At 48.8% G+C, this 71,150-nt stretch overlaps 2 protein-coding genes across 2 annotated transcripts; one reads left to right on the top strand and one right to left on the bottom strand.

Moving 5' to 3' along the window:
- The first annotated feature begins 17,738 nt into the window (after positions 1-17,738).
- On the top strand, positions 17,739-21,797 carry Aldh1b1 (aldehyde dehydrogenase 1 family member B1). Its single transcript, XM_076843261.2, has 2 exons — positions 17,739-17,828; positions 19,803-21,797. The coding sequence occupies exon 2, from the start codon at positions 19,813-19,815 to the stop codon at positions 21,364-21,366; it is 1,554 nt and encodes a 517-aa protein (XP_076699376.2). The 5' UTR covers positions 17,739-17,828; positions 19,803-19,812; the 3' UTR covers positions 21,367-21,797.
- Positions 21,798-33,041: 11,244 nt separating this feature from the next.
- Positions 33,042-44,142, bottom strand: Igfbpl1 (insulin like growth factor binding protein like 1). The gene is made up of 4 exons (XM_076843260.2): positions 43,698-44,142; positions 36,238-36,347; positions 35,443-35,553; positions 33,042-33,191 (listed from the first exon to the last, which is right to left on the bottom strand). The coding sequence occupies exons 1-4, from the start codon at positions 44,140-44,142 to the stop codon at positions 33,042-33,044; spliced, it is 816 nt and encodes a 271-aa protein (XP_076699375.2).
- Between the last annotated feature and the right edge of the window lie 27,008 nt (positions 44,143-71,150).

The following is a 71,150-nucleotide window of genomic DNA, read 5'->3' as shown; positions in this document are numbered from 1 at the left end:
GGGAAGGCACAGGACTGGGAAACCAAGGCGGCGGGGTGGGGGGCATGCCTCCTGACCTAGGTCACTGCCAGGAGAGGACGGGGGTTACAAGGCCAAGGAAGGCTGCTGGAGCAATGACGAGGGACAGAGGGGTCCCTTTGTGAGGGTCCAGGTTCTGTGGGCACAGAAGTGAGCCTTGGGCTGAAGCTGGAACGCCTGGTTTTGATCCCTGGCTCTGTCTGGGTGACCAGGGCAGATTCCTTTCTGTCTTTGGGTCTCCGTTTCCTCTTTGTAGACTGAGAGCGGATCTCGGAACTCCTCAAGGCTCTTCCCTGGGCCTGCAGCCTCCAGAGGTGGCCCAGCCCACAGCAGGAGCCTGTGAAGTGCTTACAGAAGAGCGAAGCCGCAGCTGGAGGGTGGGGATTAGGGCCAGGCAGGGGGTCGGCTTAATGGAGTCACGCCCTGGGATCTAATGCTGATTAGGCTCCTGATTATCGTGTATTTACAGCCCTGTTTCTCTTCACCAGCAATTTGCAGACATTTATGAGTCAATCCTCCCAGTGTTCTGGGGAGGTAAATAAGGAGGGTGAGGCCTGGTTTACAAGCTTTGGGGGGTGGGTATGCGGTGGGAGTGGAAACCGACAGACTGCAGTCGTCTGCCTGAGCCAATCCTGTGCTCTCCAGCCAGAGAGATGTGGAGAGTGCTCTGGGCCAGTCGGCTGCTGGGTCATCTGAACTCTGTCCACTAGAGAGACTGGAAATGGATGGCCGCAGAGAAACACTAAGGCTTGCAAAAGATGTTTAAAATTTTGTAGTTAATATTTAAACATGGAACAATTTGGAACAGTGAACTCGCACACAGCTTTGGGGGTGTAATGAATACACCCACCCCTGAAAGGGGTAGAAAATGCCGAAGAAGGAATGGTATCCAGCAATGGGCACAACAGCCACCCATGAAGGAATCTCACATGATGCCGAGTAAAAGACTCAATGCCCTGTGATTCCTGGTTATAGACTCCCATTTATGCAAAGTGCAAACCCCGGCTTATCTAGTTCAAAGGCAGTCATAGAGCTGGGCGCTTGTTGCACATGCCTGTAATCCCAGCTCTTGGGAGGCTGAGGCCAAAGGATCGTGAGTTCAAAGCCAGACTCAGAAATTTAGTGAGGCCCTAAGTGACTTAGTGAGACTCTGTCTAAAAATAAAATACATAAAATAAAATAAAAACGGCAGCAATGGTTGCCCTGGGTGTGTGTGAGTGGGGGAGAGGGTGATTGGAAGGGTCCCTGGGACAGGAAGGGGCTTCTGGCTTCTCCATTCTGTCTCTGGACCTGGATGCTGGACTCACAGGTGTGTTCATCACAGAAAATCCTTGAGCTACAGCTTATGATGCACTTTTCTCTATGTTCATCTCACTTCAATGAGAAATTTTTAAACAGCATGAGTATTTATGGAGATACCTCAGAAAACTTGGAATGGAACCCACCATTTGACCCAGTTATCCCACTCCTCAGTTTATACCCAAAGGACTTAAAAGAAATCTACTACTACAGTGATACAACCACATTAATGTTTATAGCAGCTCAATTCAGAATAGCCAAACCATGAAACCAACTAGATGCCCTTCACAGAAGAATAGATAACAGAAATGTGATAAATATACACAATGGAATATTACTCAGCCTTAAAGAAGAATGAAATGGTGGCATTTGCAGGTAAATGGATGGAATTAAAGAATATCATGCTAAGTGAAATAAGCCAATCCCCAAAAGCCAAAAGCCAAATGTTTTCTCTGATAAGCAGATGCTGATCCATAGTGGGGCAGAGAGACAGGGAAGAATGAAGGAACTTTGGTTCGAGGGGAGTCAGAGGAGGGGTGGGGTCTTGGGATGGGAAGGAGGGTAGAAAGAGACAGACACTATCACCCTATATACATGTATGATTACACTAGTGGAGTGACTCTGATCCATGTACAGCCAGAGGAATGAGAGGTTATGCTCCATTTGGGTACAATGTGTCAAATGCATTCTACTGCAAAATAAATAAATAAATAAAATTTCCCAAAAAACCCTGATTTCTAACAACCCAGATGTCCTGCGTCTCTAGAGAGTCGGGAGTAATGCCCGCACTGGCCTGGCCGTCTGCAGGAAGCATTCTTCCCTCTGAGAGGTCTGGGAGCTGTCTGCCAGCACCGTCCTGGCCTCTCCTCCCCTCCTGTCACTAGGCTGGGGCTGGTGCTGTTGATCCTCCCAGTAGCACTGTTTTTCTCAGAGACATATTTCTCTGCACCATCACATCTCTCAAAAACAGGAGGAAGGGCTGGGGTGTACTTAGTGGTAGAACACCTTGCCTTGCACATGTGGGGCCCTGGTTTCCGTCCTCAGCATGAAGGAAAAATAGGCCAAGAGGGCCACCTTCGCCAAGAGACAACCAGAAAGATGATTCTCTTTTTTACCAGCTGGACTAGGTATCATCAACAAATAGAAGTTGTATATATCCAGGTATTGGATCCAACGTGTGATGTTCTGATACATGTATGTGTTGTGGAATGATCATCTCACTTCCCTTCCTCACATTGTTACCCCCCCAAAAAAAAACCACTTAAGATCTCCCCTCCCTCCCTTCCTCCCTCCCTCCCTTTCTCCCTTCTTTTTCTTTTTTGCAGTGTTAAGGACTGAACCCAGGGCCTTGTGCTTGCCATATAACACTCTACCACTGATCTACCTCCCAGACCTGTTCTTTTTAAATTTTGCTAAGTTGTCCAGGCTGGACTTGACCTTGAGACCTTCCCACCTAGGCTCTGCTGCTAATGATTACAGGCCTGTGCCACGGACCTGGCTGTAGTTTCAAATATATAATACATTATTGTTAACTGCAGTCAGCTTGCTGTGCATCAGTTCTCTAGAACCTACTTATCTTTTGGGGGAGGGGGCGGGAGAGGCGAAGTACTGAGGGATTGAACTCAGGGGCAATTGACCATTGCACCACATTCCTACCCCTATTTTTGTATTTTATTTAGAGACAGGGTCTCACTGAGCTGCTTAGTGCCTTGCTTTTGCTGAGGCTGGCTTTGAACTCATGATCCTCCTGCCTCAGCCTCCAGAGCCGCTGGGATTACATGCATGCACCACTGAACCCGGCCAGAATTTATTCATTTTGTAACTTCAAGTTTGGACCCTTTGACTAGTATCTCCCCACTTCTCCCACCCCATCCCCTGCTAACCACCCTTCTACTCTGTTTCCGTGAATTCAACTTTTTCCACATATAAGGGAAATAATGCAGCATCTTTCTTTCTGTGTGATGGTGGATATATAAAAATTGTGGGTAAATATAAACACTGAAATATTACTCAGTCTTCAGGAAATTCTGGCATTTGTGACAACAGGGATGAACCAGGAGGACATTATGGCAAGTGAATTAAGCTGGAGAGAAGATCCTTATTTGCAGATATAAAGAGCAGCCCCCTGATACATAAGCCTGTGTCATGCATGATCGACTCACCAGGCAGCCTCTGAACACACTTTGGTTTGCAACCTCTGTTGTACAGTATCCCTGCAGATGGTTTGTCCAGCTTTATTTGCATGCTCCGAAGCCTGGGAGCTCATTCCCTCCCAAGGCAGTGTCTTCCCTCCAGAATAATTCTGCTGGTTACAAATTACTTTCTTAAGCGGACTTGAAATTGAGGGACTCCTAGATGGTCAAAGACGACGGATGGGGCCTGGGAGACTTCCAAGCCCAGAAGTCTCACCCTGTTTATCCCCAGAGGCTCCTGTCATTACCCATTCCCTGGAGCTCCTTTCTGGAATCGATTTTGACTCTCAGGTTACATTTATTTCCTTCTCACCTGAGAGGACATATTTCTAAATGACAGGATCCTCCCAAATGTCTCAATGGAGAACCACTGGTCTAGTCTAGTCCCCTGGCTTTAGCTGACATCTAGGGAGGAGAAGCTACACGTCCAAGGTCATATAGCAATTGTTTGGGGAAAACCAGGTCTAGGCTGTATGAGAACCTGCAGCTGAAGGTCAAAGGTGGCATGAGACTCAAGAAGGAGGCTGACAGAGCACAATTTCTTGGGGACTTAAAGAGAGAACAAGTCTTAGATGGTAGCACTCCAAGGCAGGAGTTTATGTGCTACGTTAGACAAAGGTGGGCTGCAGCCAACCAGAATATATCTAGCCTTTCTAAAACCTGTTAATAATCCATGTCAGTTAAGAAACGTTCAGTACAACCCACTCAGCTGACTGTCTTAATGATTTTGTCCCACAGGGCTTGGTAGGTGCGTCAAGGTCACCTGGTGGGCACCACGACTGCTATGACCAAGATGGCTTCAGTCATGTCAAGTTGGATCCTCACAGTGACAAAACCTTAGCACACATGAGCTCTCTGACGGGCACATCTGACAATTCCCCTCCTCATTTGTCTCAGATTGTTCTCATGCCCCACCTAAACGTAGCGGACAGCAGATGGGAGAATGACAAGGCAGGGGTGAACTCTGACGGAGATGAGGAGAGAAGGGTGTCCAGGGCAGTCAGAGGCTCTCAGAGAGGACCAAGGGCAGGCAGGCCAAGTGCCCTGGGTGTGGTGTGGCGGGACAGATGTTGGATGGGGACTGAGTGGGCAGGCAAATAAAGGGACCATCGCTCCTTCAAAAAAGCTCTCTAGCAGGCACCATGGTGCACACTTACAATCCCAGGGGCTCAGGAGACTGAGACAGGAGGATGGAGAGTTCAAAGCCAGCCTCAGCAACTTTTGCAAGGCCCTAAGCAACTCAGAGAGACCCTGTCTCTAAATTACATACATATAGAGAGAGAGCTGGGGATGTGACTCAGTGGTTAAGCACCACTGGGTTCAATCCTTGGTGCCAACAAAACAAAACAAAACCTCTTCAATGCTGCCCATAACTACTGACCCCAGCTGCCTGCCTTCCATACTCTCTAAGCTCTAATCACTCTTCTCTGCTAAACCCCTCTTCCCACCATCCCCTTCTCACCTCCAGGTCTTTTCTCCACTGTCCCTCAGGCTGATGTTCTGTCTGCCCCAACCCCCACCTCCCCAATTCTTCTGCTACTCCTCCCATGTATCACCAGGGAACACATTCTAAGCGGGTCTGCGACCTGTAATGTGCTGGTCACTTTTTAAAGCCGCGGACCTTTTCGTACTTATCATATCCCCAAAACTGACTCTTTTTATCCATAATTTGCAGACAAGGAAATGATGGCTCAGAAAAAGTTTTAATAGATTTCAATTTTTTAAGATCACAAAATAGGGTGAAGAAATAAGCCTGAGACCCCAAATCATCAGCCTTCAAGTTTAAGGTTCTTTCAAATATACTTCAAGATCCTGCTTTTCTTGTGAAAAAAATATCCCCAACCAGAGGACCTTGTATATTTGCAAGGAAAGCATAGCTGTAGGGAAAATGCACCCAAATAGGAAACCGTGGTTACCATTGCATAATTTTTATTTTTCTCTTCACTGTGATTTTTTTTTCAGTGTAATCTAATTTTTCTACAACAAACATGAATTACTTCTATAATTAAAGTATGCGGAATACCTCATTGAAAGAACTAAAAATTACAAATACTAGAAAAAATCAGGCTGAGAATAATCTGTTAATTATTTAATCATCTGTTGCTGCATAACAAATGATTCCAACTTAGCCCCTTTAAAAAGCAGTCTCTGAGGTCAGGAATCTAGGAGTGGCTTGTCTGGGCAGAGCTGGCTGCCCCCTGGGGTTGTGAGCAAGCTGTTGGTCAATACTGTAGCCACCTGAAGTCTCACCTGGGCTGGAGGGTGCACTTCTGAGTTCACAGGAATGTCAGCAGCCTGGAAGGAGGTTTCAGCTTCTTGCCATGTGCCCCTCCAAAGTTCACATGGTATATATCATGTAATCTCAGATAGGACATGCCCCAACACCATGAGTGACAGAGATGCTATTGCAACCGAACTCTTCTCGGAGCAGTCTCTGATCTCTTGTAAGCTTTTCCCAATAAATCATCTCTCTCTGGTACTGTCTTCAGGCACTTTCTTTGGCTTATCTGCAACCTATCCCACTGCTCTGGCACAACTGGGCTATGGACATGACACAAGTGTCCTTATAGAAAGATGCAGAGGAGGAGTTGACGCAGGTAAAGAAAGCAATGCTAAAGTCCAGCAAGATCCTGGGCTGCTGGCTTTGAAGTTGGAGGAGGGAGCCAAAAGCAAAGGGATGCAAGAAAAGCAGCTCTAGACACTGAAAAAGGCGAGGAAATAGATCCTCCCCCAAGCCCTGGGAAGGGGCAAGTTCCTGCCCACACCTTGATTTTGGCCCAATGGAAAGTATTTGAGGCTTCTGACTTCCAGACTATAAGGTAATAGATGTGTGTTGTTTTAAACCACAATCTGTGGTGATTTGCTACAGTGGCGATTGCAACAAGATTGCAAATGAATACACTGTTGCATCTACTTGGCACCATCAGCAAAGTTTAGAGCAGGAAATAAACATCTCTGGTTCCAGAGTTGGCCTGCTAGAGATTTTGGCCTTCGTAAGTTTGTTTTGGTACTGAAAATTAAACAGTAAGCTACTTCCCCAGTTCTTTTTATTTTATTTTTTATTTTGAGACAGGATCTGGCCAAGTTGCTGAGGCTGGCCTTGAACTTGGATCCTCCTGTCTCAGCCTCCTGAGATGCTGGGATTACAGGCATGCACCATCATATCCAACAGAGCCCATGTTATTAAGGGAGAAAGTACGTAACAGCAGAGCTCGGGTTCTCTTGGGGGCATGATGAATTACACTGTTTCCAGTATGTTCAAGTGAGATCCAGTGGAGTTAGACCTCCTGGGGCAGAACCCACCACTTATTTGTGGTCTGAAGTGGAGCAAATTATGCAACCCCATCTTAACTCTGGCATACATCAGAATCACTGGGGCACTTTACATCATACCTACAGCCAGGTCCCAGACGTTTCATTCACCACATCTGGATGGGACTTGGGGATCACCTCCCTCAGGTGATTCTAAAGTGCAGCTGGGAGAGCATCATCTGCACCTGCCTGAATCTGTTTCCTCCTTTAAACTGAACTGCTTGGGAGGTCCACTACCCATGGGTGCAATAAGCCTTAAAGGAGGTGATCTGTACAAGCCCTTAACACACAGTAAACCCTCAATAAATATGCATTACCGTTACATTTTAATCTGGACAAATGGATCCTCTTTTCAGCAACCCCTGCTGTATGTTTTCTTAAGTTTCTCAGAATGAGTCAGATGGTTCAGTAGGTCACTGACATGGTGACATTTTCAGGCACACTGAAATCAAGCATTTCAAACCCCAGGGGAACACAAGGCAGGGTCTAGTCAGGAGTCTGTATCCCCCCAGGCTTTGATACTGTGGTTCCAGAGCATAGTGCAGGCCATGAGCCAATGTCACCTTGGCAAGTATCTTGCTCTTAAGTCACCTTATGGTGGCAAGAAATGCCCCAAGTGTATTCTGCAATGACAGGCAAACCAGCCTCTTAAAAATCCTCCCTCGGGGTTCTCCCAGCTAAGAGCAGAAACTTAGTTTACTATAAACTCCACAGTTTCCTGAAGGGGTGCCCTTGAGTTATTTTAAATAATTGCTTTCCTTTTCTATGCTCAGAGGTATTTCTGCTCCTCTGCTAGAGAGAGAGGGAGCTGCCTTGCTTCAGAGAGCTTTGGGAAGAGAACCCAGGGGGCTTTGAGCCCAGAGAGCAGGAATCAGGGGAGTAGACAGGGCCAGACCCATGTTTTTGGGGGACTGAAGCCAGTATGATTGTGGGAGAGGCACTCTCTTCTGCACCCCATGCTCTGTGAAGTAGAGGATGGTAATAATAATTGTAAGAAGGTAATCATTATGCAGGTTTGCACACACCGTGAAGGAACAGCCTAATTCAGCCCACTCGCTCCTTAGTCTCCCTCCCATCATATGCAATCGTTTTGATGCATAGGATCTGAGACACCAGCCTCCACAGGCGCAGGACTGCCTGCTCCCTATCACCCTTCTTCTTTCCTTTCCCTTTTGCTGGAAAACAAGAGTGAATGATCTTTTCTTTTCCTCTGGGTATTGAAAGTCAGGAAGGCTGTTCAATAAACAAGTCTCTTAAAGGCGTTGATCTGTCCCGCAGGCAGGAACTGCACCTCCCAGACTGCAGATACCACAGCTTCCACTGAACCCTGCCCTCTGGGTCCCTCTGACTTCCCAGGAGCCTCTTCTGCCCTGTACCAGCAGAACCCAAGTCATTGCCACACCCAACACCAGGAGAATAATAAATAAGACAGCAGTGAAAGTGGGCTTTCCCCGTGGGTCCCCTCCTGGATCACAGAGCCCTCTCTCCTCCCTGGGGGCTGTCATTCCCCTTTTCTTGGGGGATGTTATTTTTCATATCCTTGAATAGGCATGAGCCACTGAGCCCAGCCTCAGATCTTCTTGTAAAGGAAACATGTTGAGGGGTGGGAGTGGGAAGAACATCAGTTTGGTTATCTCAAGGTGACTGCTGTTGGTCTGGTCAGTCTCTGGGTCCTCAGATTGATGTGGTTGTCATTATTTAATTCATAAATAGCACTGAAAAGTCCCCTAAATTATAGGATCCTTAAAATATCAGATCTCTTCTTGCTTAATCAATTTATTGCAGGGTTAAGTCACAGTTATATACAGATTTCCCAGGAACTGGGGAGGCCTAGAAGAGAGACTGGTTAGGGAATAACAGGATGCAAAAGTATGCAGCACTTCTGAATTAAAAGCTCTTTTCTTGTCCTTCCTTTACGTCTCCTTTCTACCAATTTTTATCCCTTCAATCCTACCTCAGGGGAATCCTCTATAGATAGGCTGCTCATCTTGGATGACCCAGCAGGGATCTTGGGAACCTGATTTGAGAAGAGACATGACACCACCTCAGTTTTCTCCACTAGCTTTCCTAGTACTCAAGATCCTGGCATTGATGCCAAGTTTTATAACCCCAGCAGCACCACAGATGAGCCAATCACAGTGTCCTTATCTGTCGATTAAAGCTGATAACCCTTGTTCTCACAGCAGAGTCCAACAGGTCAGTAGCAGAGCCTCCTAGTTATTCCCAGTGTGTCTTTCCACTGAGTCACAGAAATAGAAGCCCCAGTATTTTGGCCACCCCAAATAAGGACTACATTTCCCAGACTTCCCTGCAGTGCCTTGTACCATGTGACTGAACTCTGGCCAATGGGATAAAAGTGAGTTTGGGACCCTTCCTTTGAAGCAGCGGGCAATCCCACTTGGCTCTTTTCTCCATCCTTTCCTGCATCCTGCTACCTAGAAGGTGGGTGTGGTAGCTGTCATTTTGAAGCATCCCACTGCTAGGGATGAAAAGGGTAAACTGGAAAGTGTGCATATCCTGGAGAATCATGGAGCTAGCTCCCTCAACTGCCAAACTCTGGGTTTCTTGTACTTATTTAGAGAAATCAACTACCTTTTGCAGTAAGCCATTGCTGTTGGGTCTTAGGATCCTCACTCTCAGCCACGAGATTTCAGTGAAATCAAATGGTTCTCACCTAACCAAGCCACCCTCCTGCCTTAATGTCCCTCTGGGTCTCTCAGGGAAACAAACAAACTTGTTAGCGTGACACACCAGGCCTTTGTGGTTTGCCCATCATGTACTACTCCAGTTCAGGCCCTCATGTTAGTCATGCCCCAGGCCCCGCCTGGAAGAGCTGCTCCCCGATTTCCAAGGCACCAAGCTTCCTCTCACTCCTGCCATCTGCACCTGCAGCTCTGTCTTCTAGAAAAACCATTTCTCTCCCTCATTCAGTTTTCTGAATGAATTCAGTTCCAGCCTCACCTCCTCCAGGGACCTTCACCGACCGAGTTTTTTGGTTCATTTTGCTCTTTGGTCCCACTTCCTGTTCCCCTGCTCTCTTGGCACCGCTGGGCTTTCTCGAACTGTCGGAGAGACACTTGCCAGGTTCCCCGTCTGTCTGCCTCCCCAGTCTGTGAGCCTCCTGAGGCCAGTGTCTGCCTCATCTCGGGCCTGGCGCAGGGCCTGCCTAGGCGGGTTGTCAGTCACAGGAGCTGAGTGGAGGCAGGCACTGTGGATGGCAGACGCTTGCTAATGTGGAAACTGCTGCCTGGTGAGGGACTGCGATGAGGAAACTGTCTTTGAACCTGACGGAGCTGGCTAAAGACAGAGTGGAAGGCAAGGGTGTCCTCAGAGGCTACTAACTACCAGTTCCCCCCTCTGGTCACCTTGACATCATCCCTGCTGGATCCCAGAGGCCCTGTGTGTTCCTTGGCAAATCTGCACTGCGCGTCATTAGCGGTGGGCAGCATTTCAAGCTGGCTCAATCAGCAAATGTGTGAAGATACACTGGGTCCCTGCCAACACTTTGTACTTCAACCAGCGCTTCCTAATGGCTCCTAACCAGCCGTGATAACAGGCTGGGAAAGTCAGTTAACTGAGTTTCACAAACAACGTGCATTCAGGGTCCGAAGTGTGTGGCTCAAGGTCTCTGCTAACAAAGAACATTATGTAACAGCTGGACTACAACTTTCTCGGGTCTGGTCCTCCTGTGGCTCTTTGGTCCTTTTCATATTCCCCTCTTTTTACAATGCAAAGACCCAGCTGAGAGGGAGAAAGTCCCCCAAGGTCACACAGAGGGGCTGGAGTGGGGACTAGGATCCAGATGCTCTGACAGCTAGCCTCCTGCCCTTTGTACTGCATCTGTCCATTTGGTCATTGCTGTTCAATAATTAACTTTGGATTTACATAATGACAAGGACCCCTTGAGCCCAATCATGATGGTCACAAAGCAGGGGAGATCCATACAGAGCCTCTGAACCAGGAGGACGCATTTTACTCATTTGGTAACATCATATTTTCTTAAGCTTCTTATTATGAACAAGTTAAAATATACACACAAATAGGGAGAGGGTATAATGAATCCCTTTGTGCCCATCAGCTGCCAGCTTCAGTAATTAACAACACCTGCTGCTCTTGGTGCCATAACTTGGAGTCTTATTGCCTCTTAGGAGCTAGAAGAGACATACACTGCAACCAGAATGACCTCTTCAAATAGCAAATGTGGGTGGTGTCACCCTCCCCTCCTTCTTCCTCAAAGCTCTTTAGTAGGATGCTGTGCTCTTGGCATAAAGATGGAGCAGAGCACCCCCCCCCCCTCCTGCTTGCCACCTGGACAGCTTATCTCTGAACTTCCAAGTGAGATAAAAATATTTTTTTCTCTGATTTAAGTCCATAATATTTGGAATTTTCTCTTGCATTGATAATTCTCAAACCTGGCTACACATTGAAATCCAAGGAGGAGCTTCAAACAAAACAACCAACTCATAAAACCAGGTTCCACTCTGGGATCCCTGTTGACCTGGAGCAGGATGTTAAGGTTTCGATATGAGGTGTCACCCCAAACTCATTCCTGCTCTGCTTCCATCAGGAATGTTCGGAGCTGAAATGACTAGATTATGAGGGCTATGATCTAATCAGTGGATTAATCCACTTTATAGATCAATAACTCGAAAGGCCCGCTGTCCTGGGTGGTAACTGTAGACAGGTGCAGAAGGCTGAAGGAAGTAGGTCACTGGGTGTGTGCCTGCCTTTGGGGTTTACCTTGTCCCTGGAAGTGGAGCTGTCTCTTGCTCTGCCTCCTGGCTGTCATGAAGTAAGCAGCTTTCCTCCACCACCCCCTTCTGCCATGATGCTCTGCCTCACCTCCTGGGCTAGAGCTACGGCTACCATGGACCGAACCTCTGAAACCACGAGCCAAAAGGAACTCTTCCCCCTCTAAGTTGTTCTTGTCAGGTTTATTTGTCACCGAAGGGCAAAGCTGACTAATGCCTAGAGCTCAGGCACTTGAGTTACCTTTTTTTTTTTTTTTTTTCCCCCTGGTACTGGGTCTGAACTTAGTCTGAACTCACTCTATCATTAAGTTACATCCCCATCCCTTCTTTAAAGTTGTTTTTAAATTTGAGACAGGGTCTCACTAAGTTGCTGGCCTCAAACTTGTGATCCTCCTGTCTCAGCCACCTGAGTTGCTGGATTTCAGGGTGCAGCACCACACCTGGCTCCCTGTGTTTCTTTTTTTTTTAAGTTTTCAGCGGACACAACATCTTTGTTTGTATGTGGTGCTGAGGATCGAACCCAGGCCGCACGCATGCCAGGCAAGCGCGCTACCGCTTGAGCCACCTCCCCAGCCCTCCCTGTGTTTCTAAAAGCTTCTCCAGGAGATACTAATGTGCGGTGCAGCTGAGAACCACTGCTCAATTGCATATGTCTGAATTGATTCTGATGCATACATGGCTCAGCTGAAGGTCATCCTCTCCCAAAGGATTCAGGGGGGAACTCGGTACTTCCTCCTCTGCTTCCACAGCTTGGCGCTTGCTGACCTCTATCATTAGAAGGAGTCTGGCGGTTTATTGCATTCATCTGGCTTGGATCAGCTTCCCCACTGACCTCTGAGTTCCTCCAGGGTGGAAGCCTGTGAGATTTATGCAGGGTGCCTGACCCACGCGTCAGAGCTCTTATCTGGCCTCTGCATGGTGTGGCCCCTGCCTCTTCCATCACCCCTGGCCCCCTCATTCTTCTGGCTTCTGCCACCTTGTCTTCCTTCAGTTCCTTGCCTGCACCCCGCCCCTCCTGCCTCATGGCCTGTGCATGTGCCTGTCCTTCTACCTGCCTTTTTGACCCCTACCTGTCCTTTAGATCTCACCCGCTACTCATTTCTCAAGCATGATCTGGACACCAATAGCATTAGCTTCACTGGGGAATGGGCTGGAAATGCAGAACATAGCCAGGTGTGGTGGGGCATGCCTGTAATCCCAGCAGCTCTGGAGGCTGAGGTAGGAGGATCACAGTTTCGAGGCCAGCCTCAGCAACTTAGTGAGGCTTTAAACAATCTAGTGAGACCCTGTCTCAAAATAAAAAATAAAAAGGGCTGGGGATGTGGCTCAGTGGTTAATCCCTGGTACCAAAAAAAAAAAAAAAGGAAAAAAAGAAAGAAAGAAAGAAAGAAAAAAAGCAGAACAGAAGGCACTTACACATAGCAAGCTTTAACAAGTTCCCCAGAATATTCAGAATATCATGGTGGGAAGTTCTCCCTCAAAAGTATGGCTGGGGTGGAGGTCGGAGCAGTGAAGTACTATTTGCAGGGGGAAAAAAAAAGTGTGATGTTGGGCAAACAAAACAGAAGCTGTCCACTATAATTATGGTGTGTCTACCCAACAGAATGCTGCTGGCCACCTGTCCTGCCCTGTGTAGGCCAGGAGATGCAAGCTCAAATGCTTGGAGGGCTATGAGTGAGTGAATTAGTGTCTTAGTTTCCTATTACTTAGTGGAACAGATGTTCACACCCTCTGACTTAAAACAATATGAATTAATTATTTTACAGTTCTGGAGTTCGGAAGTTTGAAATATGTCTCACTTGGCTGAAATCTGGGGGTTGGCAGAGCTATGCTCCTCCTGTAGACGGGGGAGAATAGGTCCCCTAGCCTTTTCCAGGTGCTCACATTCTTTGGCTTGTGGCTGCATCACTGCAACCTCATCTTCTATCACCACATCTCCCGATTCCCGATTCCCTTTGATCAGTACCCCTGGGACTGTATTGGGCCACCCATATACTCTAGAATAACCCCTCACCTCAAGATCACTAGTTGCAAGGTCCCTTTTGCCATGTAAAGTAACATATTGATAGGTATCGTGAAACCAGGTATCAGGGCTTTGGTATCTTTAGGAGGCCATTATTCTGTCTACCACAATCTTGATCGTGATGTGAAGCCAAAGGGAGAGGCCTGTGGGGAACTGGAGAGTGAAGGCCTTATCTAAAGGGGGCATCTACTACTTGCGCCTAACTGACCAGCTCACGTGGGAGTGTAGACCTAGTAGGCCAGGTCTTCCAAGTTTTCATGGAAAACTAGGAATGTAAATTTTTAATGTGAAATATCTCGAGGTTTAAGCCTTAGAAAGCATACACGGGAAAACAGTAACGACAACCCCCCCACAACTCTGCGGGGACAGTCAGAGCCTGTGAGCTGGCCAGAGGTTCCGGTGGCAGCTGCAGCCTCTGATCTGCAGTTTCCTCACCGGGACAGGAGGGGCATCACTGACCTACCCTGTGTCCGTGGGAGAAATGACTGGCATTCGGGAAGCCCAGGCCTCCCAGGCCCCCAGGGTGGGGTTGACATTTCCCCTCTGTTTACTGCCCATGGCCTTCCCTTTATAATTTCTCCCCCTGACCTCTACCCAAGTCCCCTCAAACTCCACCCTGTCCTTCCTCCAGGATGGAATGTCCCAGGCCACATGTGGCACACTCTCCCTCTAGGACTCAGTTCACGCACAGTGTGTAGCTTTTCTCCTTGACCCTAACAGGGAGGAGGGGAGCCACCTTCAGGGGAGACCTGGGACATCTGCTCTGCTAGACGCTGCATAAACACTGAAGCCCCTGCTGCCCCCCACCACCCCATTATGTCGGCTGGGTCTTCACAGTCTCAATGGTTGTGTGATCAGGAAAACAGAAGCTGCGGTAGGTGTTCTGAGCAGGAGGAGATTTAATACAGGGAATTAGACTTACAGAGGGCTGGAAGGCTGGGGAGTCAAGGGCAGGAAGCCATCTTCAGGAAATCTAGAAATGCTGGGATTTATGGGGGAGGCTCCACCAGTGTTCTGCCTATAGCCCAGAACTGGATGCTTCTTATCTATAGAAATCTAGCTGTACAGATGCCCATATACCTGCCACGGGCCCTGCTCCCTGCTTTGTGTGCTTGTGCCAGAAGCTGGCTCCTAATCTGAACTGGATTCTAATATCCAGTGTGACCTTGGGCAGATCCCTTTCCCTTTCTGGGTCATAGTCTTCTCAGCTATAAAATGGGGTACAGAAGGAGAAAAGAGGAAGACAGGTAGAAAGAGAACAGAGTTTATAGCCAACACTCAGGGCTGGTTTTGTTTGACATCATTCAGACTTTGGTCATTTTGAGATGGTGTCAGCTTCCCTCGGGGGCCGAGGAAACAAACATACATTTAGGTTTGGTTTTAAATTCATCTTTACTTTCCGATGCCCAATTCCCTGCAAATCTAGCCAAGTGCATAGTGCTGTGTGACCTTCTTCCATCTTCAGTTCAAATACAGAGAATGATTATACTCAGTGTACAATAAATAGGATAGTTCACGTGTTTGTTTGTTTGTTTGTTTTTAATCTGGCTGATCTGTTCATTATTCTCAGAGCCGGAATTTTCTTCAGCAATTTCCTAGACATATAAGGATCTAAAATGCTGAGGAAGAGAAGTAGTTTCCCTCCCCCCACCAGCCTAGTGTAAACACACCCCTGCTACACTGACGTGTTATCTCACCCTTTCCCCTTCAAGCTTTCTATTCAAACACCCACAGTGGCTCCAGCTCCAATATCCATTACAGAGGTTCTGATTTTTTTTCTACCTAATTAAAAAGCTGAATCCAACACATTCCTGAAAAGTAGTCAACACTCTGCATCAAGATGGAGTCCTAGAATCCCCAAAGACCACTTAGGCCAGCACTTCCCAAATATGGTTGCACATCAGATGCACATAGGGAATTTTTTTTTAATTCCCAGGCTCTAACCCATACCTAATAATGGCTGAGGGTAGGGCCCAGGTGATGATTATTCTTTCTTGAAGCTCCCCATGCTATTCACATGCACAGCTAAATTTGGAAGCCACTTATATAGTCCAGTCCTTATGTGATACTCCCTTCCACAGGCTTCTGCCAAATGGTTTCCTACCCCTCTTTGTCCTCCTCCAGCGATGAAGGGCTCCTTTCCTTTCAAGGCAGCCCTCCTGTCCTTAGCCAGCTCTGCTCCACCAGGAAGTTTTCTCTCTGCTTCACTGTAACTCCCCCTCACTGATCTGGTTTTGCCTTCTAGGATCCCACAAATCCTGTCTGGTTTTGTCCTTCAGAGAGGGTACACCTTGTCCCTCGAGTTGTGAAGGGCCAACACCCCAGGTTCTTCTGCTGTTCCTCACAGACACAGCCCCCAGCCTTCCACTGTGGGGGCCGCTTCCTGTCTGCCACTGGCCTCCCAGGCCTGCTGCTTTCCAATGCAGTCTGACCACACCAGGATTGATGCTTGACTTGTCATGAACTCACCACCGTCCATCAATAAAGCCTGTCAATGATTGTCCAACTAATCATTAAGTCAATTCACCCCGGAGTGCCATCTGTGCCAAGTGCCCAAGGGGTGCTGACTGTCCATGTGCTATGGGGAAGTCAGGCAGGGCTCTGCAAGAGGGTGACATGATTGCTGGGGACCCTCCCCACAAAGGCATGGATATCAAGGTGACAAGATACAAAATATAGTGCCTTAATGAAGGGCTCAATTCTGCAGCAAGCGCTGTGCACGTCCTGAGGAGGATATGGAAATACGAATTCCACAGTGATGTAGCATAATGAAAGAACTGTGGGAGTTAGGTTCAGCGGGAAAATGTCCTGAGCACTCTAAACACGGTATGTGGAGTCATGGGGATTTAAAACAGGGAATTGGTGGAAGGGCCAGAGGAAGACCAGGACTGACCCCCAGAACACCTTGGAGGAGACTTGCTAACCTCATTACTATCTGAGGCTCCCTGGGGTTATTTGAGCAAGATACACTCCTGATTCAACCCAGGGGTCAAGGAGCTGCAGCCACAGCTGTCACTCCAGAAACCCAGGGAAAAGACAGGAATTCTCCTGCAGAAAATCCTTACCTTTCTAACATTCTGTGAGAGATGCCCTGAAGGGGCAGGACAATACCCTGCCCGCTCCCCATCCAGCAGTACTGATTGGCAGCCCCTAGTCCACATCCAGAACTCTGAGGAGGTGGCTGAGAAACACAGCTGTTAGCTTTCTGACCTCTCCACCCAGAAGGTGTGTGTGTGGCTGTGGAGTGAGAGGCGCTCAGGTTGCCCATCTTAGCATCCTTTAGGCACTAAGATGGAGAGCAGCAGCCTTCAGAAACCTCACCCCTCCAGCGGAACTATATGCCACCTAGCAGAGGATGATGTCATCCGAAACAAGTGATAGGACAAAAGTTCGTGATATAGTGCTAAGATTATTTTAAGCACTAGAATTCACTATATGATTTGATTTTTATTAAAATAATTCCTTTTAAAGATGCAGAGGGAGAAAGACTGGCAAGATGAACCCACCCAACCTTAAGAATGGTTACCTTTGGGTGAGAAGATTACAGGTGATTTCTTTCTTCTTTCATCCTTTTCTGTGTTTCCCAAGCTTTCTACAAGTGTGTGTGTGTGTGTGTGTGTGTGTGTGTGTGTGTAGTTTTGGGACAAAGAAAATCGACGTTTAAAAAATGCTCAAATATAAAATCTTAAAGGAACCAGGGAAAAGGGTAAAGAAAATGGAAGTCGCAGTCGCAGTCAGAAATCGGTGAACCCAGCGGGGAAAAACAGGGGAGAGGCGAGGCAGAGGAGTGTTAAGGAGAGGCTGGGGTCGCCATCTAGCCAAGTGCACAGTGCTGGGTGACCTGGAGACGCCCCTCTCTCCAGGCCTCTGTCTTCCCTACCAGATGAGCACTTTGGGAACTGAGACGTGACAACGTGGCCGCCAACCCCCCGGAGAAGGAGCTAGGGAGCGCGGGAGTTGGGCGGGCTTCTCGGGGAAGGGAGGCTGGGAAAGGCGGGGCGCAGGCGAGCGGCAAACGGGGCAGCCCGGCTCCAGGGCGGAAGGGCCCCTGCCCCAGGCGCTGGTCGGCGGCGCTGGGGCGCAGGAGGAGCCTGTTGTCATTGGCCGCCGAGCGAGCGGGGGCGCGGAGGCGGGGTCTGCAGCGCGTCCCGGAGGGGCGAGGTACCGGACTTTGGAGAGAGGTCTCATCTGAACCCGGAATTGGTCCTGAACCCGATCCCGAGCCTGTTTCAGGTAGGACAGCCCTTCCTCCCTCGGCGCCCCGGGGCAAACCGCAGCTCCCTGCACCAGGGCTTCGCATCTTCGGCGGCCTTTCTGCTGGGCGCTCACTGCAGGACCCTCTTCTCGCCCTCTCTTCCTCTGCCCGTCTCTTGTTGGAGCTGAACCGGAGGACACAGACCTTCCAAACCTTCCTTGTTACTACGACCCCAACACTCCCGCCCACCAGGCTTACTCCAGCACTGGTCCTCTGGCCATAGCCCAGAAACTGGGACGCGCCCCACCCCCTTCCTCTGGAAGGGCTGAGTTAAGTGCTGCCTATGTCCCAGGAAGTCTGGCCCTTAGCTCCGTGGGCGCTTATATAGGGTGACCTATAAGAAAACCCCTGCCTGTACTCGAGGAAATGCAAAGCTAGTCCTGCTCTGTGTCCTCAGTGACTCCCTGAACCTCTCTGATCCCCAGCCTTCTTCCAGTCTGGGGATCAACATCTGCCCGGATCGCCCAGGAGGTTCAGGGAGGCTTGATGAATTTACAATGAGAAGATGGGCTGGAAACTGTAAAATGAGCTGCACCTGTGAATAGTGAGCTTCCTATTTGGATCTGGAGTCAACTGGCATAGACTCCATCTAGGACCCTGGCGTGGGAACAGCCTTGGTGTGGACAAGAAGTAGTTTGCCAGCCTGCTTAGTATCTCCAAGACCCCCTAGGATGATCCCCCTTTCCTCACCTTCACCCTGGGATTCTCCCCTCCCACCGGTGCAAGTTTGCTTCTGTCTCAGCCTGTGGCAGAGCTCAGGGCCCGGGAACTTAGGTGCATCCCTGATAAGTGTGCTGGCTCAGCTGGCCCCCTTCCCACCCCACCAGGGAGGGCTTGCCGGGTGGGCATTGTTTTTTATGGGTTTGGAGACCTGGCTGGAGCCTTGCTTTCCTGAATGAGTTCTTTGTTCCTTGCAGCTGCCAGTGGTGGAGATGGAGTGGGGTGGGGGTCATGGGATTGCTCAATTGCTTCAACTAACCCAGGAACTTTAGACACTGTTTAATGTTTATTTAGTGACTCTTATATGTTGCTTAACTTTTACTGAAGTAGTTGTTTTAATAAAGTCTACCTTGTTTTCAGAGTCATAGCCCAGAATACCCAGACTCTTCCTCCTCGCTGCTGCTTAACTGGCAGCACCCTTGGGCAAGCTGAGGCTCCGACTGAGTCCTGTGCTTGGGGACTGGGCTAGGTTGGTTTTGGAGGCACTGACAGCTCTGATGTCCTGGGTGGAGTGTGTCTGACTGTTTTATATGCAAGACCCCATTCCATATAACCTCATGGGGCATTTCACATATGAGGTGACATATGAGGTGACATGCAGCAAGTCACTCCCAGAAGGCAACTGTCTCCAAGTTCCTTTAGTTTCTACTAAAGTCTGAGGTCAATTCTTCAATGGCTTTTGTGGGAATTCCTTTGTGTCCTCAGTATATCACTCAGTGACCATCTGTTGAGCAGCTGTTCTGTAGCAAGCATAATTCTAGAGATCGGGGACCCAGCCATGAATGGAACAATGATAAGCCCAAAGCCCTGCCCTCATGGTGCAGGGGAAACAAATAATAATAATAATAATAACAACAACAACAACAACAACATTACGTATGTAAATATAGTGTTTGGCATGTGAGATGGAGAAATGCCAAGCAGGATGCAGGTATAGAGTGTGGGCTGGGAAGAGTCTCAGTTTTGTAAAGGCTGATCAGGGAAGGCCTTGCTAAGCAGATGATGGTATTTAAGCAGAAGAGGTGAGGGTGTGAGTCAGAAGAGAGGTGGGACATGATGGAACTGGACCAGAGTTCTTCAGGCCCTTGTCCCCCTTAGCAACCCATGTTTTCAGAGGCGATACCCCTTTATGCTATAATTAGAATATCAGAATATGTGAATTGGTGGACCTTTGGGGTGTTCCCTTTGCCCCCTCCCACCTGCTTATCTCGGTTCCATCTGTCCCTCTGCAGAGTGGTCAGCATGCTGCGCTTCCTGGTTCCCCGGCTGCTTTGCCTCCAGGGCAGGACTGCCCGGTACTCCTCAGCAGCAGCCCTCCCAAGCCCAATCTCCAACCCAGACATCCGCTACAACCAGCTGTTCATCAACAATGAATGGCAAGACGCAGTCAGCAAGAAGACCTTCCCCACGGTCAACCCCACCACAGGTGAGGTCATCGGGCACGTGGCTGAAGGGGACAGGGCTGATGTGGACAGGGCAGTGAAAGCAGCCCGTGAGGCCTTCCGCCTGGGGTCCCCATGGCGCCGCATGGATGCGTCTGAGCGGGGCCGGCTGTTGAACCGCCTGGCGGACCTAGTGGAGCGGGACCGCGTCTACTTGGCCTCCCTGGAGACCTTGGACAACGGGAAGCCTTTCCAAGAGTCTTACGCCTTGGACCTGGATGAGGTCATCAAGGTATACCGCTACTTTGCTGGCTGGGCCGACAAGTGGCATGGCAAGACCATCCCCATGGATGGCGAGCACTTCTGCTTCACCCGGCACGAGCCTGTGGGCGTCTGTGGCCAGATAATACCATGGAACTTCCCCTTGGTCATGCAGGGCTGGAAGCTGGCCCCGGCCCTGGCCACAGGCAACACCGTGGTCATGAAGGTTGCAGAGCAGACCCCCCTTTCTGCCCTGTACCTGGCCTCCCTCATCAAGGAGGCGGGCTTCCCCCCGGGGGTGGTGAACATCATCACGGGCTACGGCCCAACAGCAGGAGCGGCCATCGCCCAGCACATGGATGTCGACAAAGTTGCCTTCACTGGCTCCACGGAGGTGGGGCACCTGATCCAGAAGGCTGCTGGCGATTCCAACCTCAAGAGAGTCACCCTGGAGCTGGGTGGGAAGAGCCCCAGCATCGTGTTGGCCGATGCTGACATGGGTCACGCCGTGGACCAGTGTCACGAAGCCCTCTTCTTCAACATGGGCCAGTGCTGCTGTGCAGGGTCCCGGACCTTTGTCGAAGAATCCGTCTATGATGAGTTTCTCGAGAGAACCGTGGAGAAGGCCAAGCAGAGGAAGGTTGGGAACCCCTTTGAGCCGGACACCCAGCAGGGGCCCCAGGTGGACAAGGAGCAGTTTGAACGAATCCTGGGCTACATCCGGCTGGGCCAGAAGGAGGGGGCAAAACTTCTTTGCGGTGGGGAGCGTTTTGGGGAGCGTGGTTTCTTCATCAAGCCTACGGTCTTCGGTGGGGTGCAGGATGACATGACGATTGCCAAGGAGGAGATCTTTGGGCCCGTGCAGCCCCTGTTCAAGTTCAAGAAGATCGAAGAGGTGATTGAGAGGGCCAACAACACCAGGTATGGCCTGGCTGCTGCCGTGTTCACCAGGGACCTGGACAAGGCCATGTACTTCACCCAGGCCCTGCAGGCTGGGACGGTGTGGGTGAACACCTACAACATCGTCACCTGCCACACGCCCTTCGGAGGCTTTAAGGAATCTGGCAATGGGAGGGAGCTGGGGGAGGATGGGCTTAGAGCCTACACGGAGGTGAAGACAGTCACCATCAAGGTTCCTCAGAAAAACTCATGAGAATGGTCACCTCCAGACCCAGCCCAGCCCAGCCATGCCACAGCTGTCTAGACTGGGCGCTTGCTTGCCAATTTTTTTTTTTTTTTTTTTGGCCCCTGATTCTCTTCTTTGTTCCAAATGAACTCTTAGAAGGAACTCCATCAAATAAAACGACTAAATCAGAGCTGTTCCTTTTAAAGCAGGCTGGAGGCTGGGTTCCACGTCCTTTGCCTCTGCTCCTCAGCCCCTGCACTCTTGGTGGCCCTTGCGTTACTTCCGTGAACCCTTAGGAGCCTCTGGAAGACATTAAAACCACTCATTGGGTGGACAGTCACTTTTGGTCATTCCTGCTGATCCAGGGACTTCCTAGAAGATGAATCGGTGGATTTGAAAATGGTCTCGTCTCAGAGGATTTGAAGACATGAAGAGTTTTGAACTAGGTGGACAACAAATCTTGGCCCTGTTTTTCCTTGACTTAACCTCAAAATGAGGGCTTTTACTTTTCTAAGTTCCAATCGCTGGCTACTTTGCTTGCTCTTCATTTTATTACTGATTTTCCTTCATGTGAGGAAAAGGGTAGGTGAGGAATGCATTTATATATAATCACACCTTTAAACTAAACTTGAACACCCCCAATGCCCATTAACTGATGAGTAGATGAACAAAACCTTTTTTCATTCCTTTAACTATTCTCCAAACAAAGGAATGAGTGCCAGGCACAGTGGTACACTCCTGTAATCCCAGCTGCTCTGGAGGCTGACGCAGGAGGATCGCAAGTGCAAGGTCAGCCTGGGCAACTCGGTGAGACCCTGCTTCAAAATAAAAAATAAACAGGTCGTGGGATATAGCTCGGGAGTAGAGCACTTGTCTTGTACATGGGAGGCCCTGAGTTCAATCCCCAGTACTGCCACCCTCACAATGAATTTCTGATACATGCTACAATATAAGTGAACCTTGAAAACATCATGCCAAAAATAAGAGGCCAGACATGCAAGATAACATGTTGTATGATTCCATTTATATGAAGTGTCCAGACCAGGCAAATCCCTAAAGATAGAAAGTAGAAGGGCTGGGATTGTGGCTCAGTGGTAGAGCGCTTGCCTGGAACGGGCGGGACCCGGGTTCGATCCTCAGCACACATAAAAATAAAATGCATTGTGTTGTGTTCATCTACACCAAAAAATAAATATTAAAAAAAAAAGAAAGTAGATTAGTGATTGGATAGGTTGCAGGGGAGGGTTGGGGACTAATTGCTTGTGGATATGGGATCTCTTTTTGGGAACATTTGAAAATGTTCTGCAATTGGAAAGTGGTAATAATTGCCTGACTTTGAACATGTACTAAAAACAACTGAATTGTACACTTTGTGGTATTTTTAATTCCATTTAAAAATTAAAATAAATCCACACATTCTGCTTGTAAATCCTGTATGTATTTATATGTGTGTGTGTGTGTGTGTGTGTGTGTGTGCGCGCGCGCAACGCGCATCTGTTGAATATTTTAGAGTCCTGGGGCCAGAAGGGACCCAGGTAGTTTTCTTGTCTACACCCGGCCAGGTGCCAAAGTCCATTCCACAGTGTTTCTGTTCTCATTTTCATTTTCTCTTGGCTGATGACAAAGTGCAAATTTGAGACTATAAAGAAAATTTCTAGCTCCTGCCCTGAGCAAGCCTATCTCATTTTGAGGCTTCATTGACATTCTCCCCCAACCCCTGTGAAGCCACACCCACCTCAACCCAAGTGCAGCACCAGGCCCGTGGCTGGGCGTTTCCAGAGCTCCAAGCCTCAGAGTTCACTGTGATGTTGCCAGTCTTGCTGCTTTTCTTCCCAAAGTGAAGGAGTCAAGGTGGACCCGGCCAGCTGGGCCGAAGTCAGAAGAAGGCTGAGCCTGTGTCCCCTTCCGTCTTCCTGGACCACGTTGCTCGGAGATCACTCTGTGTTGAAGTCCACTCATTCTGTGAGCTGACACCTGGCCCTGGCTTTAGCATCCTAGCCTCTGGGGGGCTTTATTTTAGTATCTTCATGTGGTTTGGCCTGAAAAGGCTTCTTGAGGGATTAAAGTCTGTTTGGTTCCCTCCTCTCCCTTCCTAGGACCTCTTCCTATGTCACTTTAGGTTGAGGTGACCCTGGCTCTTGGAAGTGCACCTTCCATTCGTTTCTCCTGGAGGCCGTTGGCACCTCTGCAGTACAGTATGGGGATGTGGCTGAGGGAGGTTGGTGGGTATCTCAATGGCTAACTCAAAAGATCACACTGTTTAACAAATGCTTCCCTGATTTATTACTTCTAGACCAGGGAGCAACTTTGCAGAGGGTGTCCCATGAGAGGGTGAGATTAGGAAAAGACAATCTTTAAGATCCTTAATTTCAAGCCTTGAAATTCTTTTTACCTTTTTTCTTTCTTTTTGAAGTTTTTAAATTTATTCTTTTTAACTATACGTGACAGTAGAATGTTTTTTGACATACATACATGGAGTATAACTTCCCATTTTTGTGGTTGTACATGATGTGGAGTTACACTGGTCATGTACTCATATATGAACATAGGAAAGTAATGTCTGATTTATTCTACTATCTTTTCCATTCCCATCTCCCTCCCCTTCCCCTCATCCCCCCTTTTAATCTGGTGAAACACACCCCCCATCTATTATGAGTTTGCATCCACATATCAGAACATCCACCCTTTGGTTTTTGAGGATTGACTTATTTTGCTTAGCATGATAGTGTCCAGTTCCATCCATTTACTGGCAAATGCCATAATTTCATTCTTCTTTATGGCTGAGAAATATTCCATTGTGTATATGTACCACATTTTCTTTATTCATTTATCTGATGAAGGGTATACAGGTTGGTTTCATAACTTAGCTATTATGAATTGAGCTGCTATAAACATTGATGTGGCTGTGTCACTGTAGTATGCTGATTTTAAGTCCTTTGGGTATATATCTATGAGTGGGATAACTAGGTCAACTGGTGGTTCCCTTCCAAGTTTTCTGAGGAAACTCCATACAGCTTTCCAGAGTGGTTGCACCAATTTCAGTTCCACCAGCAATGTATGAGTGTACCTTTTCCCCCACATCCTTGCCAACATTTATTGTAACTTGTATTCTTGATAATTGCCATTCTGACTAGAGTGAGATGAAATCTCAGTGTAGTTTTAATATGTATTTCTCTAATTGCTAGAGATGGTGAACATTTTTTCATATTATTTATTGACCAATTGTATTTTTTCTTCTGTGAAGTGTCTGTTCAGTTCCTTAGCCTGGCTGCTCAGGCACACGGATACCTTGATCAGATCTGAGGCCACTTAAGAACTTTAATTTGGATGGGCTCAATTCTGGGCATTTATTGATTGGGTTATTTGTTTTTTTGGTGTTAAATATATGAGTTCTTTATATATCTTGGAGATTAATGTTCTGAGGTGCAGGTGGCAAAGATTTTGTCCCATTCTGTAGGCTCTCTATTCATTTTCTTGATTGTTTTCTTTGCTGAGAAGAAGCTTTTTAGTTTGATACCATCCCATTTATTGATTCTTGATTTTACTTCCTATGCTTTAGGAGCCTTGTTGAGGAATTCCGTTTGTAAGCCAACATGATAGAGAATTGGGCCTATATCATCTTCTAGCAGGTGCAGGGTCTCTGGTCTAATGCCTAGATCCTTGATACACTTTGAGTTGAATTTTATGCAGGGTGAAACTTAGAGGTCTAATTTCATTTTGTTATATATGGATTTCCAGTTTTCCCAGCGCCATTTGTTGAAGAAGCTATCTTTTCTCCAATGTATGTTTATGGTGCCTTTGTCTAATATGAGACAACTGTATTTATGTGGGTTTGTCTCTGTATCTTCTATTCTGTACTATTGGTCTTCATATCTGTTTTTGTGTCAATACCAGGCCATTTTTGTTACTATAGCTTTTTTTTTTTTTTTTTTTTTTTTTAGTTTTCGGCGAACACAACATCTTTGTTGTATGTGGTGCTGAGGATCGAACCCGGGCATGCTAGGCAAGCGTGCTACCGCTTGAGCCACATCCCCAGCCCAAGTTACTATAGCTTTGTAGTATAGTTTAAGGTCTGTTATTATGATGCCTCCTGCTTCACTTTTCTCAGTACGGATTGCTTTGGCTATTATGGGCCTCTTGTTTTTGCAAGTGAGTTTCATGATTGTCAAGCCCTGAAATTCTTATTCTGTGGATTCAGATAGATTTCCTCTTTACTCATTTTGCCACTGCTCTGAATGCAAACTTGTGAATTGAACTGGGAGGTTTAACTGGGCATCATCATTCAGCAGGTCATGGCCATCCAGTCTGATGGTGGCTGCTCAGCTCTGGGCCACCCATCCTTTGACACACTTTCCCCAAGCTCTCACTCGGTCCAGCACTGTGCTAGGCAGTTCACCTTTATACACCATTGGGACCGTAGAGCTGTCCTGCAAAATCCTGGGTTACCTCCCTAGCTCTCCCCAGATGAGGAAATGGAAGCTGAGAGGTTTAGTAAGCAGCTTGGTTGGGGCCAGTCTCCCATGAGCTTGCCCTGGGATCCAGAATCGGGGCATGCTGAGGAGCCCATTGAATCAAATAGCTAAGCCCAAAAACCCCCAAAGACACCGAACAAGCCCAAATCACCTGGTTTCTTGCTGGATCCCTGAAGGCTGCTGCTCAGGCACACAGATACCTTGATCAGATCTGAGGCCTCTTAGGAACTTTAATTTGGATGGGCTCAATTCTGGGCATGAGGCTGACCTCTGGTGGTCACTCTGTTAATTGATTTGCTCAGATCATTTATTATTTAAGGGAAGAAAAGTAAATAAATAAATAAAAAGTCCTGGCTCTAGGTCAATTGTTGGGGGAAAGAGAATTGAATAAGATAGTCTCTACCCTGAGGGAGCTCACAGTCCAGCAGGGGAGAAGGTTCCAGAACAGGGTGAAAAGTGTAAAGCCAAGTAGAAGTACAGGGGCCAGGAGGTCATGAGAAAAAAATACTACTCATTAAGCACCCACTGATTGGGCTATCCCATTTAATACCCCACTACCCTCAAGACACACAGGACTAACACTCTACACTTGGAGAACATCAAGCCCTGGAGATGTTTAGCTGGTAACTGGACCAGAACTCCATCCTGGGTCCTTTGCTCCTCTCTGTTGCAGCCACAGATTGTCCCCATAGACCTGGGTAGAAGCAGTCTGTGTGCAGGGGCTGGGAACAGAGCCTTGACATAGTTGAGAGTCCCAAGCCACAGTGCTCTGTCCATGAGTGAGGAAGACCTTCAAGGGAGACGGAGTCATGTTATAAGCCCCTTTGAAGGCCTCTAGCATGTCCTCACCTTGCCTAACCAGAGAGGTGGACAGAGTAAGTGTCCAAGTGTCCTACAAGTCCAGGTAGGACCAGAACATGGCATGAATCACAGGCCTCTTGGCTCCTAACCAAGAATTCTCCCCATGTGTAATAGGTGTCATAACCAATGAGCCCCCTGCCCCTTTGAGGGTTCAACACGTCCCTGGCTCTTTGTTGATACCCTAATGCAGGAATCTGTTCACACTGCAGTTTTCTTCCAGGTTCAGGGGCACAGCTTAACTTCCATCTTGTGGCTGCGCCCTCTACACTGGGTCTTAACCATCTGTATGTGGCATGATCCTAGGAGAAGCTAATACAAGTGATACTTTTTCACCAGACGAAAATGCGCATGTGCACACTCACCCCAAATTTTGTACACTTTTAAGAGTTTCACAGAACGTGTGAATTCACGTCTAGAATCCCAAGCAACCTCTGGGGTTAAGAGGTTAAAAACTTCTCCTTAGGGCCACAGAGACCATTGTCAGCTGGGAGATGGGGAGGAAGGTACAGAAAAAGCACAATGACTTCTTAGAAGGCCTGACCTCTGAACTCCAAACCTTAACTGACATTTCAGTGGCAAAAATGACGTGATCCAATGTCCTTGGCACAAAGGGAGGCATTGACCCGACAATGCGACGCTGTGGAGCGGTTCAGGTACTGGGGGACAGCACACTGATGGCTCTGTTGCCTGTGGCCACTCTGTGGGTTGGTGAGAGGATTCTCACAGGATGCATTCACAGTCAGTCCTGTCTCGAGCCATCTGCCACCCAGCGTTACCCATGATGCTCCTTTCTTCATCTCCAAATTCAGTCTGTTTTCGCTTCCTCCAGGCCCTTTGTTTGATCTTCTCAATGAAGCTACCTCAGGCTCCTTGGACTCACAGTGGCCACCGGTCACCTGTCACTTGGTCTTGACCTTAGGCAGCTCTTGCTGGTTAGCATGCCATAAAATGGACCTATTATTATTATTTTTATAATAATAATATTATTATTTTGGTCCGGTCCCCCTAGACTGTCTCTCACAGACTCCAAGCACGTCTAGTTTCTCTCCCTGCCCTCTGCCATCTCCTGCAGAATGGTCAGGAGTCCTCAAAGCAGAAGACCAGTGTAGTGATGCTGATCTCCATGGGCTGATGGGGAAACAGAAGCTCAGAGAGTTGAGGGAAGTGACCCAGACCCATAGGTCATGACAATGCTCCACCTTGGCTCCAGGTCCTCCAACGAATGTCCATTCTTCCCAAGCCATGCCTGCCCACACCTTCCGCAGCACAGAACCGGGTCCGTACTTGGAACCACGGGCAGCTTTCTGTGCCAGGGCTGAGACTCTGGAACATGCAGTGCCTGGGGCACAGCGGGTGCTCTGCAAATGTGTTCGAAGGGTCAGTTCATTCAGGGGAAAAGAGGCTTCCGTCCCCTCTGCTCCTGAGAACTAATGATTTCTACTCTGCTCAACAGTCATCCTCTCTTTAATATCATAGGAGGAGATTTAAGCACAGGAAGAGTAGTAACCGGCAAGACAGGTGTCTCTATCTCCCGGTACCAGGCACTTCTCAGCCCTGGAGGCAGTCAAGGCTGAACTCCAAGGCAGCCCTGACCATAAAGGAAAGAGAAGCCAGCCCCACTGAGCCGGCTGGCGTGGGCAAGCCAGCCATCCAGTTCTGCCCTGGGTGACGGGCTCCACGTCCTGAATTCATTAAATTGCAGACACCAGAGTACTGTGATTTCCCTTAATTAATTAAAATATCACATAATAACCATTCTCTGATTTAATGTTCAAGAGGCCCAGGCAAAGGCTGGGAATGAGGAAATTCATTAGAGGAGACTCTGCTGCCGACTGATTTGCTTGTTCTTATTCACTGTCCCTGAATCACCCATCCCTGGGGAGAGGGGAGAGCAATAGATTTTAAAGACATAGGAATTAATTTCACCCTGAAACCTGAAGGAAAAATCTACCTTGACTAAAAAACCAGCCGTTTTTTGGTTTAAGGTAAAAAGTGGGTACATTTGGGATCAAACATTCACTTAAGAATTATTGCAGACCCTCCTATCCTAACGAGAGTAGACACCAGAAACTATGGAGTCTACCAAAGCCTCCATATACTGTAGATTTCCTATATGTACAATATATGCCTACAATGTTGAATATAAATTAGGCATAGTAAGGATTAAAACAATAACATAATAAAATAGAACAATAGTAATATGCTATAATAAATGTTATATGAATGTTTTTTTTCTCTCAAAATATCTTACTGGGCAGCCAGCAGCCAGGGAGCCAGCTTCAAAAAGGCTCTTGGTATGTCGTGGCCCACTGGCACCTGGGCATGTGCCCTTCCTGCCTGGTGTCTCACAGCCTCCAGGCTCCTGGAGAATGCTGCTCAGTGTGTGCCTGGGAGTTGACAGAGTTCAGATCAGTGAATGAGCTGGGCGCGGTGGTGCACGCCTGTAATCCCAGCGGCTCGGGAGGCTGAGGCAGGAGGATCACGAGTTCAAAGCCAGCCTCAGCAACTGAGTGAGGCTCTAAGAAACTTAGTGAGACCCCGTCTCTAAATCAGAAAATAAAAAGGGCTGGGGATGTGGCTCAGTGGCAAGTGCCCCTGGGTTCAATCCCTGATACAAAATCATCATAATAAAATTAACATCAGATCAGTGAGTGAATGGAATATTAAAATGCTTGTATAGCTGGACATGCAAATTCAGGGGGCCTTATTAGAATCCCTAGTGTCAGGGGATTAGGACTGGTAAATATTGCAAGTAAGGGGGGCAGGTGTGAAGGGTAAGGAGGGTTGGACTGAAGTAGCTGATTAAGCAGGAAAAAAGGGCAAGATGCAGGAGAGATGGCTGAGAAGTTTCAGTCGGACCTGGAGTAAATCTACAGCCACATCCTAGGACAGAAACCACAAAGACCATCCTTAAAAACATTTATTTTCAGGGTGCAGGAATTGGGACATCATGGCATCTATGAAAATATGAGTAGAAAACAGGCTTGACAGGAGGGCTGGGGGAGGGGATCATGCTTCCAAATAGCAACAGCAGCCATGGCACACATTCTAGGTCTGAGAAGAGGTCTGGGCTCTCCCAGGTGACAAGCCATTAAGTTGGATAATTAAATTAATCTGCTTTTTGGGTCTTGGTGAAAATTTTGGACAATGCAGCATTTATTATTTTATTTATGTTTGCACGTAGATATACTGTTAAACCCAGCCCCATGTGGTCAGGATACTCGGCACTTCATAAGGAAAAAAAAAGCTTTATCCTTGAGGGAGGTCAACACGTCTGTAAGTAAAACGTGTTGTACTTCACCGTGACTCCACAGGCCAGAGATGACCCGGCCCCCTTTCAACAAGGTGAGGTTAGAAGCCAGACCTGCACTGCCACCTGCTTAGGGAGGGATGGGCTAACAAGTGGATGGCTTGGTCCCCAAACACCAGCCAAGGGGCTCCTGAGTCCAGAAGACTGTCCATCTAGGACTAAGTCTACTTAGAATTGGAAAAAGGCAGGAGGAGGAGAGCCGTGACAGCTGTACGTCATGCATCTGTATGAGCACACTCTGTTATGAGGCCATGATTTGTTTTTGAAGGAACATTATCATAAAAAACATGCTAAGACTATACTTCTATATATTTTTTTGCATGGGACCCTCTTGCTCTAAGATGGAAGGGCTAGAAGGGGCCCTGGTGAGTAGTATCTAGTCCAAATGTCACAATCACAGGTGGAGAGACCAAGGTCCAGAGAGGGGAAAGGACCTGTCCAGGTCACGCAGCAGGCCAAGGAGAGCCAGGGCCCTCTTCTCTCCTTCTGTATCACACACTAAGTCAGAGTGCCCACTGATCAGTCACAGACTCCGAGGTAAAGAGTCACAGTGGGCACATGCCTTGTTGTGAGCCCTTTAGAAAGACAAATACTACGTGCTTCTCCCTGGGAGGGAACAGTTACAAAAGGATTCATTCCCAAAGTGTAAAAAAAGCTACATGCACCTCTGTTTCCCCACTGTCTGCCCTGCTAAAAACTACATCTGCATATGAATCTAGTTTGCATCCAATTTTAAAAAACATACAAAAGGGGTTATCTACAGACACAGTTTTTCCTTAGTCTTCCCAAAGCAACAAGATCCATGACTTGACTTCTCCCTCATCCCGTGATCAATGTCTTGGAGACCCTGAGAAGAAAAGGGGAGTGGGGATTAGAGAAAAGAAGGCTGTTCTGTTACGACCAACCCTGTGTTTATTGGGAAGTGGAGGAAATTATCTTTAAATTCAGTATCCGCAGCACAAAAGGTGCAGATGGAGGGACTGGGAGCCTGAGGAGGGCTTCGTGGGGCTGCCTACTTATCTATTAACTATCTATCTATTGTCTGTGTATCTACCAGGAATTGAACCCAAGGGCACTTAACCTCTGAGCCACATCCCAGCCCTTTTCATTTTTTATTTTGAGACAAGGTCTTGCTCAGTTGCTCAGGGCCTCACTAAGTTGCTGAGGCTGACCTCAAACTTGTGATCCTCCTGCCTTAGCCTCCTGAGTTGCTGAGATGATGGGCGTGTGCCACTGCACCTGGCTCTGTGGAGCATCTTAGACCAATGGGTGGATTTTCCAGGGAGGTGACTCCAGCCTGATATGAGAGGAGACTTTTCAGCCAATGGAAAATGCCAGGTGGTTGTCTGGTGAGAGTGAGCTCTGTGCTCCTGGAGGCCTGTGAGCAAGAGCTGCTCCATACTGCACGGTGTCAAGGGAACACAAAACCTCAAAATGAAACAATGTGTATTATCTATATGGCATATATTATTACAATGCATAGAATAACCTATTTTATATAGCTGGGTAAAATAAAAAGTCAAGTATCAGGAAGGCCTGATTTCCTAACTCTTTGCTGAATTCTTACTTATGGTTACACTTGCACATTTTCTTAGCCATTTCTGGGACCTCTAACTGCCCACAGACACCTGCCCTTGAACCCTAAAGCACTTCCTCAGCAACACCTCCCTTGTTTGCCCCAGTTCTGGATGTTTCTCCTGCCTCAAGCCTGCACAGCTCCCCTGTTCCCTTAGCACTCTTCCTGATACCGTAATAATGTTCACTTTCCATTTTTCTTGCATCCCCTACAGACCTGATGTTAGGCCTTGCACACAGAGTGGGTGCAACAGCAGAGGCCGAAGGCATCGTGTGGCTCAAGCCACAGCCAAATCCTTCTGCTCTTGTCCGTTTGGGTTTTGTTGGTACTGGGTATTCAACTTGGGTGCTTGACCACTGAGCTCCATCCTCAGCCCTTTTTGCTTTTTATTTCAGTTGGGGTTTTGCTAAGTTTCCCCAGCCAGCCTTGAACTTGTGATCCTCCTACCTCAGCCTCCAAAGGCACTGGGACTACAGGCGAGCATCACTGTACCCAGCAAAATCCTTCTGCTTTTAAGAGACTCTGTCACACTTGTCTCTAATTTTTCCTGCTCTATCCAGACCCTGTTGGTCTGTCTTAGTGATGGAAGCTGTTCATGGCTCTTCTTCCATCCCTGCATTAAGGAGGCAGGATGTGTATCACATCTGAGCAGAAACTTCAAAGGAGACTGTGTGCTTGGCCCAGCTTCTTGCTCGTCCCTTCTGCTGCAGAGTGGACATATTACATGTTGGGGCTGCTCCTCCAGCTGGGTCCTGGGCGAGGAGATATGGGGTGGAGCCACAGCAAACCCGGATCAGCGGCATGGAACATGAGCAAGAGCTAAATGTTTGTGGCTGTGAACCAGCCAGGTTTGGGAGTTGTTATATAGCAAAAGTGGGCTAATTAAAGTGATTCATTTTCCAAGTTCACAGTTGCCTGTAGGCAGGGGACAGATGTGACCCCAGCTGTCACCTGTGTGACTAGGAAGACTAAGCCACCTGGCCAAAAAGAGATGCAGGGATCCTGCCTCCCTTCCCCTTCCCCCTGAGAGCCATTGCTAAGCAGCGTTCAGTGCTGGGGCCAGCAAGACAAGCCTGGAGCTGGAGGGCTGTCCCACAAAGTGTCCTGGGAGGAGACAAATGAAGCCTAGCAGCCTTCTCTGCAGGAATGTTTCCACCTGGATGCTGTCACAATGACATTGTCTGCCCTCTCTCAGGGCTCAGTGGAAGTATTCCCTCCAGCCTCAGAAACTGAAACCACCACTGGCTTTTCCATCTCCTGGACACCCATTGTGTTCATGGCTCGGGGCATTGCACGCTGGGAAACTCAGAGAGCAACATGTGCGGAACATAACAGAGGGTCCACCTGCTAATCTTCACACGGCCCTGCTTTCCTCTGCTCTCCCCACTTATGTACTGTTCTCTTTACATTACACATCTAATGACTGCCTCCAATCCCTTAGGCGTAGGAATACTGCAGTGACTGGAATGTATACATTACCCCATCACAGGAGGCCTGCTGGAGCGGGGGAGAGGGAGCTTCTGTATCTATTCAGATCCAGGACGGTCACTGTGCCGTGGGACCTGGCCTCCCCGACCATGTTGGTCGCATGACACTGGTATACTCCTTCGTTTTCCTTTTTCAGAGGGTTGATCTAGAAATACAACAGACATGTTTAGATAGTTTTATGTGGTAGACAAAAAAGACTTCATTTTTTAGGTTTTTTTTTGTGGAGGGCAGGTACTGGGGATTGAACTCAGGGGTGCTTTAACACTAAGCCACATCTCCAGACCCTTTTATTATTTTGTTTTGAGACAGGATCTCACTACGTTGCTGAGGCTGGCCTCGGAATTGCAATCCTCCTGCTTCAACCTCCCAAGTTGCTGGGATTATAGGCATGTGCTATTGCACATGGCTTCCCTTATTTAGTTCTTTTTTTTTTTTTTTTTTTTTTGGTACCAGGAATGGCACTCAGCCACTGAGCCACATCCCCAGCCCTATTTTATGTTTTATTTAGAGACAATGACTCACTGAGTTGCTTAGTGCCTTGCTTTTGCTGAGGCTGGCTTTGAACTTGCAATCCTCCTGCCTTAGCCTCCTGAGCACCTGGGATTGCAGGCATGCGCCAATGCGACCAGCCCTTATTTAGTTCTTAATGGTATGGCCGAACACTTGCTCCTCTTTAGAATAAGACCAAGCCATTTCTCTTTTGCTTTGGCTGCTGAAGAGCACAGTAAAATTCCTTCTTAGGAACCCTCTTGAGGAACATGCTCCCTATTGTGACTCTCATTTTAATGATTCCTTTGCATTCCTGCCTTTATGTATATAAGCTACTTGGCCCTTTTATTGAAGTTGACAGTTATAGATTATGAGGAATATACTGCAAACAAAGAGAACAAAAATCTACTGTCCAAAGAAGGACCCCATAGCATGTTCCTTATGTGGGTGACCTTTACAAAACACCACCAGATATAACCTTTCCCCATCTTTCCTTGTAAGAAAATGAGGGAATGCGCACTGCGTTCTGAGTCCCTCAGCTAGGTGAAGCATCACCAAACCTCCCAGGGCTATGGAGGATAAGACTTCCTCAGGGAGTGTCCCTACGTGCTCACCACCAGATCTATAACCAGCTCTCTTCTCTTGTGCTTTCTCTTGCAATCACTGCTTCTATCACTCGCAAACCAGGCTACACACGCCATCCCCCTCTGAACACACCAGTTGAACATTTTCAGCACGTGTTCGGCCATACCATTAAGAACTAAATAAGGGCTGGTCGCATTGGCGCATGCCTGCAATCCCAGGTGCTCAGGAGGCTAAGGCAGGAGGATTGCAAGTTCAAAGCCAGCCTCAGCAAAGGCAAGGCACCAAGCAACTCAGTGAGACACTGTCTCTAAATAAAACTAGCATAATTTTCAGGCCTGCTAAGGTCACAAGAAACTGAGGCTCAGAGAGGATAACTGGGACTGCTCAACATGGACCCCTAGCTCCTTGCTCCATGAGCCTTTGAAACATATGACATTCCCTTATTTTGGCAAAAATGCTGCAAGTGACATAATAGAGCCCTGCAGGAGGACTTGAATGTGCCTCTTCCCTCTATCAGTCACATGGGTGTATTCGTTTCTCAAGGCTGCTGTAACAAACCGACCTAGGCTCCATGGTTTAAAGCTACGCAAGTCCATCATCTATAGTTCTGGAAGTCAGCAGCCCAAAAGAGTCTCAGTGAGCTAAAATCAAGGTGTCAGCAGAATTCTTAAGGCCCTAGGGGACAATCTGTTTCTTTGCTTTGTACATCTTCTAGAGGACAACAGTGCTCCTTGGTTTGGGGCCCATCCTCCATCTGCAAGGCCAGCTCTGGTGGGTACAGTCCTGCACATCACACCACCCTGACGCTGCCTCCCTCGTCCTCATTTAAAGTTTCACCTTTAAATTGGGCCCACTGGGTAATCTAGCTTACTCCCCTCCCCTTTTTTGGGGGGGGTTTTGGAGATTAAACCCAGAGCCTCCTGCCTGCTAGGCAGGTGCTGCACCACTGAGTTATACCCCCCTAGCTTTTTATTTTTTGTTTTGAGATAAGGTCTCACTAAATTGCCCAGATTGGCCTTGAACTTGCAGTTCTCCTGCCTTTAGCCTCTTGCATTGCTGGGATGATGGGCATGCCCATTGCCCCTGGCTCCTCACCGCATCTTAAAGTTGGCCATTCAGCAACCCCTCCCCCTCCACAGGCTCTGCACTTTAGGGCAAAGACATCTTTTGAGGGCCACAGCAGCAGACCTCTTGTGCTCTCAGGAGGTACACAACCTGTGAGCAATGGATAGAAACAGCTTTGAAAAAGGTAATGTGTTACCCAAGGATCAAGGGTGCTCCATAGGGTGAGTCAGTAGCACCCAATAATCCTAAACACTCACCAAAATCCAGGCTGTGGCCTCGTGGTTGGAAGCTCGCACCTGGACAGCTATATTGGCGTGGTCCCCAGGTAACTCCTCCAGCACCTCAGTGCCATCAGGGGTGTGTGTGACCTATAGAGCACACAGAAACCATGAGCAGTGGAGAGAGAGGACTTCTGGATCAGGACACCTCGCAGACATCCTCGCCACCCGCACGCTCTCACTGTCTAAAAGGCTGGAAGCCTAACACAGCTCATTCCTAAATGTGCGTAGAGACAGCACCCCCTGCTGGACATCACCACACATCACCACTAAGGCGGCCGCAGTGGCCGAAGGAATTCCACTAGTCTTATTACTAAGAGGGCTGCAGAGACAAGGGGACAGAAGACAAAGCTGACTGGTCTTTAGGAAGATTTGGGTTTGGAAGGAGATTGGGGCTTCTGCCATCAGCCAAACCTGCCAACCACTTAGCTCCATGGTGAAGCAGGGTCTTGGGTCCTAGCAGCTGATGTGGGATAGGTGACAGCAGAACTTTATGGGCACCTGAGGGACCAAATGGCAAAGGAAGGATTGCAGTCCCACTCCCTTCTCCGGAGAGAGAGTGTGGTCTAAGTTTCTGAGGCAGAAAGTGATATACAAAGTACCTTTTCCTAATCCTCTGGCCTCCACACAAAGATATACACACACAAACCACTTAAAGAAAAAATACTTCCCACCCACACCTGCCTGGCAGTTTCTGTCTCTCTCACACAGACACCAACACACACATACACACACACACACACACAATGACGCACAAGTCTTGGAGAGAAATACCTTCCTCCATGTGATAGCTGGGGTGGGCACGGCCCTCACCTCACAGGACAGGTATGCCTGCGCCCCGGTGACATTGTGAACACTCCGGGGTGGCAGGATGACTGCAGGAGCTGGGACAAGAAGACAAGGGAACACACCCTTTACCCTGGCGGGCCCCAAGCACCCCACCTCCAACACCACCCTGCCTGCTGAGGGCCTGGCGGGGCCCTGCCCTGCGCGAGGGATCATAGATGGGTGCTCTCTTCAGACCTGGAAGGTTCTGCTGCTCTTGTGACCTGCTGCCATTGTTTCACCACCAGCAAACTGGCAAGTTCCCAAGCTCAGTGGCAGAGCCTGGGTCTCAGCATAGCCCCCTCCTCGGCCCCTCCCTGGCTGCCATCTGCTTATTCAGCTACAGGATGGGGGTGGCGGGCTCCAAGAGCACCAGTGTCACATCACCGACGGCAGAGACTTCAAGCAGATGGGCGTCTCTGTTTCCATGTGCAGGGTGTTCCAAAGGAGAATGCCATGCCCAGTGGCTGCCACACCCTGGAGCTGAGCCCTGCCGTCCACTCCAGATGCCACGGTCTGCATGGGCACAACATAGACACCATGGACTTCCCAGCCCCAAGGTTGAAGTGCAGACCTGGAAACCCAGAGGTCAAGGGAGCAGGGCCAGGGCTACTCAGAAAATGGGGCAAATGCCACTCTAGGATGCCATAATATTACAGGGGGGGAGGGGGAGGGTGGGCTCTCTGGAGGGGACCTGGGAGCACACTGGCATCAAGTTACAAACTGTTAGTTCATGCCCCACGCCCTGCTTCCTCCTGCCCCTGGCGTCTGTCCCCACTGGGCTGTATAATACCCAGTCCAGCCTCCCCGGCCTTCAGACCCCCATCCAGCCTCACCCAGTGCCCTGCTTCCCTCCGATGGGATACCCCCACCCCCACAGCTCCCCGGGTGGGCATCTCCCCCAGCCCGCAGGGTCTGGCTGGGAACTTCACCCAGGACCAGGGGGCTGCACCTCTTGGCTCTGCTGAGTCACAGCTGGCCTTGGAGTCCGGGTGGATCTATGCAGTCTCACCTGTGCTGACGGCCAGCTCAGCACCCTGGCATCCAGCCCAGGTGTCCTGGGCAAGGTGCAAGGTGGAGGCCTGGCCAGTGAAATGCTCTTGGCTCAGGCCTCCTCCTCTGTAAAACGGGGATAACAACCCTGCTCCCAGGCCACTGAGTGGGTCTACCCATGAAATGAGTGACAGAGTGAGACACAGGGGACGGGGCTCAGGTCTGGCCAACTGAGGACACTAGATGAAGAAATCCCTGACAAAGAACAAATTCGTTCATTCCAGGGCCATCAGACTACAGAGGCTTGGTGACTCAGAGACAACCCTGCTCTCCACAGGCTGCCCTGAGAGGGGAAGGCCCTGGTGCAGTAAAAAAGGAGAACTAGGTGGGGGAGAGGGAAGCATGCAGGAGGCTGGGCTGGTGCACAGATCACCGGAGACCACCTGCCCTCCTCGGAGGCTCTCCTGGTAAAAAAAGCTCAGCCTTACCTGGAGCTAAACCTGCGTCTCTGTAATGGCCACTTGCTGACCCCGGGACTGCCCTCCAGAGCCCACAGCTGGGTGCCCCACAGCTCTCCAGGGACTCCCCTCCCCACCCAGGAGGCTCCCCGCCACTCCTCTGCCAGGCCATCTGCCTGTCCTGTGAAGGACCCCCCCAGCCCACGCTTACCCAGGAGCCATGGACCTCTAACCTGCCCGCAGCCACACAGAGCCCCACACCCAGGCTCGCTGGCAGGGACCCCATCTGCGATGACAAAGAGGCTAATTTATTCACATCCTCCTGCCAGCGCCTCCTCAGCCACACAGGCGCTGGGATGCCACCTTCACCAGAGCCCAACCCGTCCCCAAATGTCTCACTGCGGGAACAATCAGAACCGCCTCTTATTCCAGAGCCCCCGGTAGATTCCGAGGGGACGCTCCATCACCTCGTTTCACTTCCATTCATGTAAAGTCATAAATTTTAAATGAGATTTCATCACTCCCTTTCAGGCCTAAATGAATAAACCAGCAAATCGCATTTCCTCTTCCTCTCTCCTCGGGTTTGGCCCTCCCTCTCTCCAACGACAATTAAAGACTTGGCAATCCTGGGTCTGCCTGGATTTCATGGCAGGAAACACCATTTCTTTTTACAAAAGAGACCCCGCTCAGAGGAACATTGAACAATTATTTATTTATAAATTTGCATGTACGGACAGGGCATTCTTCTTGGTGCGTGGTTCACAGTTTTGACAAAGGCAGGCAGTCAGGTAGCTCCCAAGATCCGCAACCATTCCATTATCTCAAAAAGTGCCCTCATGCCGTGCTTTGCCATAATCACCTGCTTTTAATTGTAACATGGTTGGTTTTAAAACTGAAGACATTTTCATCTGTAGCAGCTCTTCATTGTAGTAACAATGGTAATGACTACCGGCTTAACACGGCACTTGCTGTGTGCTGAGGGTTCTTCTTTTACAACCACGCACTGAGCTGTTCATCTTTCCAGGAATCTTCTTGGTTGCCAGATGGGGGCACTGCTTAAGCTGCCCATATATGTATTTCTTTCCTTTTTTTTGGGGGGGGGGGGTCGAGGTACTGGGGATTGAACCCAGGGCACTTAACCACTGAGCCGTATCCCCATTTTTTATATTTTATTTTGAGATAAGTTGCTCAGTGCCTTTCTAAGCATCGAGGCTGGCTTTGAATCTGAGATCCTCCTCAGCTTCCTGAGCTGCTGGGATAACAGGCTTGTCCCATGCTATACTTTAAGTGAAACATTTGCTATCTGTATGGACTCCATTCTACAATGAGAGATTAGTTATTTAGGGGTTGTGCTGGGGGTTCCCAAAAAGAACCCTCAGGTCCAAAGTTTTACTAGGAGGATTCCTAGGACTCAGCATATGGTCCTGCGGATGGCTCTGACTGACTTCAGCAAAGCATAAAAAGCAGATCACCAAAGGGCAATGTTACGACGTGGGGGACCTATGCTCCTAAGAGCTCGTCCCTTGGGGTTGCACTGGACACAGCCATGGACAGAGAAAATGTGTATGATGCACTGTGTGCCTGAAAGCACACAAGGGACTGTGCCCTTGCTTGGACAGTCCCGGTCCCCATTATTACCCCAAATGTATGACATGGGGATGCTACCAGAGGCAGGAGGACAGTGTGCTAGCTGGGACAGAGGAACCCCGCTTTGAATTCTATCTGTACCATTCCCAATGTCATGATTTGGCCCTTCCCCTTTTTATTTATTTATTTGTTTGTTTGTTTATTTATTTAGTGAGTACCAGGAATTGAACCCAGGGGTGTTTAACTACAGAGCCACACCCCCAGCCCTTTTATTTGTCATTTTGAGACAGGGCCTTGCTAAAAGTTGCTGAGGCTGGCCTCCAACTTGGGATTCTCCTGCCTCACCTTCCGGAGCCACTGGGATTACAGCTTTCTTTAAAAAGGGCACAGGAGACCCTTTATCCCCTTGCCCATTCCTCGTGGGCTGCTGTGAGAAGGACGCGTTCCAAGACCCCCACAACTGTGCAAGTTTACAGAGGGATCCAAAGCTGTGGCTGGCTGTCTTATCTCAGGGGCAGACTCTTCCATGGTGCCTGGCCTGATTGCAACTCTCTGCTGGTTTCTGGTGACAGGGTCCATCAGGGTTCTTCCTGGAGGCACCAGAGGCCACGACCCCCAGCCTTCACCCTGGCACCCACACATCCTCGCCGCCATAATCCCTGAAGAACCAGGTCTTTCCTTCCTACCTGCGTTTGATAAGAATAACGTGGCTCTTAGGAGGGAGGTCAGCCCCTGGTCAGCCCAGCCTCTGTGCCAGCTTCATCCCTCTAGCTCCTCCTTACTCAACGCTTCTGTCCTTCTGCTCGTGCTAACAATGGCCCTAGAAATAGAGAGGGCACAAATCCACCCACCCGAAGGCTAACCAGCAGGTAACATGGCTAGTCACACCAGGTGCGCATGGTCACAGGAGGCAGTTCCATAGTGTGAGCAAACAGAAGCGGAGGGAGACTCAAACACCTGGGGTCCAGCATTCAGGACTGGGCAAGTTGCTAGCCATTTCCTCCCTGTGTGCAAATGAAGAGAGTGTCCACTGCTCACACCCTCTGGGGGGCAGGCAGATAATGGATGTGACCGTGGGGATCTGCAGAGATGAAAGGGATCAATATTATTATTATCGTGTGAGGTGATCTGTCTCCCTGGCCCGTCAATTAAATGGGTCCTCGATGGCTGGAATAAAAGATTTCCTCAAATGCCTCTGAGATTTCTTTAAAGTTAATGGTGCTAGGGAAAGAAAGACTATCAAAAGTCATCCCCCAGGCCTCATCTGCTTGTATTAAGAAGTGCACAACCAAAGAGTTTAATAATCAACGCACTGAGCAGCCCCGGTAATTTATGCTAATAGTCACTATACGACGTGGAACAGCTTAATCCCGCTCCCTGCAGCCTGTGCCTCAAATCCCCTCCCTTGGCAATGAAAGGCTTTTGAACATGAGGCCCCTTTCTTTGTCCCTCTCACAAAGTGGCATTCGCTGCCTCTTCTGGTTACCTGGTAACACTGCGGCGCCTTGGGTTTCTAAGTGGAGCTGGAATTTCAACCAAGGTGAATTTTCTGAGATTCAGGATCTCAAGAGCTCACTGCCGCCGCAGGGGCTCCATACACTGCAGGCAAGAGATGGATGGCAGGGAGCCACAAGGAGCCAGGCAAACCTGGGCTGCCTTCAGCTGGGGTAGCGAGGTGGCTCCAGGGAATTCCCTTCTGCATGCCTCAGTTTTCCCTTCTATTTAATGGGAGTGAGACCTCTCGAATGAAAACAAAATTATTTGCAAAAACCCAGTAAGAAGATGGGTGCAAAAACAATGTCCAACAGGAAAGAATTATTTATACACGAGCCTTTAATCATTGTGTGGATCAAAGGATCACTGTCATTTTTAGGCAATTTGGGGGCATTTCAGAGCACAGAAGGAAAGAGCAGCATTTAAGTCCCCAAACTGTTTCCCACTAGCTCTCAGGGGCACGTGTCAGACACTTCTCCACCCTGGGAGGAGCCTAATTAATACTTAATAACGCCTCACTCTGGTCAAATTAACGGTGATTTTCTCACCAATATTGCAGCAGAATGGCTCAGCTCTGACTCCTGTTTTCCTTCAACCAGAGTCCCCAGGGGCATTGTTAAAAAGTGCTCCTGCTGTGTCTTCTGAATTAAAGATGGCTTTAGGGCAGCACAGAATGAGGTGTCACCGTGGCTAGGAAAAGGAAACATCTCCCTGTCTACACCTTCAGGCCTTACCAAGACACAGACACAGACGGGGTGGGGACGGGGGTGTCCCACAAGAAAGTCAGTACAGAAGGTGACAGGGCACCGGTGTCGGGTCTGACACCAATGCTGTGCCTGTCACTGATGAGGTCATGAAAAGCAGCTTCTGAATTGCTCCCGTTTGGCCCCAAGTACATCTTTATTCCTGGGGACTGAGCCTGGGGAGGGCCTCAGAGCCCAAAGATCAGAATTGAGAGGCTGTCACATTTACTTGTCATTTGGTAATTTTCAATGAATTAGGGGTATGGGGTTTCCATCTGCCATCTGTCCTTACTCTGGTAACCATGACAACCACCATCTGCCTGACTATCAAGTCCTGTCCTGAAAGAGCACTGGATAGGGTGTCCCTGGGAGCTAGTCAGCCTTCACTGGACATCCTGGACAAGTCCCCTGCCCTTGTTGGGTCTCAGTCTCCTCTGCATAATAGAAAATTTATTCTACATGTCTTTTAAAGTGTCTTTCTCTTAAGAACAGAATACCACTCTAGGGAGAAATGATCTGAGACCATCAGCACTGGGTGGATTCTGGGGGAACCAGGTCAGCATTTCTTACATCTCCTGAATGTGGACTGTTACCTGTCTGCAGACAAAGAGAACTGTCTGTGAATTTAATGCTGAGGAAAGCAGATTATTTAAAAAAAAAACAAACAAACAAACAAAAAAAAACCCAAGTGTTGGGCAAGGACAGGACCATTTAAGTGCCACAGGAGAGAAACAAGAATTTGAGGAAGAAGGGACCTAAACAGTAGCTCCCCAGGGGCAGACCTGGCCAGAGAGGAGAAAGAATTGGCCCAAGGCCATTCAGAAAGCCCCCCAGCTCTGTCTTCCACTGGGAGCCCAAAGAGGAATAGCAATGGCCACTTCCTGTCAACTGGGACTACACAGAGCTGCACATGGTCTTTGTTTCCCAGCCAGGAGACGTCCTGCCCCATTTCCAACAAGCCCTTGAATCTCCTGGACTTGAGTACATCTACCGGGAATATGTTGGAGAGGTAGGGAATAACACAATATTAGACACTTCTTAAGGCCTGGAAAAAGCTTCACCCAACCCTGAGGCTTCCATCTTGAAGCCTAAGTCATTCCACTGACCTAGGCATTTAGCCTGTACTTGTCTCTAGGTCCAGGCCAGAATTCCTCCCCAGAAGCCTGAAGCCCAGGGTAAGCTGCGTTCCTGTGGACTCACCAGCCACAGGTTTACTCACCCTGAACCTTCCACTGCCCTCTCCAGGCAGAGTAGACATGAGCGGTTCTCCAAAACCTCATGGGTGGGTCATGTCGGCACTAAGGTAAAGTGGGCTAGCAGAGCAGGGTGCTTTGCTGGACATTCCTGAATACTAATGTTTTGGTTTATTTCTATTTGATTTTTAAAAATTACACAGAGAAGGTGGGCAAGTATGGCACCCAGATATGGTTGTACTGCAATGTTAATGAAGTTTAAGTTTCTAAGTCCCTGGCAATTCATAATTTTCTATTCCTTTCCTTAAAGCAGGACTTTTCCAGTTGTATGTGTGTTAGACCCACAAAACCTGGGTCTGCCTCTGATTGTGCAATAATCTTTTCAGAGCTTAGGTCTCCAAAGGGCTCAACTGTTCTGAGTGGCAGCTCCCTTAGGATCCTAGACTGGGCCTCACACAAAACCAGGATCCCTGGTGTTCTGTCCTGACTACTCCCGAGTTCCTGCAAGGAGCTCCTGCTCTTCCAGTAGCCTCACCTCTTCTTCCTCTCCATTCAAACAATCCACCTGGCACAGGACACCTGGGAACACCCAATGAGAAACCCTCTCCCCAGTTCCCAGTTTCCCTGGGACAAAGAGGCTAGCCTGCAAATCACTGTATGAGCAGGCACCTAAGTACCAAAGAGGGCAGCAGGCTTATCAAAACTTCCTCTCTCTCCAGGGCTGGTGTCTCCAAGCACTTGATAAGCGAGCGCAGGATGTGAATTTCCACCCTGGTCTCCCCGAACACCAGCAAAATGCGAAATACTGTTCCCCAAGAGGAAACTGAGGCCCCAGGCAGCGAGATCCACGGTTGTGCAGAAGGATCCTTTGCCTCCCATCCTTGAGAATTGGGGTCCCACTTTCTCTACCCGCCAGGGTCCTGGGACGCCAGAAGACTCACCAAACTCGCAGGGGCCGTCGCGTGCCTTATGAAGGTGGCTGGAGTGCGCGCGGAGCGCGTGCCTGGCGCGCAGACGAAGCGCGCATACACTGGGGTAGGAGCGGCCGTCGGAGCCACAGACAGGACCGCGCTGAGCACACACGCAGAGCCCGGTGCCCTCGGGCGCCGCCCCTGCGGCCCGGCTGGCGCACACCAGGCCGGGGCCGCAGCGCGCGCCTGCCCGCCCCCCGCAGCTGGCGCCCTCCGCGCCCAGGCAGCGCACGCAGCAGCCGCACTCGTCGCGCGCAACGATCCCTGGCTCGGGGCAGAGCGCGGGCGCGGGGCAGTTCTCTGAGCGGCACGGACCGCACTCTGGGTGCCGACCGCCCGCGTCCCGGAGCCCGAGGCTGGGGACCAGCGGCGGCAGCATAAGCAGCAGCGGGAGTAGCGGCGACAAGCGCAGCATGGCCTGCTCCGAGACGGCAGTGGCGCCTCTGCTTCGCGCTCGGCTTCGTGCGTGCGGCGCAGCCACCCCGCCCGCCCCGCGGCCGCTGATTGGCCGGGTCTGCACCGCGGGGTGTCAGCCGGCTGCAGCCCGGACCCCGGACCCCAGCAGCGCTGTGGCCTCGCCGGCTGCCCGGGTCTCCGAGCCAAAGGGATATTGCAAGACCAGCTTTCCGACATCCGATTAGACCCTCAGGGAAACCAAGACCCAGTCCGAGCGGGAACTTTCCTGAGGCTGCTGGGGTGGAATCGGCATTGGATGGATGCCCCGGCTTCAGCTGCAATGCTGGCTCCAAATATTACATTACAGGAGGACGCGCTCTTTTATTTTACGTTCAGTATATTTTCAGAGTTTTATTTTTAATAGGGAATATGTGGTTGAATTTTTCAGATTTTACAAAAAGACGAACGATGAAAACAGGGTTTCTCTCTTATTCTGAATTCCACCCCCTATTCTGGTTTATAAAGGCCAGTCTTGCTATCAGGTTCTTAGATATATAATGTTTTGTGTCTATTAAAACATTTATGATTTATAACCTCTCTCCTTTAAAATATTTCACAGCTTCCCCACCGTGTATCATCTCTGAAATCCAGCCTCTTGTACAATTGATGGCATGGTTTAATTGGTGGTGTGTGTTTCTTAATGCTACATAAATCCATGACATATCTTATGGTCATCAGTGACTTCCTTTAGATGAGCTCCAGTGATATATTTTGGAGTTCAAGTGAAAGTAGCCTTTGGGCAGTTAAATTTTGCAGTGTTTGGTTGCACACAATTGGAGTTATTGAAACTGGTTGTTTTCTGTTCTTTTGTTACTGCAAACAATGTTCCAATGAAGTCCTGGTGCACAAGTGTCAGGGTGCCTGAGGTCCCCTGGGGAAAGCATGTTGGAGAGATGCAGGTTCTTGCCGTCAGTTATTCCTGCTGCCCCTAAACCTACTCTGATCTGGGCTCTGTGCACCCCCTCTGGCCTTAAGGAAGTCTTGGCTGCTGGAATTTGAGGAGCAGCCAAGTTAAGATGCTGAAGGGAGAGAGGAACTTGCTGGCCAGGCTTTCTGGGAAACTAGAAAATAGGTGGCTCCATAGGTAGTGAGCTCCCTGTCAATGGAAAAGTTCAAGGATGTCTTGGCTAGATGCATGGAAAGGGGGTCAAATCCTTAGGAGCTGAGCGAGATGATTTTTAATCTCCTTAGACTAAACCACCATTCCCATAGTACAAAGCCCGACCTGAGAAACAGACCAGACAGAACGTGGCAAATACATAGAGCAATGATTGGCCCCCTTTTTATTCAAATATTGAGGAAGCAGTAAGTGAATGATGTTATTATTAAGAAATTAATGTATGCTTAATGTGAGTTGGAATATACAATCCCACAGCGGTACATTTACATACCATCTACATTCCTTTTAAATGGTAGGGAGAACATTATGTTTGCATAATGGCGCTGAGAATTAAAGCAAGGCTCATTTTCCAACACTAAGCCTGGGGCATCAAAGTCTGAGTATCTGGGTGGAGAAAACATTCCAAAGCTTTGAAGGCAGATCGGCAGTGTCTGGTTTCTTTTTTAAATCACCCACAAACCTATTGCCATCAGATAGTTCTTTCCCTCCCCGAATCCCAAGGTACCTATTAACACTGTGGGCCACACCTGTCTCACCCTGCAGGATGATGGGAAACAGAAGGGACAATTCTCCCAGCAGGGAAGAAGGTTGAGGTGCCCCATTGTCTGGCAGGTGGTAAGATCCCAGGCATGGGGGAGGGGGTGGGGGGTGGAGGCTACTCTGCATGGATGGTGTGACTTCCACCTCCTCTGCTTATGATTCGGATACAAAGGACCCAGGGAAAATTAGTTAAAGCCCCACTTAGATGTGTGCACACCCTGTAGCTTCTGAAGCAAAAGTGAATGTCTCCATTCATTTCTCCAGTTTTGCATGGAGAGAAATGGCGGGAGCCTTTTATCCCTGTCCTTGGGGAGCTTCCAAGAGGAAGAGGACAGGAGTTCAAGTGAGTGGCCTCTCCATGAACAGGCCATGCATTTGAATCTTAAGCTGAACAGACAGGCCACTCATAGAAGGCCCTGCTCCAGGCTGAGAGGCCATAAATATCCACATCTTCAGACCTCCCATGGGCCACTCCAGAGCAGGGGGAGAGGTGTGTTTCCAGCGGAAAGGCCCCTGAGTGATGGGCAGGGATTGTCAAGGGACAGATTTTGCTTCCATGCAGTGTACGAGGGACATGGCAAGATGCAGATGGGGAAGACAGGAATTCAGCTGCTGAGCAGCCAAAAAAGAATGACAGGGGACTTTTCCCCCTGCCATTAACAACTGTGAAATTGGATAAAATGAATGAATCTACATGGGCAGGCAGTGGACAGTGTTCCGACACAGGGCAGTGGTCCCTGAGAGGGAGAATGGGGCCACATTTTCTTGGGGTCACCCCTGGGGATGCCTTCTAGGCCACAGTGCAGGGAGGTTGGCAAGTGGTCCTCAGGGTCTGGCTTTACAGGGGCATCAGAGTTTTGGCTGGGGAACTGAGATTTGGGGGGTGTAAGACACAAAAGAGGGAGGAGCCATGGAGAGGCAGCACCAGAAGCTTAGACCTTCGCTATCTCTGTATGGCACAAGTACTGGGTGACCTGGCAGGGAGTGGCTGCAGGGTCTGAGAGATTCTGGGGCTCACATACTGCTGAGGGGATGCTGACAGCCAGGTCCACTCCAAATGGGCTGCCCTTGGTCCTACTCCAAGTTCAAAAACACTCCCATAGGCCAAGTAGCAGACTCCTGCAAAGGTGTTTCAGCCTCAAGGTCCCCTCCTGTGTGCTTCCAAGTTTTAAAAATTCCAACTTTCCCTTTGTTCTAATCTTAAGTGGTGGTGACTGTCTCTGCAGCTGCTTACTAAGTTCATACTTTTTTATATTAATCTCTGCGTGTTACCTAACTAGGCCCTGAATGACAACTCAATGCCTACCAGAAGTGGTCCCGGGAAAGAACCCTCAAACATGAGTCACAGTCAAATAACTGCAGAGCTCACCTAGAAATAAGCTTCAATGGTAGTGTGAGTTATTTATTTTAAAAATATAAGAATTATGTTTCTTGCAGCTGCAGGTCAGTATTCCTGAAAATGACAAATACGATTTAAGTATGTGGGCTGCATGATTATCGCATAAGTTGAATTTACAGCCTTGCCAATCTGTTGGGACACTGATTAGTGTACAGAGTGAGGTCCATGTAAGTGACTGGGGGGTCTGCATCCACTGGTTCTTGCAATCTTGCATGAAGAATTCAAGTGAGTCACACATAGTAACAGCAGGAGTTCATTAGAAGAGAAAGGAAAAGGGATCCTCTCAAGGGAGAAATAGAGTGCACCCTCTCAGAGAAGAGAGGGACAGCGTGCCTCTCCTGCCCTCCTGTTTCATCGGAGGTCCCAGGTCCCTCTCAGGTCCACCTCTCCACTTGTGACTGACAGCAGGATTGCGTCAGACTTTCGAGTCCTCGCTGTGCATGGTGGCAAGGAGGTTTTTACCATTTTAATGACATGCTAAAGATCCAAGGCCCCTCTGGGTTACTTTGTCCCATGCTGACCAGTTCTAATTGGGACTTATCCTTACAGATTTTGTGGTTGGGGGACTTTGCTTCTAGTTATCTGGTCTCCTTGAGGCTTGGATCTGGTCTATGTAAAGGTCACAAAAGTCCTCCCCCTCTTCGGAGTAACTTGTGTTCTTCTTATTGGTACAGAGAAGTCTCTGAGTCCACATTTCTCCTACAGAGAATATGTTGTTTGCTGAGGAATGTAACGTATTCTAATGACTTAAGGCCAGGTCAGGGCCAGAGTGGCCTCAGGGAAACTGATATTTAAAAGAAAGCATGTGGGGGTCAGCACAGTAGGCACAGTCTATAGAGTTGTTCCCTTAACCTCTTGTTTCTACCTGTCGCATCTGTCTGCTGTCTGTCTTTAGGAAGGAGTAGGAGCCTGAGACTTGGAATGGGGATGTCTGGGTGGATGAAGCTGAGGGCCTTGAATCCTTGATTAATTCTGAGCATCCCTTGCCTTGGAAGCAGCTTGGGCATCATGTCTGAGAAGATTCACTTTCCTTTGCCTAAGGACCCCGTAATAAGGTCACCCAGGCAGTTGCCTTGCAAGGAGTGCCCTTTCTCCTCAACACCTACGTCCTGTGGCCACTAGCTTCTCAAAGGGCATCAGATATGCTTGAGTAGGGTGGGTACAAAGCCTGACCTGAGAAGATAGAGCTTCTACACCAGAAAGTGTGGCTACTGGAGAAGCCCAAGGAACATGTGCATGAATGGATTCCAATGGCCTTAGAGGGAGGAGGAGGGAATGCAACTCTGTATTAAATCAAATTTATGAATACAAGTGCCCCTTCCAGAAATTCAACATGGTAGCTCTATAGTTTACTTAACTCCTGGAATAAAACTAGGACTCAATGATGACCTCCATGTAGTGATATTGAGATGCCAGAACTTTCTTGGTGTGTTGTACATGAAAAGATACTAGGGCTTAAGTAGAAGTTAGGATGGATTTACTGTGGACAATCTGCACAGCCACCCACCCACTACGTTCCCCAAGGGGTCACAGAGGATGTTCCCTTCACTGTGATACAGGGAAATCCACAAGTGAGAGGAGCACTAGTATCCTTGAAAAGCTCCTGGTGGTCACATGAGATAAGAGTTCCACCACGGAGCTGGGCTCTCTGACTCCACTACAGATGATGGGCTCCCAGAATAGCAGGGGCCGAGTGGTAGCAAATGTGCCAAAGATAGCGGGGCACGTATCCCATAATAGGCAGCAGGATCAGGTGGGCGTCCCAGTGTTTTGACCCACAGGGACCTTTGGCATTGACTAGCCATCACCATATCCTTAAGAATGAATAGATGAGCATCCTACTGAAGTGTCCCTTGCTCCACATAACAGGAAAAACTGCAAGTCTGGTGTCCACAAGTCAACGGAGTCACCACAGAGGACAGCCGGGGCCTCTCATCTGTTTTTCAGATCTAAACTAGCCCCGTGGCATGAAAGGGAATCCGGATCCCCTTAAAGACAGACTCTGTATAAATGTATTCTGTCAGTCAACCTGAAAGCTCTTTCCAAGGGGACCACTGACATCTACTACAGTGAGCCTCGGTACAAATTGGGGCTGATGGCACCCAGGGACTGAGTTCAAATCCCAGTGACCCACCCTGTAGTTACTTCCCCAGCTCCTGTACATACAGACATACCTGGCAACCAGCAAAATCTCAATGTGACTTTGACACACAACCTAAGGGCCATTTTGAGAGGCAGGGCCTTGTGGAAGCCCCTGGAACTTTCTCTTTCTACAGACAATAAAATAGCTTGACTGTTTTTGTTTTGTTTTGTTTTGTTTTGTTCACAAATAATTGAATGAGATGTCATCTTGCCAGCAGGGGGATCCATTTTCTTAGAGGAGAGCCTTCTTTAGAGGGACCTGCCTCTGGCCCTACTCCTCTCAAGGTAATAATGTGCCCTTGTTGTGCTAAGGAGCACCCTGCGCCCTCCCCAGTCAGGGAAAACAATAGAGGTTCTTGGTTTTGTTTTCCTTATTCTCCAGACATCTCCCCTGTTGGGAGGAGAGCAGTTCATATTGCTGCAGCGCACCTCTTAGTTCATAGACTCACTGACTCATGGACTCATCCATTCTTCATTCCTCAAACTTTTTGAGGCCCAGCCCTGTGTGCAAGGCCTGTGCTAGGCCCCGGGGATGTAGCACAGGGATAAACAGCTCTTGGCCAAGAAGAAAGAACAGAAACACACCAGCTCGATGCTCAAGCTGGTGGCATAAGGAAGCGATTTCAGTGCAGTCAATGTTGACATAGAAAAATGTGGAGGCGGGGGATGTGGTGGTGCACGCCTGTGGTCCTCGCAGCTTGGGAGCCCGAAGCAGGAGGACTGGAAGTTCAAAGCCAGCCCATCAGCAACTTAGTGGGGCCCTGAGCAACTTAATGAGACGCTGTCTCTAAATAAAATATAAAAATGATCTGAGGACGTGGCTCGGTGGTGCAGCACCCCTAGGTTCAATCCCTGGTACCAAAAAAAGTATAGGGGTGGGGTTGTCAAAGAAGGTCTGCAGAAGGAGATTTCTAAACTGACTCTCAAAGAGCCAGAAGGTGTTGGCCTGGAAGGAGAGTGGAGAGAGGGAACCTGGGGGAGAGCAGTGTGCGGGAAGCCATGCAGTTCAGAGAGAGCACAGTGAAGTCGGGAAGGAGGAGAAAGCCACACAGTGGCCCAGGGAGTGGGGAGGAGTGGGGGCCAGGCTGGAAGGGTCAGTGAAGACAGGTCCCTAGCCTGGCCCCACCTGCTGGGAAACTTGGAAATGGTGCAACCCCGATTTGGCCACAGTGCATCAGGTCTGTATTGCTGTTTGAGAGACTGCCATTTTACAGGAGGGGGAAGGGGCCAGAGAGGATAGGCCTTTGCAGAAAGGTTTTCCTGCTGCTGCTTTCAGCATCTTTCTGGAGCGTTAACCAAATAGCAGTGTCAGTCGTCTGTGGCAAAGCGCCACCTTGTGGCCAATGTCAGAATTACAGATATGGGAATGGTTGTTCCTCAAACATCAATTCCGGCATATTTCCTAATTATTAGGAGTCAGAGTATTGGGATAAACAGCTCTTGGTCAAGAAGAAAGAACAGAAACACATAGAGAAATCACAAAATTCTCAAAGGTATGAGTCTTTATGCAGCAATGGAGTTGGCAGGGGAGAGGGGATGTCTGAGGTTTCAGAGATGATAACTGAGCTGGCTCAGTAGGCAGAAGGATCTTCAAGGTCACCTGCTGACATCCTCACTAGACCAAGCGGGTAACTGCATCATGGAGTAGGAATGGAGTTGCTCAAGTTTGCTCTCTTAGTTTTCTGTAGCTATAACAGAATACCTGAGGCTGGGTAATTTATAGAGAAATGAAAGTTTATTTTGGTTCATGGCTCTGGGTCTGGGAAGTCCAAAAGCACAGTTCCAGCATCTTCTTAGCTTCTGCTGAGGGCCTTGTGCTGCTTCATGTATGGCAGGAAATGGAAGTGTGAGTGAGTGTCTGTGTGAGAGAGGCAAAACATGGGAGGCACTTGCTTTATAACCAGTAGCTCTGGCAGTAAGAAATCCAGTCCCAAGAGAGTGAAAACTCAAACGTATGAACCCCACTTAATGGTCTAATTGTCTCTTAAAGATCCCACTTCCCAACACCACCACAAAAGCTGAGTACAACACGAATATTGGAGGGGACATTTTATATTTGAAACTTAACACCACATAGCCCCTAGCAGAGTGGGGACGAGGACCTAGGTTTCTGGGAGTCCCTGTCCAGAGCTCTTCTTACTCACATGGTTGGCCTTCCTGCTCCTGGTGTGCTAGAAGTGGCCTTTGCAGGACCTGATCTTCTGCCCCTTTCTGTCCCCATGTGGCCCCATCACAGTGATTCGTCACTACCTGCATTCCAATACACGTATCTCTTCCCTGTTCCCTGCATTCTATCTGGGTGAGATTGCAAAACACTAGAACTCTCCCCAGGGAGGACACTGCACTCGCCAGGCCGTTGGCCTACCTAGGAAGAAGGGGCAGGCGTGACCCCAGAGCCTCTAAGCATAGTTCTTGGTGCATAGATGCTTCCTACAGAGCAATGAAGGAGGAGAGGGGAGGTGGATGGGCCCTGAGTCCCAGTGTCTCTGTAGACTTTTCCAGAGCTGAGTCTTCTCTAGAATCATCTGGAAAGACAACCTGGGGCCAGATCACAAAGACCACTGAATGCCCAGCTAAGGAGCTTGGCTTTATTCTACCAAGAGGGAGGAGCCAAGCCCACCTGTGAACAGAGAAGAAATGGGATGGGAATATAAATTAATTTGATTCTTTTTGATGGTTGTTCCTGACATTTATTTTTCTGGTTGTAAAACTTATACAGGAAGAACATTGGATTAGGTGAGCATGTTTTGAGCCCTATCTCTGCCACACATCACCTGTGGATTCTAGAACAGTCACTCCTCAGACAGTCTCACCCCTGATAACCACAGATATTAGTGAAGAAACTGCACTGGGTCCTCCAGGCATCTGTTTCTGAATTTAGTAATTGAGCCCTCTCTCTATAGGATAAATAGAGGCCATCCTGAGATAAGCACCCAACATTTGGGAGACAAGCACGGCCTTCATGAGGGGCTGATGACTTTCCTTCTATAGCACTGCCCACACTCTGAGCCCTGCTAAATACAGGGGTCAAATATACTAACTTCCTAAACCGGTGTAGTTTGACATCTTGGTGTAGTTTGACATCTCCGCCAGCGGGTGGCACTCTTCCATAGCTCCTAGGAAGAGGTCTCTAGTGGAGGGCTGGAAGGCTCTGTTCTGCTCAGAGACTTTTATCACCAAGCCAGGTGAAGTCAGAGTCTTCAAATGCCTCGGTCAAAAAATAGAATCAGTAAACATTGGCTAGAACAAGCTGGGTTCAAAAGGCTTGCATAGGTTTTCATGGGGGAGATAAATGAGATGTTGAAATGTTCTGGAGATAACAGATCAAATTCTGTTTGAATTCAACACTGAAATGCAAAAGCCTGGGAGAAGGAGGGAAATTCATTACGTCGTGGAGTTGTGCCGGGTCTCACGTGTGGAGTGCGACAGCCCCTCAGCGCTGGGTCCTTATTACCATGGACGATATTTCCTTGAATGTCAGCATCTGAGAATAAATGTCTTAGCTCTTCTCCATTTTAAAGTGGCTGCCTTCCCAACCTTCCTGGGGAGTTTGTGACAATCAATCATGACTCTTTGTTAATGGTGGAAAGAGAGGAATTGTAGGGTGCTGAGGAAGACCACCGAGATCACCCAAGACTTGAAAACATTTTGGGCGGCAGAGCCAGGAAGCATTGGCAGAAGGGTGCTCCGGGGGAGAGAGAGCATCTCCCTGTGCCTAGGAGGAGAAGAGCTTCAGATTTTTTCTTCTGAGCGACGCAGCAGAAATGCACCATCAACGGACTCTCCGGGTGAAGCCGAGGGCCTGGGCTAGAGGAAGGAGTTCTGATGCACTCAATCTTCATCCCTCCTTTTCATCTTTCTTGCCTCGTTTCACTTGGAGAAGAAGCATTTACAGAGCCTCTCCTGCGTCCCAGATGTGCCGACTCACATCTGGTTGTGGCTTCCAAGTCACTAGGATCCGTCAGGGAAGCTGGGACTTGGACACTATCCGCTGTGACGTGACTATACACTTAGCATCCCAAGCAGTTCCTGGCACACAGTAGGTCCCCAAGAATAGCTAATGTTCCCGGAGTGCTTACCTTGGCGTCAAGCACTCTGCTGAGCCTTTTGTGTCTTAGCTCACTTCAACCTTGCATGTTGTTAGGGTTTGGATTTGGAACATCCCCCCAAAGCTCATATGTCGAAAGTGTGGTCCCCAAAACAGCAAGGTTCAGAGGTGGGGCTCTTAGGCAGTGATTGGACACTGAGGGCTCTGACCTCACAATTTGGTGGATTAATCCATTAATAACTGGATAAACTACTAGAAGGTGGAAGCAAGGGGAGGGAGTAGATCACTGGGGACTTGTCCTGGGAGCCCCCTCCCCCCCCATTTCCTGGCCGCCCTGAGCTGAGCCACTTTCCTCCCCCTCGCCCTTCCACCACGACGTTCTGCATCCCCTCAGGCCCAGAGCAATGGAGTCAGCCAATTGCAGACTGAAATCTTTGGAACCCTGAACCAAAATGAGCTTTTCTTCCTTTAAGTCGTTTATGTCGGGTATTTTGGTCACAGTGACACATGCCCATGAAGTAGATGTAACTCATCCCAGTTAAAACAGGGTCGTGATGTAGCTTGCCTATGGTTGCACAATTAAGAAATTGTGGAGTCTTTCCCCAAGTCCACACTCTGAACCACTGCACCAGAGTGATCTCCATAAATGTGTCTAAGTGAAAAAACACGGAAGCCCTATATCCATGACACAAGAGGTGTGTAGACTAAGCCCAGATCACACTGTTATCGATCAGAAGATATTTCCAGGCAGTTACTATGTCAAGAGAGGACTCAATGAACAAAACTGGTGCTGATGATCAGGGTGGGTGGAGGTGTCTAGGCAGGGGTAAAGGAGGCAGGTGGGTGCCACAAATGGCCAGGCTTTGTCAGGGTTTCTGTTCATTTCCACAGTGGCCCTCTCCGGCTCCCCTGTAGCTGATTAGATCTGGGGTGTTATGGTCTGAATTGTGTCTGCTCCAAACTCACATACTGAAGTCTTAACTCCCATTACTTTAGAACATGACCGTATTTGGACATCGGATCATTAAAGAGTTATCTCAATTAAAACAAGACCTTATTCTTAACATACAGGACCTGAACCACATGATGCTCACAAGTCCCCCATACTCTGTGCCACATTAAACAGCCCATGAGCTATTGCAACAAATAAGCCCCCACGTCGCTGGAGTATTACAAGAAGACTTTATTTCTTGCTCATGGGCTAGTCTATAGGAGCATGGTCCATAGGAGGCCATTTCCTCTACATGGTAAGTCAAGGACCCAGGCTCCTTCAATCTTGTGATTTCACTTCCTGTACAGCCCTGGAGTCCAACCAGCAGATGGGGAAGGAGGGGGCAACCGACAGCCTTGCTTCTTGACCACGTCGATCACTTCCCCTCCCAGCCCATGGGTGAAACCTCGTCCTGTGTTAGCTCCTGAGGAGGGTCCAGCCTGGGAAAGTCCCACCCAGCAGCAGCCTTATTTTCTGCATGGGGAGCAGGAAGGCTGGCAGGCGGGCAGCTGGCTCTGCATGCAGGTGAGGTTCAGTTTGAACTTATCTCCAGCCTCTTTTCCCAGCAAACGGGCTGCCTTGTTTCCAAGGGGAACCAGCAAGTCCGGGGGACGAGTTGACCTGCTGTGAGGCAGATTCCTAGTTTATTGCCTCTAATAATTTTCATAGCTAGTCTAAGGGGCCACAGCTGCGGGACGAAGCTCTGACAACTGAAGGGCCAGGCGAGGAGGGTCCCGTAAGGGTCAGCAGTGAGGGGAGGAGAGGCTGCAGGAGAGCAGCTCCCACTTTTGCAACATGAGAAGGAGAGGAAGAGCAGAAGGGTAGCCAGGGTGTTGTGAAACCAGGAAGAGGGCTGCTACCTGCTTTCCTTGCTCAGGTAAATATTTGACTGGGTATTTGCCTGTTGGGTGCGGGGAAGAGAATTGGCGAGAACACCAGCCCAGAGGGAGCAGTCATAACCAGGAGCCCCAAGAACAATCCAGAGACACTTCGCCCGCTAGTGCATTGCCCACCCGGGCTTCAGGTGGTCCGTCACCAGCCAGATGTTCACTGCAAACGCAAGGTGAGTGCCAGGTAATGAGGAGGGACAACTGCATGTCCCAGGCCCCTGTCTTCTATGTTGATTGATGGAAACTGGGAGAAGGCAGGGGTTAGGTAATGTGCAGGCGGGCTGGCGTGGAGGAAAGAAGCAGGGGTAGGTTCCTGGGTCGGTTCCTTTCATCTTTTGCTTAATATAGTATCCTCCCTGGTCTTCTATGTTGTCTCAAATGACAGGACTGTCCTCTTTCTCTGTCCCGACTGTGTTGATGAACCACATTTCTCTACCTGTTCTTGCCGTTGGACATTTAGGTTGATTCTCTATCTTGGCTCTTATGAATAGAGTTGCCATCGGCATTGGCTTGCTGTATCTTTTTGACATAGCAATTTCATTTCTTTTGAATATAAACCCAGTAAGTAGTGGGGTTGCTGAATCCTGTGGTTGTTCTATTTTTAATTTTTTGAGGAACTTTCCTATTGTTTCCATAGTGGCTGTGCTGACTTACATTCCCACCAACTGGGTGTGAGTTCCTTTTCCTCTTTATCCTTGCCAATATTTGTTTTCTGTTGTCTTTGGTTATTGTTGTTGTTTTTGGTACCAGGGATTGAACTCAGGGGCACTCAACCACTGAACCACATCCTGAGCCCTATTTTGTAGTTTATTTAAAGACAGGTTCTCACTGTGATGCTTAGGGCCTCCCTGTTGCTGAGGCTGGCTTTGAACTAGCGATCCTCCTGCCTCAGCCTCCAGAGTCACTGGGATTATAGGTGTGTGCTACCGCGCCTGGCTCTGTTGTCTTTTTGTTACTAACTGTTCTAACAGGAGCAAGGTTAGCCCACGGCTTGTGACCACCAAATGGGAAAGATTGAACATCTGCGAAGTCCTGCCCAGATGGTGGAAATCAAGAATTCTTATTCTAACGCGGAAATGTTTTAGATCTAAGAAGATATAACAACAACAACAAAAAAAAAAAAAATAGGACCATCACTGGTGTCATAGAATCTGCTTAGAACACTGGGGACATTTTGTCCTGTAGAGGACAAAAGAGAAAGAAGGAGCCATGAACACCCAGCCAGGCTTAAAAAAGGAGAACCCTTCCGTTCAGACACAATAAAGGAGGGAGGGAGCCCGAGAGGAGTGGGGGGAGAATAGCAGACGGGACAGGGGGTGATTCTTGAAGGACAAGTGGACGCAGAGCGCTAAGTGTCAGCTGGAGGGGGGTGGGGGATGCGGAGCAGAGAGTCTGAGGGGACCTGTCCCTTTCTCCTCTCTCTCCAGTGGTGCTCTGCAGCTGGGAGAGAAGGAGGAGCTGTGGGTGTTTAGAAAGGTCCCTCTGAGCCAGGTGGAGCACAGGTGGGAGGTAGCAGGAGGACAGAAGGCCCCGGTGATAGTCTCAGTGAAGAGGAAGGTGGCCTGGACTAAGGCGGAAGCTGTGAGTGTGGACAGATGGGACTGGATTTGGCAGGGAAGGAGGGGAGGTGACTCTGGGCCTCTTTTTGGACGGATGGGTGTGTAGTGTGGCCCCCATGAGGCAAGGACTCCAGAGGAGGAGCAGGCTGGTGGAGTATTTAGTTGGGACACGTTGGACTGGGGTACCTATGGGACACCCCAAAAGATACCCAGGAGGCAGGCAATTGGCCCTGTGATCCGAGCCCAAGACCTTTCCAGTTGTGCCCTCTGGGCCCTCGGCAGGCCTGAGAAGTCAGCACCAGGCCCCCAAGAGCCTCCCTTCGTCCCTCCCAGGACCTCCTCACCATCATGGTCATCTCTCTGGACAAGGTCCCTGGGAGAGGCCCTTCTCATGGGGCGGCCTCAGGCCTGAGCGTGTTGTTCAGATTGGTCTACCAGTTAAGAGGAGGGGACCCCTGAGGATCCCAGACACTAAGGCATTATCAATATCTTCAGGTTCTTTTAGTGCTGAACGCGTTTCCTGTTTCGAAACTAGAAGAAGGGTTCGGATGCCAGCTCTGTCAGTCAGTAGCTGAGTGACTTTGGGCTTTCCTCAACCTGCCCAAAGCCTCATTCCTCATCTGTGCAGTGGGGGAATGTGCTGCACAGGTTGTGAGAGGGCTCAGCGGGATAATAACTGGAAGAACCTGAGCCTAATATGCGGCACATGGCAAGCGTTATGTTTAGCCGGGGAAAAGAAATGAAAATAAGCGACACTCTATTTTACAGTTAAGGATGGTAGGGAGTATGATGGTGCTCAACTGTAATCTCAGTAATCGGGAGGCTGAGACAGGAAGATCTCAGTTCAAGGACAGCCTGGGCAACTTGGCAAGATCCCGTCTCAAAATAAAATAAAAAGGGCTGGGGTATAGCTGTGAAGTTATACCCAGGTTCCATTATATAAAAGGAGGAGGAGGAGGAGGGGGGGGGAGGAGGAGGAGGAGGAGGAGGGAATGGTAGGTGAAAAATGGATTTTTGTCTTTTTCAAGCACCAATGTTTTCTTTCATGGTAGCATTATCTGAGCCTTTTTTGGGAGTGGGTATTGAACTCAGGGGCACTTGACCACTGAGCCCCAGCCCTATTTTGTATTTTATTTAGAGACAGGGTCTCACTGAGTTGCTTAGTGCCCCACTTTTGCTGAGGCTGACTTTGAACTCATGATCCTCCTGCCTCGGCCTCCCAAGCTGCTGGGGATCACAGGCATGCGCCACCGCGTCCAGCTATCTGAGCTTTTTAAACACCGCATGAAAATACCCCATGCGTATAGTCCAGAGGAGGGGCACCAACCCGGAGCCAACCGTGCCTCTATGTGCAGTTAACATGGGTGACAAGGTCAAAGCAAGGAGAAGAGAACCGAGATCCAGACATAGGGAGGGGAAAAGGAGGGGCCCTGGGAGAAGATGGGATAAAGACAGCAGTGTGGGGGGCACTGCCATTTTCTCCCTGATTCCCAGAGTCACAGAAAATGACACCCACAGGGACAAACCAACAAACAGAGCGACAGACTGAGAGTCACACAGTAACTTGGGAGACCAAGAGGCAGACCTGAGGGGGAGGAAGGAACTGGAAAGAAAACAGAGAAGACAGTCTGCATTTTATGGTATTTCTGGGCTCCAGTTTTAAAAACTTAAACTTTTTATTAGGGAAAAGCACACATGCATTCAAGAGAAGAGAGGATGGTGTGGGGACCCCACATATTGATTACCCAGTTACACCTGGCCCGTTTGTGACGTGCCACTCCTTTCCCACCCCACTGTCCTGGCATCAGGAGCTTCATTATTCTTTAATTTCTTTTAGTTGTAGTTAGTCACAATACCTTTATTTTATTTATTATTTTACGTGGTGCTGAGGATCGAACCCAGGGCCTTGCCCGTGCTAGGTGAGCGCTCTACCGCTGAGCCCCAGCCCCAACCCAGGGATTTAAATTTTCGAAAGATGGTCTGCTTTCTCCCGTGGATTCTCACAGCTGTGTCCAGGTGACAGGGTGCACGAGTCACTCTGTCACCCCTTCTGCTGTTGTCTCATCTTTGTCCTGAGAGAGCTCAGACCACCCTGTCCACAGGAGCTGGAAATTGAAGAGTCATGGAATCCGATGGCTGGAAGCCAAGGGATTGTGCAGGTTGTCGGAGCTCAAAGCCTGCTCCCTCCCTTGCTAACTCGGACAGGGTTCTTTTCTTTGCCTCGGTTTCCTCATCTGTGAAGTGAGGAGGTGAATAGTCCCTTTCTCACAGAGCTGTTGAAGGGATGAAATTAGTTAATAAACAGCCCTTAAACCCTGGCTGGAATCTCAGCATGCCATCTGTCTGTTTAAGAAACAGCAGTGCGCCTCTCTACTGTGCCCAGGGGTTGGGCACCTGGAGATGAGGAGATGTGTCCCAGCTTTCAAAGAGCCCCTCATCCAATGTGAGACACAGACCCTCACACAGTGGACTGATTGCTGTGGCAGTCTGTCCCTCTCAATTCACCAGTGACCAAGCAGACCCAGGGTTTCCTGAGCCTAAGGAGGCACTGCATTGAATAACAGAGTTAGGACCCATTCAAGGCAGTTTTCCTGGCCTGGCTTCTTTGTCAGAGGATCAGAGGAGGCCAGTGGATGGGGGCAGGGATGGGGCCATTCTGGGCAAAGGTATGGGAAGTGTGAGACTGGTCATGGGGCCAAGCGTGGGTCTGCCTTTGGCTACTGGTTAACCAGGTGGGAGACTGCAATCCATGCATGGTCAGGGGCCAAGAGCAGGGGAGCCCCTGGCACTCCCAGCCCTGCTGGTCATGACACACACTGGGGGAGGCTGGGAAGGGACAGGAAGGAAGACCGAGGAAGGGCAGAGGTTGCTCAGCCTGGAGAAGGGCCCGCAGGCTCTCAGGGGACACAGGCGCAGCCAGCGTCTGCAGAAGCAGAAGCATAACTAGTGGTGTCTGCTTTCAGCTTTGCAAAGGGAGAAACACTTTTTTTTTTTTTTTTGGTGAGAGCTGCCCACAAGCAGGGAAGGACGGTGGGGAGAGAAGGATTGCGGTTCCTGTCAAGGTCACGAAGGGGCAGGCGACTCTCCTTGTATCCGATCCTCCTGGCACCTTGAAGGGTGGCAGTGGACCCCTTTCAAGGAAGAGAAGAGTAAGGCCTAGAGAGGGCTCTCCTGGGGCCACACAGCAGCTGTGTGGTGGGACTTGTCCTCAGGTCGGCCTAGCTCCAAAGCCAGCCCTTTCCCCACTGAGCCCCAAGGACCCAGTAAGAGGAAGTTGGCCTTGGGAGGTCAAATGGGGCTTCCTGGCTGTCCCATGGGGGATAGGGGGCGCTCAGAGGCAGTCAAACCCCACATAGGGTTGGATTCCAGAGCCCTGGATTCTGATCCTGTGAGTAGGAGCGGATGGGGGTGTTTTACATCATGGTGGACAGGGGTGGCGTGGGGGCAGCTCAGCCACATGTGTGCCATGTGCCTCTCCCTAGCCCTCCACCCTCTCCTTCCTCCTTCCCTCCCTCCCTTCCCTCCTTCTTCAAGCACTTGCCTGGATTTATAATATACTTTGACTCAAGTCAGAAGCCAGGGGTAGGGGTGGGTGGGGGATGGTTCAAGTTCAATTTTGAATAAAACATGTTTCTAGTTTTTGAAAAATCCCATGCCCTCAAGATGAGAGATGAGACATGAAAACCCTACACGTAACTTGAGGCAGAAGTGCTAATGCTGGAGAAGGGTTGGCCGAGGTGGGTGACCCTCCAACCCCCCAAGGGAAGGAGGCAGAGTGTCTCTGGTTGAGGGAGATGAGCCAGGAGGCCTTGGCTCCAGTTCCAGAGAGAAAAGATAAGGCCGAGCTGAACTTTCCAAATGACCTCACTTGCTATTTACCCATCTGAGCAAGTCCTGGAGTTTGGGGACCTGCAGTGCAAAGACACGTGCTTGCTGAATGTGTCATGGAGTCAGAGGCCCTTGGGGATGGATGGGCCCCTAGCAGTCATCTGATCAGTTTCGGTCTTTTTTTTTTTTTTTTTTCAAACAGCTGGCTGCAACCAAAAGTGGGCTGTCGGGTGAATTCAGTGGTGTAGCATTTTGCAAGATGAAATGATCAGACCAGAAATGATTTGACTCAAATTAAAAATATCAGAGAGCACCAAGCATAGGAAGGACATTGTTTCATGAAAATTTATTATATACACACACATACCTGAACCGGGTCATCACTATAATTGTGCGTTGTGTTTAACACATATAAATGTGAGTTGTAGTCAAAAAATTTAGAAAGCCTGACCTAGCCCAATCTGTTCATTTTACGGAGTACAAACTTGTACAATAAGGAAGAGTGGCCCAAGAAAGAGGACTGGCGCGATGGCTTCCTCTGTGCTCCTCACCCTAAACTTGGCTTTCTCCTAATACATTCGTTAATATTGACCCCATCCTCCAGTTTTAGAAATCTCGTTCTCCTAGGCCATGCCCAAGGCCAGGATCACATCTGCCAGCCGCGTGCTGGGAAATGTGTCATATCAGACTCCCTGAAAGGAAGGTGGCATCCTTACATATAAGTTGATTGTAAGTCATATTTATACAGCAGATATGTCACACAATTCACAAATTATAAAAAATATGCCATGCTCTTTATTACACATTCCATCCCGCTGATTCATTTGCCCAGAATGCTTTCCATTGATTTTTGCTGTCCTCTCGTGCCTGTGGCCAGCCTATGTGACCACTGATAGATAAGGATAGTTTTGACATGATCATTGGTTGACACTTTTCTTTACATTAATGAGTCAGACAAGTGTGAAACAAGGAAGACGTCAGTCAGAATTTCGCTTGTAGTTGACAGGAGCTGCTTCTTTGATGAATGGGATAAAAGTTTTTGAGTCCTGAGAAATATTTAAAAAGAAAATAGATACTTTTTGCTACTCACAGCCTAAAGGCTACAAACATAATATGTTTTCAAATCTGCATTATTAACGTGTCTCCATTACTTTATAGACAATCTACAAAACAACGGTCCAACCCCTGGTTGGTAGTGACTGCCAGTTCTCATGGTGTTAGTCCTCCCACGTGACTGATGTCAGGCTGCATGATGCCCCTGAGTGTGGCCGGGGAGGACACAGGCAGTCACCTACCCTGACACTGTGCTCTCCTCACAATGTTGGTAAAGAGCCTCCGGTGCACAGGTGATAGGAAAAGGTAGAAAGTAATTAGGAAGGGATGACTCTGGAGTCTTTAGTACTTTTGTGTTTAATATAATTGATTTAAACGTAAGTTTCTATAATTTGATTTGGGGCAGTTGTGGTGTTTAACCCCCTTGCGGAGTTCCTGATCGGGTGACGGCTGGTTCTTCCAGTCTGGCTCCAGGCAGCCTCAGCACCACTTCCCAGCTCTGAGGTGGGATTCTGCAGGCTCCTGGGATTCACAAAGACGAGGAACCCCCAACACAGGGGATGCCTCATACACAGACATACAGACACACACACACACAGATACATGCACACACGGACACACAGACACACCACGTGGATGCACACCCACCTGCGGACACCCCTTCCCACCTCTTCCTCCTCCCCTGTCCCTCCTCTGTACCAAGCAACCTTTCTGCTACCCATGAGGTGGTCAGCGCCCTGCCCACTGAGCCCGCTGACGGGAGCCTGAACTGGTCCTGGGCTGTGTGGCATTCCCTGGTCACTGCCTCTCTCTGGCCTCAGCTTCCTGAGGGAAGTTTCCACAGAAACATAAGAAACATTAATAAACATCTTCTCAGACTCTGCTTAATGGGCTCTGGACTAGACTCAGGGTCACTGACGGGTCAACGGCTGCCTGGATGGCCAGGGAACTCTGGGAACTGGGGCAGGGAGGCGGGTGGCTTCAAGGTCACTGGCTCTAACCTCACCTCCTCCTGGTTTTCAGTTCCTCATTTTTAAAAGAGGATAACACAGCCTGCCTTGCAAGATTCTTATAAAGATTAAATTAGTTAATACAAAGAGTGGAGTGCCTCGGACAGAGGGACACACAATGGAGTGACGTCAGTCGACGGAGGCTATCTATCATGGCTTTATCCTATTACTACATGTTAGCACCAAGGGAAGCAGGATTGTGGGGGACCCTCCAGCCCCAGGAGACAATCCACGCTGGGGTGTTGGAGAGAGGAGATTGGGAGTACAGGTGACTATGTTCTGGACGTACATAGATACATGTCAATTCACAGCCTGACCCCCATTTCTTTAACTTTGATGAAAGATTTGTGCATTTTGCTCTGTCCTAGGGCAAACCTTGCACACGTCATGTCACTTAACGCTGATTTCACAGTTTCCCTTCCGAATGGCCTTCCATTCTTTGGGACAGCATTCAGTCCTCCCCACTTGCAAATTCCACTCGTGTTCTTTGCTACCTACTCTGTGTTAGCCGCTGCTTTATGCCCTAGGATAGATACACAGCCATCGAGCAAAACATCTCTGTTGTATTTTAGGTGGAAAATTCAGAAAAGCGTTAAGAAAAAGAAAGCAGACGGCCTCCAATCCCACCACCAGAGATGACCACTCTCAACCAGGGAATGTATTGTCTTATAATCTTTACATTTTTTTTTTTTTTTGGTGAACAGTGTATGATAAGCACTTTTTCAAGCCACTCTCAATGTTAGGCAGATCTTGTAGAGTGGCATTTGGCCACTGCCTGGTAACTTCAATAAGTCCACTGGAGCAACCCTGGGCTCACCTGGAAGCATATGAGAAATGGACTCAGGGGCCTTCTCGCTTGTGTTGACCCCAGCACGTGTGGATTCTGTTCACCACAGTGGCTGCTGGGCTGCGAGGTGAGTCAGGGGATCAGATTCTGCAGCTCTGGACTCCTGGAGAGCTACTTGTAGACCTCGCCTGAACAAACCAGTCGCTAAGACGCTACAAGTCTGACTCCTGACTTAGCCCCTCTACACAGGATACAGGCCCAGCAGCAAATCTGTCCAGGCAAGGTCACCCATCAAAAAGAATTAGATGAGTCTATACATACTGGCATGAATGATTTCCTTTATTTATTAAATGAAAAATCAAGTTTAGTCTGATCCTGTTTTTTGCTTAAAAAACAAAGTAGGTTATAAACATAATTTTGGAAGGAGAAAAGATTTTCATTTACTACTTTATATACTTGCAAATATATTGAAGGTTTTGCAATGAGCATATGTTATATTTAACATTTTATGCACCCATGCCGCAGTCTGGCTGGGCACAATTCAGGAGCCACTTGTCAAAAGAAACTAACTTTATTTTTAGAACCACACAAGCCAAAGAAAACAGCTCCTCAGGAAAAAACCCTCAGAGCCCAACTGCCACCACCGGCTTCCCACAAGCCATACACCCCAACCCAGCCTCTACCTCCCACAATCCTCCTGCTCTTGAGGCCGATTGGCTGGGTCACATGGGCGGAGCCAAAAAAGTCCCCCAATGAGCAGCTCCGTGGTCTGAAAGGGCAGGGAAACAGCCCAATGAGCATCACCGCAGAGGAGCCAATCAGCTAGATGTTGCTGGGGCCGCTGTGAGCCAATCATCAGCTGGCAGTCTGAAAGTTTGCTGGGGCCCCTTCGCTGTGGCTCTCAACACACCCATATGAGAGAGGGAGGAAGAGAGAGCCCTAAGTCTTCCAGTTCACACCTTCAAACACTTCTCAGATTATGTCCTTAGCTCATGTTTCTTAAAAGTAGAATTTCTGGGAATGGAATTGTTGTTTCTTAAAGATTCTTGGTACGTATTGCAAAATGAATCCTCAGAATGACTAGACCAATGTACACTGACCCCCAGTAAATAAATACTAATTGTCTCAACTTGCAATATTGCTGGGTAACTATTTACGATAGTTCCCAATTTCATAGATTAGGTAGCATTTCATCTTAACTTTTTATTTTATGACTAGTTGAATTCTAGATATTTATTTATTTTCATTTTTTACTATTGAATTGACATATAATAATTGTAAGCATTTGTGGTACACAGTGGAATATTTCCATGCATGTACAGTGTGTAGTGATAAATCAGGACAGATAAATGAGTCCCTTCAAACATTTATCAAATGTCTATCAAACATTTATCCTGTATGTTAGGAACATTCAAAATCCTCTCTTCTGGCAATTCTGAAATATACAACAAATTATTGTTAGCTATAGTCACCCTTCTGTGCTATATAATACTAGAACGGATTCCTCCTATCCTACTATACTTTTGCAGCCATTAATCTATGTCTCTCTATCCAGCTCTGCTCCTTAGACCTGAACTTCTGTAAGTTGAGCTGCTTTACCTTTCACATACGATTGGGATCATGCAGCATTGCTCCATCTGTGCCTGACTTCTAACGTTCCCCAGGCTCATCCATGTTGCTGCAGATGGCAGGATTTCGGTCTTTTCTGTGGCTGGGTGGTACTCCATTGTGTATACGCATCCTATTTTCTTTACCCATTCATCTGCCAGTGGACACCTGGGCTGCTTCCATATCTGGCCCATTTTGAACAACAGTTCAATGATCATGGGATTGAAGATGTCTCTGCAATACACTCTGAATTTCTTTCTTTATATTTTGGTGCTGTGGTTGGGACCCAGGGCCTTGTGTGTGCTAGGTAAGTGCTCCACCACGGAGCTACATCCCCAGCCCTGAATTCCTTTCTTTTCGATGTGTCACCAGCAGTGGGGTTGCTGGGTCCCATGGGAGTTCTGTTTGGAGGAACCTGCGTACTATTTTCCCCTCTCAGCTGTACAAATGTGCATTTCCACCAACACCGTAAAACCTTCTCTTTCCTCCTCATCCTCGCCAGCATTTATCATTTGTTGTCTTTTTGATCATAGCCATTCTAACGAGGGGGGCTAACACCTCACTGTGGTTTAGATTTGTGTTTCCCTGGCAATTATTGATGTTTAGCACTAATTTACACTTTCATGTACCTGGTGGCCATTTGTATGTCTTCTTTGTATAAATGACAATTCAGATCCTTGTTCATTTTAAATTTTAAGTATTTAAAAATATTTCTGTTTTTTCCTCTGTTGGTGGCTTACTCGTCTTTGGATCTTTTTGTCTTCATGATGGGTCTCTGTTTATCTTCATTTTCTCCTCTTCTTGGTCATTTGTTGGGGAGATTGAATTTTTCTCTCATACATACTTTTTAATATAATGGTTTACAGTCTCTATATAGGTGCTGGGTATTGAACTCAGGAGTGCTTAACCACTGAGTCACATCCCCAGGCCTTTAAAAAAAATATTCTATTTAGAGACAGGGCCTCAATAATTTGCTTCAAGCCTCGCTAAGTTGCTGAGGCTGGCTTTGAACTCGAGATCCTCCTGCATCAGGCTTCTGAGCAGCTGGGATTACAGGTGTGTGCCTTGGTGCCCTGCTGATAATTACTTATTTAGATCTTTAACAGTGTTTTACTAACTTCTTTGATGACTGTTGCCTTTAAATCCTTTTCCTTCCGCACAGATCCATTTTGTCTTGTTACCTGGGAATCCTGTCTTACTGCTGTCTTCAGAAGACCCCAATTCATCACTGTGCTCTGCTGCTGCCCCGTTCTGCTCCCCCCCATTGCTGTGGGCGTGGAGCCTTCCTGCGTGGCCTATGGTCTGTGGTCATGTTGGGTGGTGCCTTTTCTCTCTGCTAGAGTCCTAATTGCTCCCCACTGTCCAGAGTTTTCTAGCAGTTTCTGTGCCCCTGGTAGATCCCTCTCTTGCTTGGAAACCTAACTGCCTGCCTGCCTTCCTTCCACTTTGAGGATTCACATGGAATGGGGAGACTGGGGCATGGGCTCAGCTTACCTTCCGAAGAGCAGAAGTCCCATGACAGTTCCATTACATTTCTGACAGCTTGAGTCTCACGCACCTCCACCCCTCCATTTACTGGATGTTTTAGAATTATGGGGACTGTGTCACCTCATGGGATCCCGGAGGAGTGCTCTTCCCTGAGACTTTGGAGGGGACAGGAGTCACTGCCAGGGAAGGAAGCCCAGGAGATGGCTGGGTGGATGCCGCAGGGGTCAGGGACGGCAGGAGTAAAGATGCGATAGAGTGGGCTTTGGGGGTGTTGTGGAGTCAGAGCAGCAGAACAGAGTACAGTGGGAACCCCAGGAAGGAGGGAATCCCTCTCACAAAGAAGCCATGAAATTCAGCGTGTAGGTGCATGCCTGTAATCCCGTCTGCTCAGGAGGCTGAGGTGGGAAGATCTCAAGTTCAAGGTCAGCCTGGGCAAGTTAGGGAGATCCTTTCTAAAATAAAAAATTAAAAGGGCTGGGGAAGTAACTTAGTGGTAAAGCACCTCTGGGTTCGGTCTCCAGTACCAAAAAAGAAAAAGTCATGCCACTGTATCTCAGACACCACCCGTCCTGCTGACTCTGGAACCAGAGAGGCCAGTCTGTGGTGTAGTCCAATAGCCTCTCTCCTGCTCCAACAGCCCAGCTGTGCTTCTTGACCTTGACCTTGGAAAACCATGTCCACAAACTGATTTTCTGGGAAGCTAGTGATGATTCAGTCTCAGGTCTCCTTGTTTGTACACTTCCAAGGCTCTGGGAAGGTGGAGGGACCCTAATTAAGTTTCTTCGTGGTCATATGTGAAAATGTAAGATCTTTTTGTAGTTATATTTTAAAAGAACACCCAGATTACATATTTTGGGGCTCACATAACATGAATCTGTCCCTGCTTGTGTCAACAAAAGAAGGAATTCATTTCGGTTACCAGGGAAGTTGGATAAATCATTAAGCTGGAGAAAGAAATATGAAAGAAAATTAATCCATTTAGGGAAGACATACCACAAATGAGCATCCCTGACTCAGAGAAAGCAAAATTTTAAAAGACCAGGTGGTCTTAGTGGGCAACAAGCCAAACTCCTGTCGGGGATGTTCAAGGCTGAGGAGTCCGTAGCAGTGATTGACAATGTGGTTTTTGGCCCTTTTCCAGAACCAGGCAGCTAAATGGCACCTGTACCAGCTCAGTGGACATGGAGCTCTTTCTCCATTACTCCCTCATCCCATCAGTAAGTAAAGACAGGGGAGGGATGAAGAGGGGAGAGGAGTTGGGTGGCTGTGTGACACAGGTCCCCGGAGGGCTGACAGCTCAGGGGAGGGACATCAGCTGAATTTCCTTCTAAAGTCTTCATTCAGTTTCTTACATTATACACCAAACTCACAGAAGAAAGATGTTAAGAATTCAACCGTCAGCAATACCAGACAGAAGACGGAGCCTGTGCAAAGGCCCTGTGGGGAGAGAGGAGATGGAGAGAGAGCGTGAGGAGCTGAGAAGGCCAGGAGTGGGGAGCCCAGGTGGAGGAGTCTGGGGAGCAGGGCAGGGCCCAGATAGGCACCGTCCTGCGGGGCTCTCTATTTAGTGTTCTGTGTCAATCAAAGGACAAGGGAAATAACTGAGGGGTTTTCAGCGTGAGGGTGGCATGGTCAGATCTGTGTTTTTAAAGCTCACTCTGGTTGCAATGTGGAGATGAGGCTGGAAGAGCAATTAGGACTCATTGTGGGGGCTCAGGGAGGGGCAGCTTAGGTCCTTCTAGATGATGGTGGACAACTTGAGATGTTGGGAGGGAGAGGACCTGCTCATGGGTGGGGGAGGGAGGTTAGAGTGAGCAGAGGTTGAGGATGACTCCTGGGTTTTATTGCACATCTGGAAGGGTGGTGGCAGCTGCCATTCACTAGTTATGAAAAATTAGAAAAGATCCAGGTTTGGGGTGGATGAAACCACAAGGCAGAGAGAATATCATGAGTTCCATTTAAGACACATTGAATTTGAGATGTTTCTTACAAAGACATACCGAATATGTGATTGTTGTATAGTTATGAGCTTTGGAACCTGAGAACATGTTCCATGTATGAGGACATGACCAAATCCACAGAGCAAATCCCTGACGGTCACCACTGCCTTTTCACAGTTGAAGAGACCGAGGTTCAGGGAAGTCAAGTCTCCCTTCAAGCCAGTGTGTGGGAGAAACCAGGTTGGAACCCACATCTGTTCAGGGCAACACAAAAGAAAGCTCAGTGCAAAACATCTGGTAGCTCAGGGCCACAAAGTCAGACCCCTGACTCTGCAGTGTGAGGTGACAGGGACACTCTGCATGCTGGGCTCAGCCACACATCCTCTTTCAGTGGGACACTGAGGCCCGGCTAAAGATGAACAGGTCCCACTGACTCTCCATCTTCTCTTCTACAGCTTTTCATCATTTTGGTCTTGTCCCTCCTACAAAGACGAGAGCACTGTAGACAGACAGACGACACCTCCTACCTCCTGGGGAACCACTTTGGAATCATCGTGTGAGTTGAGTCGGGGTCAGCCCCTACAGCTGGGGGTACTCTCTAGTTGGGACCAACGTCATCTTGAGGCCAGGTAGCTCCCAGGATCCATGCACACTCCTGGCGTGACCCTTCCCCAATCCAAACAAGACCCGAGAGATGAGAATCCACTTCTAAGCCATCGCAGCCCTGGGTGCTGAGATCTGCAGGGAGGAGACGAAGGGGACTCGGACTCCTGTGGAAAAGGCCTTCCCATGTGGAAGGTGTGGCCACCGCGGGGAACAGGAGGAAGAGCGTTCCCTGTGACTGGAGGCAGGGAGTCTTCCTGGCGGATGGTGCCATGAGTCACGTGCCAGATCTTGCTGCACCAGGGGAGCTTTCTTTAACTTTTCCCCCCTCTGTATTTTTTTTATTGGTGCATTGTGACTGTCCCTAATGGCGGGACTCATTGTTAGGTATTTGTTACATGCACAAAATATAACAACATGACTTGGCCAATATCATTCCCCAGTGTTGGAAAGAGTCCACGCCCAGTGCAGGTTTTCAGATGTGCGAGTTGTTGAATTGAATTGCATCCTAATCAAGACGCCACTGGCAGTACTTACAAGCCATGTGAGACTCAGTTTCCCCATCTTTAACTCAGATGGACACCCCTATTCTGCTCATCACAGGGTCAATGTAGACAGCAAATGAAGAATTGCTTTATAAGCTCTGAAGTGCCACAGGCACAGGAAGGGTTATATTTCAGTAAATAACCCCTACTCTACTGATCTCCCTTTGGTTTCCATGTGATGCCCACCACTGCCGCAGTCTGGCTGGGCACAAATCACGAGCCACTCACAGCTTTGTAGATTCAAACAGCAACTCTTTATTCCCGAACTCACACGGGCCTTCTGCAAACAAGCTCTGGGGAAATCCACGTTCTCTGCCCAAATCCACACCCACTGGACTTCTGTCTCCCAAATATATTCTGAATCCCGTGAGAACTCAAGGGGAACTCAGGCAGCAGGATTCGCCCTATTCTAAATGGGGAACGCCCTAAACTCGGATCCGCCCTGGTCCTTGAGCAAGGTCACCTTACATGCAATGTCGCTGCAAAATGTCCTATTTCCATGAGTCCTTCCACTAAAGAAACATGGGGGTACGCTGGCAAGGAAATTGTCATACCTACTTGGCTGATGGCTCCCAGCACACCACCTTTGTTTTCCTGTTTCCTCTCTACCTTCCACACACCAGGGGAGCTTTCAGGTCCTTTCTAGTTCTGCCATTCTGAGCCACTGCATTCCTGATCATATTTTTTCTTGAGTTCTATGTTGCCCCATTATCCCCAGTCATCACCATCACCATCACCTTCACCATCATCATCATCACCACCACCACCACCATCATAATCACCATCACCATTATAATCACCATCACCATCACCATCATCATCTTCACCATTACCAACATCACCATCACCACTGTCATCATCACCATCACCATCATCATCATCACTACCACCATCATAATCACCATCACCATCGTCATTACCGTCATCATCATCACCATCATCACCATCACCATCATCATCACCGTCATGCAGTTAATATTCATGGCACCCTGTTTGTGACCCGGGCCCTAAGCCACTCTCCTTGCATTAGTTTCCTAAACCCTCTTTTGCCAATATAGCGTCATGGAGGCCGTTGTCCTCTTACCATGGATAAGAAAACTCAGACTCAGGTTAAATGACTTGCCCAAGGCCACGGAGATACAAGTGACAGGAGCTTTAACCCAGACTGGTTTGGTATTTTTTTCCATTCTCCCAGGGTCAACATGAGCAGGTTTAAGCTAGAGACACCCCAAGATCTCATCGCTGGGCTCTGGAGAAGGAAGAGAAAGCCAGAATTTCAGGACTGAGGCTGAGGTTGACCTGAGATGCAGAGAGGGAAAATCCAACCATCAAGTCCAAGGGCACCTCACACCAGCTCTGAGCAGCAGTTAGAGGATTCTGAACACTCCCTGGGACATTTGACCCCCCCCCCCCCAC

This window comes from Callospermophilus lateralis, chromosome 2 (assembly GCF_048772815.1).
Source record: "Callospermophilus lateralis isolate mCalLat2 chromosome 2, mCalLat2.hap1, whole genome shotgun sequence".
NCBI classification, from domain to species: Eukaryota; Metazoa; Chordata; class Mammalia; order Rodentia; family Sciuridae; genus Callospermophilus; species Callospermophilus lateralis.
The sequence above is the reverse complement of the archived record's forward strand: the minus strand, read 5'-3'. Positions and strand labels throughout refer to the sequence as shown.

Bases quoted from the DNA above. Each gene is read 5' to 3' on its own strand.
- Aldh1b1 (XM_076843261.2), top strand. From the start codon at position 19,813: ATGCTGCGCTTCCTGGTTCCCCGGCTGCTTTGCCTCCAGGGCAGGACT.
- Igfbpl1 (XM_076843260.2), bottom strand. From the start codon at position 44,142: ATGCTGCGCTTGTCGCCGCTACTCCCGCTGCTGCTTATGCTGCCGCCG. The intron at 36,348-43,697 runs GTGAGTCTTCTG...TTCTTGTCCCAG, and splicing joins CGACGGCCCCTGCGAGTTTG to CTCCTGCAGTCATCCTGCCA. The intron at 35,554-36,237 runs GTATTTCTCTCC...TGTGCTCTATAG, and splicing joins CAGCTATCACATGGAGGAAG to GTCACACACACCCCTGATGG.